This window comes from Panulirus ornatus, chromosome 73, assembly GCF_036320965.1.
Source record: "Panulirus ornatus isolate Po-2019 chromosome 73, ASM3632096v1, whole genome shotgun sequence".
Lineage (NCBI taxonomy): Eukaryota > Metazoa > Arthropoda > Malacostraca > Decapoda > Palinuridae > Panulirus > Panulirus ornatus.
Window position 1 is genome coordinate 5,997,506 of NC_092296.1, and position 71,520 is coordinate 6,069,025.

General features: G+C 46.0%; 4 protein-coding genes across 7 annotated transcripts in view; 1 reads left to right on the top strand and 3 right to left on the bottom strand.

Moving 5' to 3' along the window:
* Positions 1 to 4,735: 4,735 nt before the first annotated feature.
* On the bottom strand, positions 4,736 to 20,419 carry MED11 (mediator complex subunit 11). 2 transcript variants are annotated; one of them, XR_011712558.1, is made up of 4 exons: positions 20,243 to 20,419; positions 13,206 to 13,346; positions 7,666 to 7,929; positions 4,736 to 5,130 (listed from the first exon to the last, which is right to left on the bottom strand). XR_011712558.1 is itself a non-coding variant. In XM_071660970.1 (4 exons), exons 1-3 carry the CDS (start codon positions 20,322 to 20,324, stop codon positions 7,745 to 7,747), a joined length of 408 nt encoding a protein of 135 aa, XP_071517071.1. In that variant the 5' UTR covers positions 20,325 to 20,419; the 3' UTR covers positions 4,736 to 5,130; positions 7,698 to 7,744. The 2 variants fall into 2 exon arrangements, 1 of the variants encoding a protein (XP_071517071.1); XM_071660970.1 differs by having other exon boundaries at positions 7,698 to 7,929.
* A 2,657-nt stretch (positions 20,420 to 23,076) lies between these two features.
* On the top strand, positions 23,077 to 25,986 carry LOC139748172 (venom protein 302-like). Of its 2 annotated transcripts, none has more exons than XM_071660931.1 (4): positions 23,077 to 23,226; positions 23,950 to 24,064; positions 24,498 to 24,624; positions 25,676 to 25,986. In XM_071660931.1, the coding sequence occupies exons 1-4, from the start codon at positions 23,174 to 23,176 to the stop codon at positions 25,810 to 25,812; spliced, it is 432 nt and encodes a 143-aa protein (XP_071517032.1). In that variant the 5' UTR covers positions 23,077 to 23,173; the 3' UTR covers positions 25,813 to 25,986. The 2 variants fall into 2 exon arrangements, with proteins under 2 accessions (XP_071517032.1, XP_071517033.1); XM_071660932.1 differs by having other exon boundaries at positions 23,157 to 23,226; positions 23,897 to 24,064.
* A 1,680-nt stretch (positions 25,987 to 27,666) lies between these two features.
* Positions 27,667 to 39,693, bottom strand: LOC139748171 (beta-alanyl-bioamine nonribosomal peptide synthetase ebony-like). Of its 2 annotated transcripts, none has more exons than XM_071660928.1 (9): positions 39,506 to 39,693; positions 32,979 to 35,010; positions 32,085 to 32,382; positions 31,465 to 31,686; positions 30,856 to 31,125; positions 30,280 to 30,498; positions 29,586 to 29,747; positions 28,924 to 29,028; positions 27,667 to 28,196 (listed from the first exon to the last, which is right to left on the bottom strand). In XM_071660928.1, exons 2-9 carry the CDS (start codon positions 34,997 to 34,999, stop codon positions 28,062 to 28,064), a joined length of 3,432 nt encoding a protein of 1,143 aa, XP_071517029.1. In that variant the 5' UTR covers positions 35,000 to 35,010; positions 39,506 to 39,693; the 3' UTR covers positions 27,667 to 28,061. The 2 variants fall into 2 exon arrangements, with proteins under 2 accessions (XP_071517029.1, XP_071517030.1); XM_071660929.1 differs by having other exon boundaries at positions 39,501 to 39,693.
* Positions 39,694 to 50,629: 10,936 nt separating this feature from the next.
* LOC139748209 (uncharacterized) overlaps positions 50,630 to 71,520 on the bottom strand; it is a 160,199-nt gene continuing 139,308 nt past the window's right edge. The window contains exons 7-17 of the mRNA XM_071661033.1: positions 70,530 to 70,583; positions 67,062 to 67,211; positions 66,172 to 66,422; positions 65,405 to 65,640; positions 65,039 to 65,213; positions 64,154 to 64,461; positions 62,811 to 63,024; positions 62,270 to 62,392; positions 60,579 to 60,707; positions 60,099 to 60,265; positions 50,630 to 59,567 (exon numbers count right to left, since the gene is read on the bottom strand). Coding sequence (XP_071517134.1) covers positions 52,055 to 59,567; positions 60,099 to 60,265; positions 60,579 to 60,707; positions 62,270 to 62,392; positions 62,811 to 63,024; positions 64,154 to 64,461; positions 65,039 to 65,213; positions 65,405 to 65,640; positions 66,172 to 66,422; positions 67,062 to 67,211; positions 70,530 to 70,575 — 9,312 coding nt within the window. The 5' untranslated portion in view covers positions 70,576 to 70,583 and the 3' untranslated portion in view covers positions 50,630 to 52,054. The remainder of the gene's footprint in view (positions 59,568 to 60,098; positions 60,266 to 60,578; positions 60,708 to 62,269; positions 62,393 to 62,810; positions 63,025 to 64,153; positions 64,462 to 65,038; positions 65,214 to 65,404; positions 65,641 to 66,171; positions 66,423 to 67,061; positions 67,212 to 70,529; positions 70,584 to 71,520) is intronic.

A 71,520-nucleotide genomic window follows, 5' to 3' on the forward strand; every position in this document is an offset into this window, starting at 1 on the left:
GCGTTTGCGAGGTAGCGCAAGGAAACAGACGAAATATATATATATATATATATATATATATATATATATATATATATATATATATATATATATATGTGTGTGTGTGTGTGTGTGTGCGTGTGTGTATACTGAACCGCCTGCTCCCGCGTTGGCAAGGTAGCGCAAGGAAACATAAGAATGGCCCAACCCATCCATATAAACATGTACATAAACATCCACACACGGATATATACATTTCAACGTATACATACATATATCTACACAGGCACATATACACATGTACTTATCCATACTTGCCTTCATCCATTCTCGTCGCCACCCAGCTACACACGAAATGGCATTCTCCCTCCTCCAGCGAGGCAGTGCCAGGAAAAAAAAAAAAAAAAATTCGTTCACATTCAGTCTCTAAATGTCATGTGTAATTCAAAGAAACCACAGCTCCCTTTCCACATCCAGGCCCCACAGACCTTTCCATGGTTTACCCCAAACGCTTCACATGCCCTGGTTCAATCCACTGACAGCACGATCCAGGTACACCACATTGTTCCAATTCACTCTATTCCTTGCATGCCTTTCACCCTCTTGTATGTTCAGGCCTCAGTTGCTCAAAATCTTTTCACTCAATCCTTCCGCCTCCAGTTTGGTCTCTCACTTCTCTTTCTTCCCTCTATCCTCTTTGTCAATCTTTCCTCTCTCATTCCCTCCACGTGACCAAACTATTTTAATACACTTATCGTTTGTTCACGTAATGGCATGTCTTATCTTTTATTTATTCATCTTATGATGGCTTTCCTGTTTTGTATCTAGCTTACATTTGTGAAATGAAAGATATATATATATATATATATATATATATATATATATATATATATATATATATATATATATATATATATATATATCGCTACCTCGCAAATGCGGGAGACAGCGACAAAGCAAAATAAATAAATAAATAAATAAATATATATATATATATATATATATAAATATGTATAATATATAATATATATTGTTCTATGAAATAATGTTTGTTGAATGTGTTTGATGATAGTGGCAGATATAGGGTGTTTTGATCGAGGTGGTGTGCAAAGTGAAAGGGTTAGGGAGAATGATTTGGTGAACAGAGAAGAGGTGGTAAAGGCTTTGCGGAGGATGAAAGCTGGCAGGGCAGCAGGTTTGGATGGTGCTGCAGTGGTATTTATTAAAAAGGGGGTGACTGTGTAGTTGACTGGTTGGTGAGGTTATTCAGTGTGTGTGTGACTCGTGGTGGGGTGCCTTAGGATTGGCGGAATGCTTGCATGGTGCCATTGTGCAGGGGCAGGGGGGATAGGGGTGAGTGCTCGAATTACAGAGGTATGAGTTTGTTGAGTATTCCCGGGAAGTTATGTGGGAGGGTATTGATTGAGAGGGTGAAGGCATGTACAGAGCATCAGACTGGGGAGGAGCAGTGAGGTTTCGGAAGTGGTGGAGGGTGCGTGGATCAGGTCTCTGCTTTAAAGAATATATGCAAGAAATACTTAGAAGAGCAGATGGATTTGTGTGTAGCATTTATGGATCTGGAGAGGGCATATGATAGATTCGATGGAGATGCTCTGTGGAAGGTATTAACAATATATGGTGTGGGAGGCAAGTTGTTAGAGGCAGTGAGGAGTTTTTGTCGAGGATGTGTAGGAAGAGAGGAAAGTGATTGGTTCTCAGTGAATGTTGGTTTGCGGCAGGGGTGCGTGATGTCTCCATGTTTGTTTAATTTGTTTATGAATGGGGTTGTTAGGGAGGTGAATGCAAGAGTTTTGGAAAGAGGGGCAGGTATGCAGTCTGTTGGGGATGAGAGAGCTTGGGAAGTGAGTCAGTTGTTGTTTGCTGATGATACAGCGCTGGTGGCTGATGCAGGTGAGAAACTGCAGAAGCCGGTGACTGAGTTTGGTAAAGTGTGTGAAAGAAGAAAGCTGAGAGTAAATGTGAATAAGAGCAAGGTTACTGGGTACAGTAGGGTTGAGGGACAAGTCAGTTGGGAGGCGAGTCTGAATGGAGAAAGGCTGGAGGAAGTGAGGTGTTTTGGGTATCTGGGAGTGGATTTGGCGGCAGGTGAAGCCATGGAAGCGGAAGTTAATCGTGGGGTGGGGGAGGGGGGCGAAAGTTCTGGGAGTGTTGAAGAATGTGTGGAGGTCGAGAACGTTATCTTGGAGGGCAAAAGTGGGTATGTCTGAGGAAATAGTGGTTCCAACCATGATATATGTTTGCAAGGCATGGGCTACAGACAGAGTTGTGTGGAGGAGGGTGGATGTGCTGGAAGTGAGATGTTTAAGGACAATATGTGGTGTGAGGTGGTTTGATCGAGTCAGTAATGAAGGGGTAAGAGAGATGAGTGGTAGTAGGAAGAGCATGGTTGAGAGAGCAGAAGAGGGTGTTTTGAAATGGTTTGGTCATATGGAAAGAATGAGTGAGGAAAGATTGACAAAGAGGGTATGTGTGTCAGAGGTGGAGGGAACAAGAAGTGGGAGACCAAATTGGAGGTGGAAAGATGGAGTGAAAAAGATTTTGAGTGATCGGGGCCTGAACATGCAGGAGGGTGAAAGGCGTGCAAGGAATAGAGTTAATTGGAACAATGTGGTATACTGGGGTCGACGTGCTGTTAATGGATTGAACCAGGGCATGTGAAGTACCTAGGGTAAACCATGGAAAGTTCTGTGGGGCCTGGATGTGGAAAGGGAGCTGTGGTTTCAGTGCATTATACATGACAGCTAAAGACTGAGTGTGAACGAATGTGGCCTTTGTTTTCTTTTCCTAGCTCTACCTCGCGCACATGCAGGGGGAGGGGGTTGTTATTTTATGTGTGGCGGGATGGCAACGGGAATGAATAAGGGCAGAGAGTATGAATTATGTACATGTGTATATATGTATATGTCTGTGTGTGTACATAAATGTATACATTGAGATGTATAGGTGTGTATATGTGCGTGTGTGGATGTGTATGTATATACATGTGTATGTGGGTGGGTTGGGCTATTCTTTTGTCTGTTTCCTTGCGCTACCTCGCTAATGCGGAAGACAGCAACAAAGTATAATAAATAATATAAATAAATATGAAATAAGGGATCCTATGTTTGTTTATGTAATAGATAATGTATATTCCTATGTGTGATAGGTTTTATGTACATTTTCCTGTACAAATAAATTGCATTTCCAGTGTCAGAGAGGTAGTGCCAGGAAACAGATGAAGGAGGACCCAGCCACTCATATATACATATAGACACACATATATAGAGATGAAGTGAGTATTTTGATGGTTTACTGGATGTGTTTGATGATATAGTGGCAGACGTAGGGTGTGTTGGACAGGGTGGTGTGCGAAGTGAGAAGGTCAGGAAATATGGTTTGGTTAAGAGAAAAGAGGTAGTGAAAGCTTTGCGAAAGATGAAATCCAGGATGGCGGCAGGGTTGGGATGGTACTGCAGTAAAATTTATTGAGAAAGGGGGTGCCTGTGTTGTTGATTGGTTGGTAAGGAAATTCAATGTGTGAATGGATTATGGTGAAGTGCCTGAGGATTGGCAAAATGCATGCATAGTGCCTCTGTACAAAGGCAAAAGGGATAAAGATGAGTGTTCAAATTACAGAGGCATAAGTTTGTTGAGTATTCCTGGGAAAATATATGGGAGGGTATTGACTGAAAGGGTGAAGACATGTACAGAGCATCAGATTGGGGAAGAGCAGCATGGTTTCAGAAGTGGTAGAGGATGTGTGGATCAGGTATTTGCTTTGAAGAATGTGTGAAAAATACTTATAAAAACATTGATTTGTATGTAGCATTTATGGATCTGGAGAAGGCATATGATAGGGTTGACAGAGATGCTCTGTGGAAGATCTTAAAGAGTATTTGGTGTCAGAGGTAAGTCACTAGAAGCAGTGAAAAGGTTTTACCAAGGACGTAAGGCATGGGTATGAGTAGGAAGAGAGTAACTGGTTCCCAGTGAATGTTGGTCTGCAGCAGGGGTGTGTGATGTCCCCATGGTTGTTTTATTTGTTTACGAATGGGGTGGCTAAGGAGGTAAATGAATGCTTTGGAGAGATGGGCGAGTATGCAGTCTGCTGGGGATGAGAGGGTCTGGGAAGAGAGTCTGTTGTTGTTCGCCAATGATACAGCTCTAGTGGCTGATTTGCGTGAAAAACTGCAGACGTTGGTGACTCACTGCTCCCCAGGAAATAAATGTTTCCTTCAAAGTTAATACATTCCTTTACCTAGTGTGAAGGTAAGGTAGATGTCACTGTCCTGAGATTAAAACAGAACCATATCATTCTAGTAGAAACAGAGAGAATTGTTAAACAGTGCCAAAAAAGGGGGAGAAGGCTGTAGTAACCATACAACTTACAGAATTGCCTTTCAGGTTCTGAAGACAAAATCATTAATCTGTAACAAAAATGTCCCTTGTCATAGCTTCAAATGTGGAAAATGATGATTACAGTCCTAATCAGAGTTCCTTGGACTCAAGAACCTGAGATGAGACTGTTGAGAGAAGGACACTGTGTCCATATAGCTAAAAAGTAAATAAGGTTTGTATGGGTGAAAGTTTTCTGTAGAATGACTTGAAAGAGACGTAATGTTTGTGTCAAGATGATGATATGATAACATAAACATATCAAAACAAGTTTTTCAAAGTACTGATTCTTCTTACATCATTGTATTTCACTTTACATGACTTACGGCATTTGTAAACAAGGGTAAAGAAAACCTCATGATGCAAATTTCTAAAAACCTTTTGCATCTCTACTCTTGTTACAGGATGACCATGTTATTCTAAGGTACACTTTGATATAAAAGTTCTTAATTTTTGTGTCCTCAGCTCCCATCATCATAGGTTCCGTCATACAATACAAATACAAGAATAATAAGTTGAACATATGGGCTTGAGTTTGCAGTAACTGATGTGACAGACTTCTCGCAGCAGCCAGCAAGATCCAGAGTGAATATAATGACTCTCCAGTGGAAGTATAATGTCTGCATGTGAAGGTTATCATGGATGGGCCATTCACATATGTAGGGGTGAGGTGATCAAGAGCATGTCAGTTATATCTGTGATGCATTTAGAGTGTAAGTTGAAGGAGTCAACATCTTCAAGCCAAACTGCAACTTCCTGAAATGTATGGAAAAATGTTAGCTGAGAGCTTATGAATAAACATAAATAAACAAGTAAATGTATGTTTTGTTTCTCTTAGTATTAGTTAGTAATACTGTGGGAGGACCTATACAAACATTCAGTTCAGTTGTGGTAACTACAGATGTATTTGATTAGGATACTTCAGTCAATATGGCAAAACACCATGTTCATATTTACACCTTACTCCAAAAATACTTTTTAGTATCCTGGTAGATTGCCCTCATACCACTTCCATGGCTGTAGATTGCTGGTCTGTTGTCAGTGCCTGTTCTTGTTTGAAAATTCTGCTGTAAATCCATGCAAGATGCACCATGTATTGCAAAGAAAGTGGGGAGAGAAGTGATGTTTAAATATGAACAAAGTGTTTTGCTCTTTTGACTTAGGTGCCCTAATCAAATACATCTATGCTTGCCACAACGAAACTAAACTTTTAGATGAGTCCTTCCACAGTATTTCCAACTTCTCAGCATGAAATAGGTATTAATGGCAAACCTCTCAGATGTATGAGGATGTGTGATGATTGGAGCTACTGTGAAATGGTTTACTGTACCGGTTACTTAGCAACAATACATGACAAATTTATTTAGGGTATATGCTACAGATCTAGGGTCCACGTATTTCTAATAATAGTCCTAAAATTTCAAAAATTTTGTTTTTTCTCAAAACCTCAAAGTAATGTCTTGATGGCACCCGCCATGTCTCCTAGAGGGTCTTTTACATCTTTTGACTTTTAAGTACGTTCCCATTTTCATAAAATTAACATAAGACAAAGTATGCATTGAAAGCCCTCCTAATCAATCTGCTTTTGGAGACTTGACAGATACAGCTTTCTCGAAGGATTCAATTTGGTCAAGGGGAGAAGATGCAAGTCCCAAAGAATACTGTCACCCTAAATAATGAATAAGGTAATAAACCATGATGCTGAATTACTCCTTCATATATGCTTTTCTCAAAGAGATTACCAACATTATCCTAAGGACTAAGTATAAATTCAAATTGGTAACATTACTAATTAATTAAAAATATCCAATGTTACTAGTACTCCAATGAATACCATGTATCATACTTTGTTGCTGTCTCCCACGTTAGCGAGGTAGTGCAAGGAAACAGACAAAAGAATGGCCCAACCCACCCACATACACATGTATATACATACGCGTCCACACATGCACATATACATACCTATACATCTCAACGTATACATATATATACACACAGACATATCCATATATACACATGTACATAATTCATACTGTCTGCCCTTATTCATTCCCGTCGCCATCCCGCCACACATGAAATAACAGCCCCCTCCCCCGCATGTGCGAGAGGTAGCGCTAGGAAAAGACAGCAAAGGCCACATTCATTCACACTCAGTCTCTAGCTGTCATGTATAATGCACCGAAACCACAGCTCCCTTTCCACATCCAGGCCCCACAAAACTTTCCATGGTTTAACCCAGATGCTTCACATGCCCTAGTTCAATCCATTGACAGCAAGTCGACCCCAGTATACCACATCGTTCCAATTCACTCCATTCCTTGCACGCCTTTCACCCTCCTGCATGTTCAGGCCCCAGTCGCTCAAAATCTTTTTCACTCCATCTTTCCACCTCCAATTTGGTCTCCCACTTCTCGTTCCCTCCACCTCTGACACATATATCCTCTTTGTCAATCTTCCCTTACTCATTCTCTCCATGTGACCAAACCATTTCAATACACCCTCTTCTGCTCTCTCAATCACACTCTTTTTATTACCACACATCTCTCTTGCCCTTTCATTACTTACTCAATCAAACCACCTCACACCACATGGTCACATGGAGAGAATGAGTGAGGAAAGATTGGCAAAGAGGATATATGTATCAGAGGTGGGGGGAATGAGGAGAAGTGGGGGACCAAATTGGAGGTGGAAGGATGGAGTTAAAAACATTTTGAGCGATTGGGGCCTGAACATGCAGGAGGGTGAAAGGCGTGCAAGGAATAGAGCGAACTGGAACAATGTGGTATACCTGGGTCGACGTGCTGTCAATGGATTGAACCAGGGCATGTGAAGCGTCTGGGTTAAACCATGGAAAGTTTTGTGGGGTCTGGATGTGAAAAGGGAGCTGTGGTTTCAGTACATTATACATGACAGCTATAGACTGAGTGTGAAAAAATGTGGCCTCTGTTGTCTCTTCCTAGCGCTACCTAGCGTGCATGCGGGAGGAGGGGGTTGTCAATTTCATGTGTAGCGGGATGGCGATGGGAATGAATAAAAGCAGCAGGTATGAATTATGTACATGTCTATATATGTATATGTCTGTGTATGTATATATATGTATATGTTGAAATGTACAGGTATGTATATGTGCGTGTGTGGATGCGTATGTGGGTGGGTTGGGCCATTCTTTCGTCTGCTTGCTTGCGCTACCTCGATAATGTGGGAGACAGTGACAGAGTATAATAGAATAAATATAAAAATACAGAAATATACATATATGTTACTCCAATATGAAATAAAACTGAAAAGTACCTTTAATTCCTTTAGGAATAATGCAAATATACCTTGCCAGATCATCTTTAATGTTTAATCAGTTCTTGAGCAACTAGCATCAATTAGACTGTGGAGGCTGCTGCATTCCTTGCTGTTTTTGGAGTTGGTGTTGCTGTAGCACCTGTATATGTTTGGTCTTGATAGCTTCCAGTTCATTTACCCTAGTCTTAGCATGGTCCAAGCGGTGCATAGCCATTTGTAAGGTCTTCTGGGAATTGTAGCTTGACCCCTCATGTGCTTGTCCTGTTATCGTAAAGCAGAAAGAAATAAAAACTTAACCATTCTAAATTTATCACTGAGTTCTCAATGAAACCTGCAAAATAAGCTTTCAAAGCAAAATTTCATGAACATCAACAAAAATATAAAGATCTGACATAACTAATCTAGGGATGATAATGATTTAACGATTGGCAAGGAGGATTTGAACCCAGTCCTACCACAAGGTTGGCTGGTTCACTAATGATAGAACTTTGAGGCGACAAAGTTAACATACCAGTCTGCCATGCGGTTGGATCAGGTGTGAATCCTCCTCACCCATAAGTAAGTCGACATCATCTATTCCATGTGTCCAGTACATGTTAAAGATGTAATTACAGATATACATAAAAAGTACAAAATAAACAAACAATACTCCGCTAACTTCAAACTTAAGACCATTCCTTACCATTATGATGGTGGTTTGCAATTTTCAAATATAATCCCAGGACCCTTTTTATATGGTTTTTGTAGCTTCAAGGGTGAGCTACAAACAGAATCAGGGAAGATGGACTTGTTTTGTGTGAGTTCTTTGAAAATTTCTTACTCCTTTCCATTAAATGATTATAAAATAATCTCACAAAGGTTACTTTTCACTGGTGACATAAGTGCATGCAGGAAAAGTCTGGTAATGCCAAGGAGCTTATGTATCAACACTAATATCAGTAACAACAACAATCCATGAACCATAACACCAAAATTATTAGAGCACTCCTGTAGGGACAAAAGGCAAGCGCTGAACATTCTGGCTATCAACCATTTCATTAATTGTTGTAATACAGGAGAGGGTGATTCTCTAATAGGTCGCAATATTCATTCTGATGCAGTGAGGAGCTCCATAAATGATCTCAATACAGTATAAACTTTTGATAGCTTGGGAATTTTCTGCTACTCTTTGTCTGTAGCTATGGTGCTACCTTAAATTGAGTGATGAAAGTAATGTCCTTAGACAAAACAGTGGGCGTACTTGATTGCCTTGTACATGGTGAAAGTGTAGCCTCTGCCAGAAGGCACTCTGGCATTCAAGAGTCAATAGTGCAAACCGTATAGAAAAACGAGGTAGCCTTTTGTACTAAGTACATGGCAAGAGGGTTGATGTACTGCCATCATGCTATACAGTAATATTTTTTTATTACTTAACTGTGCAGTTCTGTACATTATACACATGTCATTCACCTGTTTATGTACCAGATAACAGTGAATGAATCCCTGAGGGTCAACTGAGAGTGTAATAACCTCCCACGGACAGAGGCAACCTTATTAAGTATCATGAACAAATTTCACTTGAAAGCCTATGCCCTCACCTACACTGTTCCCTTCCTTATCTCTTGCATTAGGTTTTCATCAACTTTTTTTTCTACACTTTGTCGCTGTCTCCCGCATCAGCGAGGTAGCGCAAGGAAACAGACGAAAGAATGGCCCAACCCACCCACATACACATGTATATACATATACGACCACACAGGCACATATACATACTTATACATTTCAACGTATACATATATACATACATGAAAAGACAACCCCTCCCCCTGCATGTGCGCGAGGTAGCGCTAGGAAAAGAAACAAAGGCCACATTCGTTTACACTCAGTCTCAAGCTGTCATGTACAATGCACCAAAACCACTGCTCCCTTTCCACATCCAGGCCCCACAAAACTTTCCATGGTTTACCTAGACACTTCACATGCCCTGGTTCAATCCATTGGCAGTACGTCGACCCCGGTAAATCACACTGTTCCAATTAACTCTATTCCTTGCACGCCTTTCACCCTCCTGCACGTTCAGGCCCTAATCGCTCAAAATCTTTTTCACTTCATCTTTCCACCTCCAATTTGGTCTCTCACTTCTCCTTGTTCCCTCTCCCTTTGACACATATATCCTCTTTGTCAATCTTTCCTCACTCATTCTCTCTATGTGACCAAACCATTTCAAAACACCCTCTTCTGCTCTCTCAATCAAACTCTTTTTATTACCACACATCTCTCTTACCCTTTCATTACTTACTCGATCAAATCACCTCACACCACATATTGTCCTCAAATGTCCTCAAACATCTAATTTCCAACACATCCACCCTCCTCCGCACAACTCTATCTATAGCCCGTGCCTTGTAACCATATAAGATTGTTGGAACCACTATTCCTTCAAACATACCCATTTTTGCTTTCAGAGATAATGTTCTCGCCTTTCACACATTTTTCAACACTCCCAGAACTTTCACCCCCTCCCCTACCCTGTGACTCACTTCCACGGTTCCATCTGCTGTCAAATCCACTCCTAGATATCTAAAACACGTTACTTCCACCTGTTTTTCTCCATTCAAACTTACCTCCCAACTGACTTGTCCCTCAACCCTACTGTACATAATAACCTTGCTCTTATTCACATTTACTCTCAGCTTTCTTCTTTCACACAATTTACCAAACTCAGTCACCAGCTCCTGCAGTTTCTCACATGAATCAACCACCAGCGCTGTATCATCAGCAAACAACTGACTCACTTCCCAAGCTCTCTCATCCACAACAGACTGCATACTTGCCCCTCTCTCCAAAATACTTGCATTCACCTCCCTAACAACGCCATCCATAAACAAATTAAACAACCATGGAGACATCACGCACCCCTGCTACAAACCAACATTCACTGAGAACCAATCACTATCCTCTCTTCCAACTCGTACATGTGCCTTACATCCTCGTTAGAACATTTCACTGCTTCTAACAACTTGCCTTACACACCATATATTCTCAATACCTTCCACAGAGCATCTGTATCAACTCTATCACATGCCTTTTCCAGATCCATAAATGCTACATACAATTCCAGTTGCTTTTCTAAGTATTTCTCAAATACATTCTTCAAAGCAAACACCTGATCCACACATCCTCTACCACTTCTGAAACCACACTGCTCTTCCGCTCTTCCTCAATCTGATGCTCTGTACATGCCTTCACCCTCTCAATCAATACCCTCCCATACAATTTTCCAGGAATACTCAACAAACTTATACCTCTGTAATTTGAGCACCCACCTTTATCCCCTTTGCCTTTGTACAATGGCACTATGCATGCATTCCTCCAATCCTCCGGCACCTCACCATGAGTCATACATACATTGAATATCCATACCAACCAGTCAAGAACATAGTCACCCCCTTTTTGAATAAATTCCACCGCAATACCATTGAAACCCGCTACCTTGCTGGCTATCATCTTCAGCAAAGCTTTTACTACCTCTTCTCTGTTTACCAAATCACTTTCCCTAACCCTCTCACTTTGCACACCACCTCAACCAAAACACCCTATATCTGCCACTCTATCATCAAACACATTCAACAAACCTTCAAAATACTCACTCCATCTCCTTCTCACATCACCACTACTTGTTATCACCTCTCAATTTGCCCCCTTCACTGATGTTCCCATTTGCTCTCTTGTCTTATGCACTATATTTACCTCCATCCAATACATCTTTTTATTCTCCCTGAAATTTAATGATACTCTCTCACCCCAACTCTCATTTGCCCTCTTCTTCACCTCTTGCACCTTTCTCTTGACCTCCTGCCTCTTTTTTTTATACATCTCCCAGTCATTTGCACTATTTCCCTGCAAAACTCGTCCAAATGCCTCTCTCTTCTCTTTCACAAATAATCTTACTTCATCCCACCACTCACTACCCTTTCTAATGTGCCCACCTCCCACGCTTCTCATGCCACAAGCATCCTTTGTGCAAGCCATCAATGCTTCCTTAAATACATCCCATTCCTCCCCAACTCCCCTTATGTCCTTTGCTCTCACCTTTTTCCATTCTGCACTCAGTCTCTCCTGGTACTTTCTCACACAATTCTCCTTCCCAAACTCACTTACTCTCACCACCCCAACATTCTCTCTTCTTTTCTGAAAACGTCTACAAATCTTCACCCTCGCCTCTACAAGATAATGATCAGACATCCCTCCAGTTGCACCTCTCAGCACATTAACATCCAAAAGTCTCTCTTTCGTGTGCCTATCAATTAACACGTAATCCAATAACGCTCTCTGGCCATCTCTCCTACTTACATATGTATACTTATGTATATCTCTCTTTTTAAACGAGTTCCCATGTACACCAATTATTATGTATATCTCTCTTTTTAAACGAGTTCCCATGTACACCAATTATTCTCTCAACTGCCACATTACTCACCTTTGCATTCAAATCACCTATCACTATAACCCGGTCTCGTGCATCAAAACTACTAACACACTCATTCAGCTGCTCCCAAAACACTTGCCTCTCATGATCTTTCTTCTCATGCCCAGGTGCATATGCACCAATAATCACCCATCTCTCTCCATCCACTTTCAGTTTTACCCATATCAATCTAGAGTTTACTTTCTTAAACTCTATCACATACTCCGACAACTCCTGTTTCAGGAGTAATGCTACTCCTTGCCTTGCTCTTGTCCTCTCACCAACCACTGACTTTACTCCCAAAACATTCTCAAATCACTCTTCCCCTTTACCCTTGAGCTTCATTTCACTCAAAGCCAAAACATCCAGGTTACTTTCCTCAAACATACTACCTATCTCTCCTTTTTTCTCACCTTGGTTACATCCACACACATTTAGACACCCCAATCTGAGCCTTCGAGGAGGATGAGCACTCCCCGCGTGACTCCTTCTGTTTCCCCTTTCAGAGTGTTGAAATACAAGGAGGGAAGGGTTTCTAGCCCCTTGCTCCTGTCCCCTTAAGCTGCCTTCTAAGACATGCAAGGAATGCGTGGGAAGTATTCTTTCTCCCCTATCCCCAGGTATTGGGGAGAAACTACCACAACAAAAGACATCATATAGACCTTATGGATGGGCCATCTGTAAAATCAAACAGCACCTGAATGCTGATATGTGTGAGCTGATTAAGCAATATAAACACAAGTTAGCAGTTCAAAAACACAAATGATTATACTGGCATCACATTTAACTAAATATCTAATGAGACTATTGAATAGTACAACAATGCCAAGTTTAAACTTCAATCAGTTGATTAAGAAGTGTGAAGTTGATGGACTAAAGAATCATAGCAACAGCTCTCCTAACTGAACTAAAATCATTTAGCTTTGTATAGTTATACTCTTTCTACAACAGTTGCATTCTTAGATGATGTTAAGACTAGTTTAAAGTGATAAGTGACTTTATCCTAGATGATGTTAAGACTAGTTTAAAGTGATAAGTGACTTTATCTTAGATGATGTTAAGACTAAAGTGATAAGTGACTTCAGCATACCTGTTGATACTTGTGTAAGATAGTTGATTTGTTTTGCCAGCTCTGTTTCCACATTAGTAAGGGTCTGTCGAAATTGATTAACATGGGCTTCTACCTGCTTATTGGCTGGCTTATCCTTGCTCAGTTCTGTCAGGGCTTGACCTAAAACGATTGAAATAAAGCATTTGCTATTGTTGGTGTTAACCCTAACCTACTAACGATGGTGCACCTTGTATCTTCCAACTATGTGCCCCTCATTTTTGCTAATCTTATGCAATGTGAAATGGAACCAGATATCAGGAAACACACATCCCAACTAAAAGAACTACACACACTAAATACAGCCCTACAGATATATTTATGACACTATCATGAATAATGACCATGTGCAAATGTACCGTATGTATGTATGACTCATGGTGAGGTGCCTGAGGATTGGCGGAATGCTTGCATAGTGCCATTGTACAAAGGCAAAGGGGATAAAAGTGAGTGCTCTCCAAATTGAACTAAAATCATTTAGCTTTGTATAGTTATACTCTTTCTACAACAGCTGCATTCTTAGATGATGTTAAGACTAGTTTAAAGTGATCAGTGACTTTATCTTAGATGATGTTACGACTAGTTTAAACTGATAAGTGACTTTAGCATACCTGTTGATACTTGTGCAAGATAAAAGTGGATTATTTTCTTTATTCATTTATTTTGCTTTGTCGCTGTCTCTTGTGTTAGCGAGGTAGCGCAAGGAAACAGACAAAAGAATGGCCCAACCCACCCACATACACATGTATATACATACACGTCCACATACGCAAATATACATACCTATACATATGTATACACACATAGACATATACATATATACACATGTACATAATTCATGAAATAATAACCCCCTCCCCCCACATGTGCGCACGGTAGCACTAGGAAAAGACAACAAAGGCCACATTCATTCACACTCAGTCTCTAGCTGTCATGTAATAATGCACTGAAACCACCGCTCCCTTTCCACATCCAGGCCCCACAGAACTTTCCATGGTTTACCCTAGACGCTTCACATGCCCTGGTTCAATCCACTGACAGCACGTCAACCCCGGTATACCACATCGTTCCAATTCACTCTATTCCTTGCACGCCTTTCACCCTCCTGCATGTTCAGGCCCCGATCATTCAAAATCTTTTTCACTCCATCTTTCCACCTCCAATTTGGTCTCTCACTTCTCGTTCCCTCCACCCCTGACACGTATATCCTCTTGGTCAATCTTTCCTCACTCATTCTCTCCATGTGACCAAACCATTTCAAAACACCCTCTTCTGCTCTCTCAACCACACTCTTTTTATTACCACACATCTCTCTTACCATATTATTACTTACTCGATCAAACCACCTCACACCACATATTGTCCTCAAACATCTCATTTCCAGCACATCCACCCTCCTCCGCACAACTCTATCCATAGCCCATGCCTCGCAACCATATAACATTGTTGGAACCACTATTCCTTCAAACATACCCATTTTTGCTTTCCAAGATAATGTTCTTGACTTTCACACATTCTTCAACGCTCCCTGTACTTTCGCCCCCCCCCCCTCCCCTCCCCCCACCACCACCATATGATTCACTTCCGCTTCCATGGTTCCATCCGCTGCCAAATCCACTCCCAGATATCTAAAACACTTCACTTCCTCCAGTTTTTCTCCATTCAAACTTACCTCTCATGTGTGGATGTTTATGTATATACATGTGTATGTGGGTGGGTTGGGCCATTCTTTCGTCTGTTTCCTTGCGTTACCTCACTAATGCAGGAGACAGTGACAAAGTATAATAAATAAGTGAATAACAAATGTACTGTCTTAAAATCATGTCTATATATCTATGGAAAAAAAGGCAACAAAATTTTTTGCTTCTATACTCAAAAGTAAAACAATGATTGTGATAATCTAAAAAATAAATGAACAACAAAACCTAACCTTACCTAACCTTAAAGTAATTGTGGAATTTGAAGGCATATCACATAACAGTATGGGGGTTAGGGAAATAATGCAAATGACTGGAAGATGTATAAAAGAAAGAGGCAGGAGGTCAAGAGAAAGGTGCAAGAGGTGAAAAAGAGGGCAAATGAGAGTTGGGGTGAGAGAGTATCATTAAATTTTAGGGAGAATTAAAAGTCCCTTTGGAAGGAGGTATATAAAGTGCATAAGACAGGGGAACAAATGGGAACTTCAGTGAAGGGGGCTAATGGGAAGGTGATAATAAGTATTGGTGATGTGAGAAAGAGATGGAGTGAGTATTTTGAAGGTTTGTTGAATGTGTTTGATGATAGAGTGGCAGATATAGGGTGTTTTGGTCGAGGTGGTGTGCAAAGTGAGAGGGTTAGGGAGAATGATTTGGTAAACAGAGAAGAGGTAGTAAAAGCTTTGCGGAAGATGGCAAGGTAGCGGGTTTGGATGGTATTGCATGGGAATTTATCAAAAAAGGGGTGACTGTATTGTTGACTGGTTGGTAAGGTTATTTAATGTATGTATGACTCATGGTGAGGTGCCTGAGGATTGGAGGAATGCTTGCATAGTGCCAATGTATAAAGGCAAAGGGGATTAAGGTGAGTGCTCAAATTACAGAGGTATAAGTTTGTTGAGTATTCCTGGGAAATTATATGGGAGAGTATTGATTGAGAGGGTGAAGGCATGTACAGAGCATCAGATTGGGGAAGAGCAATGTGGTTTCAGAAGTGGTAGAGGATGTGTGGATCAGGTGTTTGCTTTGAAAAATATATGTGAGAATTACTTAGAAAAGCAAATGGATTTGTATGTAGCATCTATGGATCTGGAGAAGGCATATGATAGAGTTGATAGAGATGCTCTGTGGAAAGTATAAAGAATATATGGTGTGGGGGGCAAGTTGTTAGAAGCAGTGAAAAGTTTTTATCAAGGATGTAAGGCATGTGTACATGTAGGAAGAGAGGAAAGTGATTGGTTCTTAGTGAATGTAGGTTTGCAGCAAGGGTGTGTGATGTCTACATGGTTGTTTAATTTGTTTATGGATGGGGTTGTTAGGGAGGTGAATGCAAGAGTTTTGGAAAGGGGGTCAAGTATGAAAGTCTGTTAAGGATGAGAGAGCTTGGGAAATGAGTCAGTTGTTGTTCGCTGATGGTACAGTGCTGGTGGCTGATTCAGGTGAGTAACTGCAGAAGCTGGTGACTGAGTTTGATATAGTGTGTGAAAGAAGGAAGCTCAGAGTAAATGTGAATAAGAGCAAGGTTGAATGGGGAAAAACTGGAGGAAGTGAAGTGTTTTAGATATCTGGGAGTGGATTTGGCAGCGGATGGAACCATGGAAGCGGAAGTGAATCATAGGGTGGGGGAGGGGGCGAAAGTTCTGAGAGCGTTGAAGAATGTATGGAAGTCGAAAACATTATCTCAGAAAGCAAAAATGGGTATGTTTGAAGGAATAGTGGTTCCAACAATGTTATATTGTTGCGAGGCATGGGCTATAGATAGAGTTGTGCGGAGGAGGGTGGATGTGCTGGAAATAAGATGTTTGAGGACAATATGTGGTATGAGGTGGTTTGGTCGAGTAAGTAATAATAGGGTAAGAGAGATGTGTAGTAATAAAAAGAGTGTGGTTGAGAGAGCAGAAGAGGGTGTTTTGAAATGGTTTGGTCACATGGAGAGAATGAGTGAGGAAAGATTGACCAAGAGGATATATGTGTCAGAGGTGGAGGGAACGAGGAGAAGTGGGAGACCAAATTGGAGATGGAAAGATGGAGTGAAAAAGATTTTGAGTGATCGGGGCCTGAACATGCAGGAGGGTGAAAGGCGTGCAAGGAATAGAGTGAATTGGAACGATGTGGTATACCGGGGTTGACATGCTGTCAATGGATAGAACCAGGGCGTGTGAGGCATCTGGGGTAAACCACGGAAAGTTCTGTGGGCCTGGATGTGGAAAGGGAGCTGTGGTTTCAGTGCATTATACATTACAGCTAGAGACTGAGTGTTAACGAATGTGGCCTTTGTTGTCTTTTCCTAGCGCTACCTCGCGCACATGTGGGGGGAGGGGGTTATCATTTCATGTGTGGCGGGGTGGCGATGGGAATGAATAAAGGCAGACAGTATGAATTATGTACATGTGTATATATGTATATGTCTGTGTGTGTGTATATATGTGATTCGTTCAGATGTATAGGTATGTATATCTGCGTGTGGACGTGTGTGTATATACATGTGTACGTGGGTGGGTTGGGCCATTCTTTCATCTGTTTCCTTGCGCTACGTTGCTAACGCGGGAGACAGCGACAAAGCAAAATAAATAAGTAAATAAATATTCCTAGAAACATGCTGCACAGAAGTGCCCTAACCTAATCTGATGTATCCTTACTGTCAAGCATACTAAGCAGTAGGTAGTGGTCGGCAGCCAGCCAACAACCAGGGAGGTACATTACCAGTACTACCCGCTTGGGTATCAGGAGGGCCAGTGACAGCTGCACAGTGAACCACCACTTCAGTGGTTGTCAAGTTGCAGTCATCTGACCCAGAAAGCTGTCTTTTCTTTCTGTCTCACCCACATGTGGACTACTGGCATTGTTCACAAACATACTGTACAATCTCTCCTTGTCATGCATAACACTCGACAACAATTAACTTTCACAACTCATTCTTTGTAACTCTAGACTTTCCTGTGGTGAGTGCTATGTGCTAGCCCTCCCTTTTGGCAAAATGGTAGGAGCAATAGAGAAAAGTACTAGGTAGGAACATTTAGGTAGGAGCATTGGGTATAAACATTGGGTAGAGGTAATGGGTAAGATTTTTAGGAAGGAGCATTAAGTGGTTGTGGTCAATTAAACATTAGGTAGGAGCCTTTGCAGACACTGCACTAGACTTGCCCTCTGCCAGTGGCCTGTCAAGAGTGAGGCACTAAAGGCACAGAAATGGCACTGGAGTTCACCAGTTATGGAGACTCTACTGCCATGGCCACCCCCTTGAGGAAGTTTCAGAAGGGAACAGGCATCAGAGATACAGATAAATGGATAGACTAAGTGACATGAACTAACAGGCTCAGATCCTGTGGGATTACGAGACTGGTTCTCTAACAGTGAGTAAATGTTACTCCTGAGGAGTAATATCTTTGCCTAAAGCACAGAGTAACATCAAGTACAGTTTGGATATTAGCTGTGTTAGCTGATAAAACAAACAAGATAATGCAATTACAAGGACCTATTTACTACAATATTTTAAATTATACATAAAGCAATTCATACAAAAAAAAAATGTAATGGAATAATAATATGAAAATTGGTCACGTTAATTATCTACTTTCCTTAGTGCCACTTGACTGGTGGATTTCCAACTTATCCTAAAATAGAATCATTATGTAAGTCATCAATATTCCAGTAATCTTTTTTCTGAAGTTCAAAAAATGGCTTCATATTATACTGTACTTGTAGTAAGTAGGTTAGTTTGGGTTCTTGATTGTTTCTAAAATCAATCTAATCTAACCTGATGACCACATAATATTTTTAGGACTTAAAGGTTAGATTACATGACATTACATTAGGTTTTCTAGCTTGGTATTATTTGTTCTGTAAAACTGAAGTATGAAAAAAAAAGACAAAAGTAACCCACCTAAATTACATAATTCAAGATTTTTCAAAGTGATCCCTGCAGGTGGGACAGCTCTATTAAGTGTGTCAGATTTATCAATACGGTTTTCTTTTGAACAGCTGAATTAAAGTCACAGTGCCCCTAAAGTAAAGAATGAATTTTGTTGGAATGATGATGAATGATATTTTTTTCTCAAAATGGATACAACCTAAAATGCAGTGGCAAAGTGAATGTAAGTAATTAACATGAACATGCCACAAGAAACATGCAACCTATTGAGACTATCTAAGCTCACACTCGTTGCTACAAGAAAAACCCCATCCCAACCACTGTGGTCGTTGACTGTCATCCCAGTACAATATACATTTTGACAGCAATTAAGCCCCCTACCATTTCCGAGTCCCTGTCAATATTGTACATATTTCTCTGGGCCATACATACTTTCACCCGTTTAGTTCCAGTTACTTCAATAAATCATTTAGCATCACTATAGTATTACTAATACTGTTCTTGATGTGTAGTTTAAAGGAATCACCTCATACACTTTCAATTCAAATGATTTTATTTTCTAAAGGTAGTTTGTTGTATATGACACCAGGTAACATGAACAATAAAAATAAAGAATAATCATTATCTGACAATTATGAATGAGTTAGCAGTGGGTAGGGCTGTAAATATCTGAGCATATGTCAACATAAAAGAACAGGAACCAATTCTCAAAATCAAAAGAACCAATGAAAACCTTACTTACAATCCCTAAGCACATGATATTTACTTTAAAAAAGAAACAATCATGACTGTGACCTGCTGTTGGGGACCATGTGGATTGAACGCCTGTGGGGAGGCTGGGTAGAGGCATCAACAGCTCCCCAGTGTATTGTGTTCACTTACATTCCTTAATGGTGCAATGTCCAAATCACATTTATATCTGGAATATTCTGACTGCAACAAGAAAACTTAAGATACTGCCTGCTTAGGAAAATCAGATTAAGCTCTCAAGGGTTCTGCTGATTTCTACAATGTTTCTCCTTTTGAAATAACTAGCGTCATACTTACCTTGACCATCATAACCCTCACCACTATCTCATCTACTACTGCTGTAATACTCTATAATGCTTTCTGCATTCTGGAAACACCATGGTAGAAATGCGAACAAAACTCACTCAATGTCAAAGCTCATTCTGAAGGTTGGTCAAACTGATTAATTACCAAGCCTTACCCCACATTTCTGCAGACCCCTTAATAAATGTCTGTCTCTCAAGATGTAGCAGGTCTTCTACCACAGAACGAATAGTCTATCACACATAATACCAAAATGAAAAACAAATGTACAGCCAAGACTCCATCAGCACCATTTAGGCACTGCTTACAAGGCCTAAACAAACCCTAAAACCCTCACGTGCAAGTCCAGTGCTCCATGGGAACACTTGGGCTCAACATTGTCATATACGTCAATACTTAACCTGCTGACTGTAACACTGTGGCTATGTCCTTCTCTATGGTATCTAGGGCTTGAAGTCTATCCATCGGTGAAGCCATTGCCATCCTGAGGAAAAATGTCACAAGTTTCTGAGGTAAACAACTATGTGCTTGTGTATCTCCCTTCGTCAGGTTTAAAAGTCACATGTAAACAATAGCGTTCGTGGTGATGCCGTCTGCCTCCGGATTCCCTCTATCTTGCACTTCACGATACAGATATATTCATTTTCCACAGGAAATATCAAAAGAAATATATATATATATATATATATATATATATATATATATATATATATATATATATATATATATATATATATATAGGTTAGAGCGCGAATCCTGGCAGGCATCCTGCACAAGAATCCAAGCCGTATACTATAACTAGAAGTTTGGATTCAGATATAATTGTATATAATCCATGAAATTCCAGACATGATGACATCTGGTGAAAATGTTTCTTTTGATATTTCCTGTGGAAAATGTATATATCTGTATCGTCAAGTGCAGGATAGAGGGAATCCGGAGGCAGATGGCATCACCACGAACGATATTGTTTACATGTGACTTTTAAATCTGACGAAGGCGATTAAAAGGGAAAGGAGGTGGGGGCTGGAAATCCCTCCCTCTCGTTTTTTTTTTCTTTTAATTTTCCAAAAGGGGAGCAGAGAAGGGGGCCAAGTGAGAATATTCCCAAAAGGCTCAGTCCTCTCTTCTTAGCGCTACCTAGCTAATGCGGGAAATGGCAAATAGTATAATATATATATATATATATATATATATATATATATATATATATATATATATATATATATATATATATATATATATATATATATACATATATCATGTAATTGTATAAAGGCCCTAAGGGGGGTAAAGGTGAGGGTTCAAGCTATAAGTTCGATAAGTGTAGTGATACTTTGTATGGGAGGTATTGATTGAAAGGGGAAAGGCAAGTACAGAGCATCAGACTGGGGAGAAGCAGTGTGGTTTGAGAAGTGTTAGAAGATGTGTGGATCAGGTGTTTGCTTTATAGAATGTGTAAGAAACAATTAGAGAAACAGATGGATCCGTATGTGGCACTTACGGATCTGGAGAAAGCGTGTGATGGGGTTAATACAGATGCCTTGTGGAAAGTCTTAAGAATATCCGTTATGGGAGGAAAGCTGCTAGAAACAGTGATAAATTATCATCAAAGTGGCAAGGAATGTGTACGCTTAGGATGAGAGGAGAGTGAATGGTTCCAAGTGAAAGTTGGTTTGCGGTAGGGGTGTGTGATGTCACCATGGTTGTTGAATTTGTTTATGGTGGAGCGGTGAGGGAGGCGAATACGAGTGCTGGAGAGAGGGAAAAGTATGTAGTTTATAGTGGGTGAGAGGGTCTGAGAAGTGAGTCAGTTGCTGTTTGATGATACAGCACTGGTGACGGATTCGATGAGAAACTGCAAAATTCGTGAATGAGTTTGGAAGAGTGTGAAAGGAGGAAATTGAGAGTAAATATGAATAAAATCAAGGTTACTATGTTCAGCAGGGTTGAGGGACAGGTGTATTAAGGGGTGAGTTTGAATGGAGGAAAAAAATGGAGGAAGTGGAATGTCTTAGACATGCGGGAGCGGACTTGGCAGAGAATGGAACCATGGAAACGGTAGTGAGTCATAGGGTGGGGGTGGGAGAGAAGATTTTGAGATTGCTAAGGAATGTGTGATAAAAGAGATCGTTATCTGGCGGAGCAAAAATTGGTATGTTTGAAGGTATAGTAGTCCCAACAAAATTATATGGATCTGAAGCATGGGCTATAGGTAAAGCTATGTGGGGGGAAGGTGGGCGTGCTGGAAATGAAATGTTTGAGGACTATATATGGTGTGAAGTGGTTTGATTGCGCAAATAAAGGGTAGGCCCTGGAGAGGGTTGGTAATAACAAGAGTGTGGTTGAGAGAGTTTAAGATGGTGCTCTGAAATGGTTTGGACATATAGAGACAATGAGAGAGGAAAAGTTGACAAAGAGGATATAAGTTTCAGAATCGGATGGATTAAGGAGAACGGGAAGACCAAACTGAAGATGGAAGGATGGAGTGATTTTTTTTTGACCAATCGGGGCCCTGAACATGCAGGAGGGTGAAAGGCATGCACGGGACAGAGTAAACTGGAACAAAGTTGTACACGAGGGTCGACGTGGTCAGTGGACTTAACCAGGGCATGTTAAGCGTCCGGGGTAAACCATGGAAAGGTATGTGGGTTGTGGATAGGGAGCTGTGGCTTCGGTGTATGACACATGACAGCGAGAATGGATGTGAGCGGATGCAGCCATTCTTCGTCTGCTCCTGGCGCTACTTTCCTCATGCAGGAAACGGCGACACTGTATAAAATATATCTATACTAAAACTGTTAGGAGTCTATGACTCGGATGTATGGTGGTGTCCAGGATTAAACCTTAATACTGTTGGCTGCGGTAGTGATGGTGTTGGCAGTGTGGGCTTAAAGCTACTGCTGGTAGGCCGAGGGTAGTGACCGTGAGGTCACGTCAGCGGTGCTAGGGTACTCACGGAGATAGCCGGGACCGGAAGCCTATAGCTCCCCCGGTGGGCGGCGTCGACCTAGCTATCATCAAGGGTCATGACGTTGCCTGACTCAACACCTCGATCCTCTAGTCGTTCGTCGGTTCCTTTACGATAACAGAAGACGATCGGCTGTGTCGCCATCACGAAGAGGATTGGAAACAAGATTCGTTGCCTAATTACGTTGAGAAAATGATAATAGTAATGCTAAAAATAAACGTATTTACTGATGACCGACGGAGCGATGACGAAATGCCTCAAATGACGTCGTCGCCTGGTGTGTGTGTGTGTGTGTGTGTGTGTGGCTGGGGTCCGAGGCCAATCTGTGCCTCAGTGTGAGGGTTGAGGTGAGCAAGACAACATGGTGCAACACCCGCTGTTGACGGCGGTCGTCTTCTTCTTGGCAGCTTCTGGGTAAACTACTCTGCTTCTGTTGTGTGTCACGCAGTTCCGTTCACGAAAAACGACGGTAACAACACGTAATTCGACTGATCTTTTGGTGTAGAGAGAAGTATAGGCCGATGTAATCAAATACTTGTGAATACGAGGATTATTCCAGTAAGCCACTTATCCCTTCACTTTCCATGATACATAAACACATGCTCTCCTCCTCGCCTGCCCAGTTTGCTCTACGTGTTTGATGTTGTGCTCTCAAAAGCTCAACTAAAATCTTGGTAGTTTCAAATTTGTGTTGTTGGTCAAATTAGATCTAAACACTATTAATCCAATGATATAGTCTTCCCCATATCTTTTACAAGTGGATGTTTATCCTTGTCATGTACCTCGGACAAGTATTTTGATGTATGCAGCTGTGTTGGTTGAGTCGACCCAGAGTATATATACAATATTGTATGACAAATGTTCAAGCCAAAGTCTCCTCCCTTCCCTCGGGCCAAGAGAACCCCACAAGGGTTTGTGTAGGGTCAGTAAACTAAACTCCTAACCTTGGCAGTGGTCAGCATCAGGCTTACAACTCTCCTACCGAACCAAACGAAACAATCATAATAACCGATTAGATAAAACCTTTGTATATGTCACCCTCTTTAATCTTGAGTCTCTCCTTCAACGCTGACCCCTTCGTCAGCATGGTCACGTCTCTCGTTACCCATCACTAGCTCCCTATCACCACCCTGGCAGGAGTCAGGGCATCTCCTGTGACTGTGGGAACGCCAAGTGTACCGAGATGGACCCAGATGCTTGCCCTGCCGGAACCACCAAGGACCTGTGTGACTGTTGTACCGTCTGTGCTGGGGTGAGTCTACCTGACGGTACGTCTGTGCTGGGGTGGGTCTACCTGACGGTACGTCTGTGCTGGGGTGAGTCTACCTGACGGTACCGTCTGTGCTGGGGTGAGTCTACCTGACGGCACGTCTGTGCTGGGGTGAGTCTACCTGACGGTACCGTATGTGCTCGGGTAAGTCTACCTGACGGTACGTCTTTGCTGGGGTGAGTTTACCTGACGGTACGTCTGTGCTGGGGTGAGTCTACGTGACGGCACGTCTGTGCTGGGGTGAGTCTACGTGCCGGTACGTCTGTGCTGGGGTGAGTCTACGTGACGGTACGTCTGTGCAAGAACATTTTAAACTCTTACAATATTATTTTCTTGAGAAATCTTAACACATGTAGGCCATTCCACGACACCAAGTCCCTCTGAGCCACATTTCGCTACCCCTCACCTTCCCCAGACGCTGGGGGAGACTTGCGGGGGTCCCTGGGGTATCTACGGCGACTGTGGAGTGGGATTCGAGTGCCATCAAGACCCCTGTTCCCAGGACGCTGACGACTCCGAGTGTTATCTCTACTATCTTACAGGTGAGTGAGACATCCTCGCCTGTACGTTAACTTTGTATGACTGTACGAAGATTTCTCTGTAGACCATACTAAGTCTCTCTCTCAGTTCACACTCTTAACATACTGGTTAACGCCTGACCTTTACTATACAGCAGATGTGAGTGGTTACCAAGCGTAATTATCATGTCTCCCCACATCACACTATTACGAGGGAATGTATATGTTACTCATATGCTCGTTCATCTTTATCACAAATTCATTTACAGTCTAAGAGTCCTTCCCTGAGACCATCTCTTGCATCCCCAGCTATCAAACGCGCTCACTTACCCCATTCGTTACAAGGTCGGTCTCTAGACATCTAACCTTTCCTCAGGTGGTTTATATTGCTAACCATGTAACACGACACTGCAGTTAATACCCCATCATCAATGTGGCTTTCTAACGTCCATTTGGTTCCCTATGTTCAATGTACCAACCAAGGACTTGTGCCAACTGTGAACAGAAATGGCACCAGTACTTCATCAGGTCAACATTTGTATGCACATCCCCACACACACACACACCCGTTTCTTAGATTATTCTAAGAATTTCTTTTCCTGTGTCATCCCTGGGGAATATCATTCATACAAACACTATATCGTTTCCTCATGACCAAGTCTTCCCCATGCAGTCTCACCTCAGTGTCCACCCAAACATGAAAACCTCATTACTCATCACATCCAATTAGAATATGTCAAAAAAATGAACATGAAAATAAAGACATAAATTTTATGACCTTATAGCCGTAAGTTTCGTACGAGGAACTCGGTGTATATTATTTCCTTTCCCAGAATAACTGTAAATTCATATTCCCACTACAGTCTACAGCTCATGCATAATATCAATACTGTTTCATCACATATTTACCTTTACCATCTGACTACTATCTACCTTCAACCTCCCCACTGCGGCTCATCTACCTCTACGATCTCCCCACTATGGCTACCTACCTACAAACTCCCCACTAAAGCTACAATCTTCATACACTCTACATGTTCTGTTGTCTGAACTTTCCCCCCCTATCTACGGTCAGAGCCCGGCCAGTGTGTGGAGAAGAGGCGACGCTCCATCCTGGACCTCTTCTCTCACGCGGGAAAGACTGGCATAGACGAGGTCCGCCAGCGACGTCGGCTTCGTCTTCTGCATGAGCTGGAGACCCTCAAGAAGTAAAGGGAACATATCATGGAAGACTACGGGTAGCGCTTGAGACACGGCGCCACATGACAGAAGCAGCAACATTATTTTGATGCCCATATCTTTCCAAAAAAAGGAAAAAAAAATATCCCTTCTAACATTTAGTAATAAGAGTCGAAGAAATAAAGAGATATTTTAAGAGAGAAAAGCCATGTGGTAAATCATTTTCCACCAGAATAAACCAAAGGACATCACGATCATTCCTAAAGTACACACGACCTATTGATGCCTTCCTATATGTTCACAGAAAACAGTAAACAGGTCTTCAGGGTTGAAATACATTACTAAAGACGTGGGTCATTTTCTCATCCTTACCCATACTATACACCACACTACTACTTCATATAGATTTCAAATGGGAAGTGAACTTCTATTCTTAAGCAAATTTATTGTCCCGAACATTACTATCACAATATATCTTCTGTAACAAATTCATATAACTTTGGTATCACATTTTCTAAACAATAGGGGGGGGGGTCCATAAATACATTTTTTTTATATATATTCATAACATTCACATCTGAGACCATAAATTCTAATGTCAACCATAAACTCTGATACAAATTTGTTTCTATGTAATTTCGGTTTGACATATTACAAATCAATCCAGTAATTTCAGGACCTGAAGCTCAAATCGTACAGCACAGATCAGCAGGTACGCACGATAAAAAACATGACATTTTCCACATTCCAAAACTGCTGAGGTATAAAAATAGTTCTGGAATCAGGCGACGATACAGCACAGCTTACCTGACACACTGTCTCATGGCTTCCATGAACCAGGTCTGCAGAACTCAACAGCATCGCACCAACTTTAGACCACCTGGGAATAAACACATCTTCACAAACCATAGAAAAAGAAAGCTGTTCTCGATCTCCATCAAAGGTACATGATTTCCAGAACTCGGGAGCCATACTGCAGTCCCGAGACTTTAATAAATCAGTAACATCTCAAACAATATGGTTAAAACTGTGGAATTAGTTCAGTACATTGGTCAGAGGAGTGTTATGGTGGCAGACAACTGGATACAAACCAGAGCTCTTACATCATGACGCAAACACATCATAATTCTAAGGCTATTGAAACAAGGCCAATCTACTCACACCATAATTCCAGCTCTGCCGCCAGAAACCAAACCAATAAAACTAAATTCCACATTTCCAGGAGTTGTTCCTCAAGCATATGTGGTGGCTACTGGAACCAAAATGTATATCTCTGGTATGACTTGTAAAAGTCCAGGATTTAATGACTCCTCCTAAAATCATAATACGGTTCTGACTGACCAGGGAAGCAGGTACCTCTAGTAAGGCTCTTCAGAATACATCACACTTCCAGTGTTGCTTCCAGAACCAAAATATAGTCCCATACTTTCACACTGCTACCAGGGAGGAGAGAGGGGGAGAGATTCTTCGACGAACAAGCTAAATTATGCTTTCCAATCTGTTGCTGATGCTAAGTTCTTAAGTCTTGATTTGCTGTTGGGCCCACACATCATCAATTCCAGTACGACTAAATGAACAACAGTATTACTACGAATGTGAACACTGCAGAAGCCATTTAAATGACTATTTCATAAGGTTCAAAAAGGCCATCATCACAGTGACGTTAGCTACACACATGAAATGGAAGCCACTCCAACTTCGCTAAACAACGTTATGTTATCATTACGTCAGGGAAAAGTAAAGTCAAGTATGGTGTGTTTACTAACACGTTTGGAAGTGAGAATCATGAACAAGTGAACACCACAGCCAGAAACACGAACAAGTACACTTTCTAAAGCAGAATTATGACCAAGCGAACCACGGAACATCAGACGTGTTACAACAGCAGGGGGAAATATATCGGGTTTGGTTCAGCTGAGATACGCTGCACACACACACACACACACACACACACACCACAACTCGAGGGAGGATGTATGACCCTGAGCTCTTGAGAGAGCTGTAGCATGACACAGTACACACACGAGTGAACCAGGGTGAGGCAGCGCAAGAGGATATGTATGACGAGGGAGGTCCTGAAGTGACACCGCTTCTTCAGCGTGGGATGAATGCAGTCGAGCCAGTCACAAAGGAAGTGGACGAAGACAGGAGGGCGTGCGCTGAGGGCGTCTTCAGCCATGGCTACGAGGAGGAGCAATGGAGAGGGCTACGTCCTGCAGCATCAGACGGAGGTGTTGGCTCGGCCACGATCATGAGGTGGTGGAGCAGGAGGGTCATGGCGTTCAGATGGTCTTTGTTATGGCCACGAGCAAGAGGTCGTGCGGCAGGCTGACGAAGGGCTGGCGACCCTCGTGTATGAAGGACGAGACCCGCACGGCGCCTCGCCTCTGGTAGCCCAGGTAGTTTTCACACAGCAGCTGCAGGTGACACGGGACGTTAGACAAACACGCGCCAGGAAAGGCGCTCTCCTGGACAACAGTGAGAGGTAATGATGGTTGCCATACGATCATCGGATGAGGAGGGAGGAAAATCTAAGAGGAAAATAACCTGACGAACGAAAAATATAACGACAAAGAAAATACAAAGATGAATAAAGAAATCTAAGATGATATCAGGAGGGCATGGGAAACCAAGCTAGGTCATAGGAGTGGCCAGAGGTATGTCCATATCTCTCCATCTTCACGCACTCCACTCCTCATACAACTACATTCCAGTCCGCCACACCCACACCTCTGTACACGTCACACGATCTCGCCTGTTTCCACACATACATCCTACATTCCGATACCCAACACTAAACTACATCCATGTTTTCCATGAACATTTATCCTCCTTGCTGCTTAACAAACCTACACTCTCATATACCTACATCCCTGTTCCCACTGTACACCAGCCTTCCCACACGTACCTGCAGCCCTATTCCCATACTCACCAAGAACCCAGCCATCAGCAAACCCTACAGTGCAACACATTCATCCATACACCTAAAGGCTGCCTCTTCAGCGGGTCAATAACCTCATCATCACACAAGCACCTCAGAATCGTATATCAACCCTGAAAATAATCAGGGACCACTTCACCAGCACTGCTCACAACACAATCACAGTTCACCACACACGTTCTCTACCGCAACCCACAGCTCACCTGGTTAAGTGGGTTGGAGTTGACGGTGAAGACCCCATGATAGAACCTCGTCTGAGCCATTCTCAGAAGCTCTTTCTCCAGATGCAGCGCCAGACGCACGTTGTCCTGCAGGAGGCGAGGCAGAGTAGGATCAAGGATGTTCTAAGGGTCATCACAGGCCTCTGCCTCAACCAATACGACGTCATCACCACTCAAAATAAAGACATAAACGTCTGGTTATGTTTGTCGTCGGGTCAAGGTAAAGTTAGAACAACTGTAGGGCCTGCTGCAAGGATGGTCACATAACTCCCTCCTTCTGCAATGATCAACATTTCCTTCAACCAAGGGACGACAAGACACAAGTTTCTCTCTTGCCACGACTTCCTTTCCTGCCTCGGACGCTGGAGGAGACAAGGTCCCCCACCTAGTCTCTGGGTTATCACTAGCCTCGTCATCTCGAACGCTACATGATGTCTCCCTCACAACACTAGACTAAACAACTCACTACTGTTACCCCCTACGTACTGCTAACTACATATTCACTACTAGTGTTCCCCACTATACGTTAGTACCTTTCGCTCTATACTAGTGTGTCCCGCTAGATATTAGCATGTTCTATAACCTACTGACGTGCGTGTAGCCAAGCCTGCTGGAGCGAGGCACCAGCTGTTGTCCGTCATTACCTGTGGCGTGAGGCAGGTGTTAGTGGCGAGGAACAGGTTGTGAACCCAACGGGCGCCCCGATCCCTGCTGCTGGTGCTCTCCTGACGGAGCTGGTGTCGAACCTCCTCCTCCAGGGGGTGGTGGAGGGCTGCAATCTCTTCCATGGTGGCTGGAACTCTAACCTGCACCCACCAGCGGGGAAGAAAATTAATGAACATTAATATGTAAGAGGAGAGATGGACGGAGGGGTGTATGTAACTGGAGGAGGCAATATGAAGGGGTCAATTCTGCAATTACATTCTCTTTCAACAGTGAACCACTTTGACGTCCGTGATGTCAGTCTTAAGCACGATGGTGCGACCTTAGGGTACGAAGACCTGACATTTAACCTTAACCTTAAGGGTTAAATCAAAGAGCATTTCATCATACCCAAGGGTCATGTAATGTCGTGTTCAGTGGGTCATGCCTGTAGTATATGTACAACTTATCATGTGCAGGATCATAGCAGCGTCTTCTTCAGCAGCCAAAGTTCACGAGGATGCGACGGTCGTGGTCCCACACACACACACACACACACACACACACACACACAGTCTGTATACGTCTTACGTCATAGGCAAGTAATCATCGTCTCAGAGGATCTACTCGACGTGCAGCTAAACGTCCAGGGGTAATGAGGTGGTTGACATGGTTAGTAATCCTTCAGTGCCTCACCTGCGGCTCGTTGAAGAAGTCTGTGTTGATGACAGCGCCTAGGATGCCCCGCTGGGGGTCCTTCACCACGAAGCTTAAGTCGTCCTGCACCAGACGAGGCCACAGGGCGTTCAGGAGGCTCCGATGGGCCGACCTGGGCACCTTCATGGTCACGTCCAGCGGGTTCTTGGTGGTGAAGCTCTCGGCCACCATCTCGATCACCGTGTGTTTGTCCACACCCTGAAACACCGATGCACGTCAACACGCACGGCGTAGCAGGGGTGGGTCACCATCACTTAGGGTGGGTCAACACTAGCAGGGGTGGGTCAACACCAGCAGGGGTGGGTCACCACCACCTGGGGTGGGGTCAACACCAGCAGGGGTGGGTCAACACCACCTGGGGTGGGTCAACACCAGCAGGGGTGGGTCACCATCACCTGGGGTGGGTCAACACCAACAGAAGGGGGGGTCACCATCTGTTGGGAGGGCCAACATCACGGGGGGGAGCAATGCCACCAGAGGCGACACTTGGGGACAAGGGGGAAGGAATCCTGACGTGGCAGAGGGTAAGAGGACCTGGATGGGTGGGTGTCTCACCTGGGAGACGGGGAGGGTGTGTAGGTTGGCCAGCCTGATGCCCTTAGTCTTGCCCCTCGTGCCTTCCTGCTGCAGGAGGCCTGGGCACATGGGGATGTCCGGGTGGAGGGCCGGGATCCCCAGCTCCGACACGGGTACCTCCTCCTCCTCCTCGGAGCCTCCTCCCTCCTCTTCGCCCTTGCTGGCCGTGGGACTGCGGGCTGGGGCGCTGCTGGGGGCGGTGGGTGACGGCGAACAGAAAAGGTTCATCACCTCCGCCATGGTCTTGGCCTGAGGAACAAGGACAAGTCAATCATAAACACACCCAACCTCTTCCTACAATGAAGGTTGAAGGCCTTTTGAGGTCGACCTTGAGAAAAGCATCGACGAACTTCAAGTTGGTAACAGGTAACATCTGGTTAATTACCTTGAGCACGACTTGGACGATCTCAGTTTACCTTGAGGATATCGTTAATCAGGGCTTAACGTGGAGTGCGTTACCTTGAGAATATCGTTAATCAGGGCTTAACGTGGAGTGCGTTACCTTGAGAATATCGTTAATCAGGGCTTAACGTGGAGTGCGTTACCTTGAGAATATCGTTAATCAAGGCTTAACGTGGAGTGCGTTACCTTGAGAATATCGTTGACGACGTCGCCGATGGTGGCGGCCTTGAGGAAGGTGTCGAGGGTAACGTCTAAGCCCAGCTCCCGCAGGCGGACCACCACGCTGACGGAGGAGATGCTGGTGCCGCCCAGGGCGAAGAAGTTGCGCTGGAGGACATCGTGGGAGCGGCTCACCCCCAGGGCGCCGCAGATGATCCGCAACACCCGCGACTCTATGGGCTCCTCCTTCTGCAGGAGAACGGTACGTGGTTACTCACAATGCACGACAGAAAATGGGGAGTTTTGCTGAATGGACAACCAGGATAATCTAGATAAGCATCATCTTTGAATAGACAAGTGTATTAAAATCTTCTAATGTGTTGTGTGTATTGCATTTTAGGCTCTAAAGTCAGGACATGATTATTTTGGCGTGAGAACTAATGAACACGATGCATTTTCTTAAACTGGTGTCTCTTGTCTTTGTTTACGTCCTTAACCGAAGGTAAAGGACAGCGAGCAACCATTCACTGGACGTCCAGACCCCAGACGGCCTGGATCTGGATCTGGATCGTGAAGACCCAAGTCACTTTCCGAGGTTCCGGACACTTTCCAGAACGTGAGAGGAAGGAAGGCAGGAACTTTACTACCCTAAGTATAAGTATGTTGTCCCTGGAGCAGCGGTGAGACATCCTTCGGCGGTAGAGCTTCAGAAGGCTCTGTCGGTCCACCTTGCCGCTGGGCAGGAGCGGGAGGGCGTCTACCACCACCAGGCGGGGCACCACCGCCTGCGGCAGGTAGGTCCTCAGGCAGCGCCCCAGGTCTTCCGTGATGGGCGTGTCGCGGTCCTCGAACTCCTTCTTCAGCACGACGAAGGCCACCAAGACCTGGTCGTCATCCTCCGAGTCCTGCTCTTTGGCCGCAACCACACAGTGGGTGTCTACATACCTGTGGGGAGAGGGGAAAGTGTTGGGGAGAAGTACAAAAGGCGGGGAGAAGAGGAGGGAAGCGAGTGTGTGAGGGGAGTGACTAGCGACTGGGTGTGGACGTCGGGCATGGGGCTACACGAGTGTAAAACTCCCTCCCAGTCTGTACTAACATGCTATCACACACACACACACACGCACACAGTCTTCAGCAACATCCAATTATTTGTCTCCAGCGTAGGGAGGGGCGCGGGAAGCTGGTACAGCATACTGGGTGTTGAGGTAAGCAACACACACACACATTACAGGATCGACACACGCAACACAAGATCGTCACAATGGATGTATAATAAGACAGAAAGGATACATATAAGACGGGGAGTGATAAGGAATGTATGTACGGGTGTTGGGAACATAAAGCATGGGAGAGGGATGAGGTCTTGTACAGGGATACATGAAGACATGAGTCAGGTGGTTAGATGTGGGGTGAGGGAGACGCCAGACGTGAGGGCGGGGACAAGATGCGAGGGAGGGCAGTGTGGAGAAGCGACCCATGGTGGACGAGACCAGCAACGCGTCAGCTGCTACAGAACACAAGACGCTGGCCGCTTGTCTTACCCACTGCGGTGTACAGCGTCCTCCACTTCGGCGAGGTGAACACGGACGCCCTGCACCTTCACCTGGGCGTCTCGACGTCCCTCGAACACCAGCTGGCCACCAACCACCCTGCCCAGGTCCCCCGTCCGGTACAGCAGCACCTTGTCCCGCCACCCCGCCACCTGCGGCGGTGCGGAGGCTGCAACTGGGGTCCTCCCAGAGCAGCTCCCTGATGCGTCCGTCGCCTTAGTTTGGCCTGCCGCGGGATCCACACTTCTAGGAGGAACCTTCGGAGGTGTGGCTCTTGGAGGGACTGCTGGAGGCGTCGACGTTCTGGGGGGGACTGCTGGGGGCGTGGAGATCCTGACGACTGCCGTTGGCGTGGGCGCGGGTCGTCGGTTGATGTCGTCCGTTGTGGTGGATTTGGAAGCGCTTCCCGGGGAGGCCCGACACACTGAGGGCGGCACGCTGCACGCCCCGCCCTCCACGCTAGGTTCCCGGACGGACATCGCTGGCGCCTTCTGCGTCAGCCTCTCGTGCTGTGCCGCGCTGTAGTTACCGTTCTGCAGGTCATCTGTCTGGCTACCTTTGGACAGAGTCTCTCTCTCGTCGTCATCTTCCCCCTGAAGTGTGTGGTGGTCATCTTGGTAGATCTTATCAATATAGTCGTACAGGAGGTGCCTGGTCCCGTCATCCCTCACGACCACGGAGGAGAGGGGGATGAAGGAGGTGTGGTCGCCCCTCGAGAGCCTGCCGGCCAAGTACCCGACACAAACGTTCTTACTCAAGACGAGGATCTCCCCAGGTTGGTCCTCCCCCGCCAGGCAGAGGGCATCACCCTCGGTCCGGGCCACTAGCAGGGCCGTGTTGGCCACGGGTGTGCCGATGGGCACCTTGACCCCCGCCCGCCAGTTGACCTCTTCGATGGGGAAGTAAGAGACGTCGCCGGTGACCTCCGTCGACCCGTAGAGGTTGATGAACTTGCTGCCGGGGAACATGGCGAAGAAGTCGTTGATGAGCCAGCCCGGGAGGATCTCGCCGCTGGTGATCCACACGTGGATGTAGTGGTGGAGGACGCGGATGGACTCCTTGGTGGTGTTGAGGTAGAGGAGCAAGAGCTTGAGGAGGGAGGGCACCAGGACCAGGCGGGTCACGCGGTGTTGCCTCACGTACTGGATCACCAGCTCGGGGTTGATGGCAGCTTCCCGCACCACCACCACGGGCACCCCCGCCAGCAGAGGACCCATCACCTCCGTCAAAGAGTCCACGAACGTCAGCGACTTCGACATGAGGCACACCTCTTGCCGTTTGTACGGCAGCTCCTCCCACTGCCAGTGTAGACGATTCATGAGATTCTTCATGGTAAGCTGAACTCCCTTAGGGTTGCCTGTACTGCCTGAGGTGTACAGGACACACGCTACCTCGCCTCCTCTACCTCCACCTACAGACGAACACTTCTCTTCTTCGTCGCCTTCTGCTGTTGTGGACGAATTATCGACCCAGTCACCAATATCGAGGACGCGATTAGCAAGGCAGTAGCGGGGGCTGGGCGGATGTGTTGGGTGTGGGACCTGCTCCGTGACCGGACTCAGAGCAGTGTCACACTCCAGCTGCCGGATCTTGATGTTAGTGTGAGCGTCCGTGACCACGCACGCCGGCTCCGCGTCCCTGAGTACGTACAAGGTCCTTAGGGCTGGCACAGTGGGGTCCAGGGGCACGTAGGCCCACCCTAGCTTCCATATGGCCAGGATCAGGGCCACCAGTTTGGGACTCCTGTGCAAACACAGGCCAACCGTCGTCAGGTCCCCTGCACCAACCTCCTGCCTGCCACACCTCACCACAATATCCTGCACGTGCCTCCACAACCAGTGGTGGAGGGAGTCCACCATCTCCTGGAGCTGGCCGTACGTGATAGTCGTGTTATCAGAGTGGAGGGCCACCTTGTGGCGGGTGTCAGGGCTGGTGGCCAGGCTGTGGAAGACGTGGTAGGTGGAGACGTGGCCCGGAGGGCATGGCCGCACGCCACCGACCAGCAGGGCCATCACCCTCCCTCCTGTTGACAAATAAACATATATTGTAACTCTGTGCCATCACCATCTTCACACCAACTAACCAATAATAACAATACATCAGTTCATCACTACCTCTATCCTGAATTCCCTTTGGTGAATTAAGACCATGTACACTCTAAACAACAATAATAATTATCATAACAATCATTAAGTCAGCCACGTTTTACTAGGTTAAAATATGGCAAGATTAAATTCATAATGATTACCACGAATAAATAAACTGCATTAATATGTTGAGTGAAATACGGTTGAAAAAAAAAAGCTTTTTACAACAGACGAAAAAATTCCTTTCAAGGTTTCTTTGGCTTTTTAAGAGGAAATGTTGATACCTTACATAAATATTATGAGGCAAGTCTTCAGTCTACAAGTGTCCATCCTGATGACATCAAAGAAAACTTGGTGATTGATTTCTTACCACAAAAAACTAAGTACTCTCTACTTTTTCCACCGGTAACTAAAGAAATTTTCAAAATACTCGCAGAAAACTACAGTATGGATAAACACATGATCAAATATTCTACGCATGCCATATATATTGCTAAAAAAACTTTAAATACATATATATATATATATATATATATATATATATATATATATATATATATATATATATATATATATATATACATATAATCTTTCCTAAGCGGCCTTGTACCTAAAGGAGCGGAGACACACGTTACATCGTATCTTGGGGATTATTTTCCTGGTTTTTTTGTCTTTTATTTTCCAATCCCAAGACCTCGGACAATCTAACCAACACCAAGCGACATCACAGCTTTCTATGCCACATTCGTGCAACGTAAAAGGACATACCTTCCTCCTGTCCATTTATGGCTGCTTCTAACTCATATGTAAACATCTGATGAAGCTGTTTCATCATGATTAATCATATCTATCATCTTAGTTCATACTAGGAGGTGTTACTGAACAATATTCAAGATGAGTGCATCAGAAGTAGTCACATTATGGACATTTCCACTCAGTATTCGAGAGCGGATGATGACATGGTCGCACCCCGGCTCAAGGCCCCGTTGTAGAGGTGGTTCAATCCTTCCCCTCTTCGGAGGCAACAGCCGCTGAACCTTAATTATCAATCTCCTTCCTTGAAGACCATAACAGCGAACTGGATCAATACGGGAGGCAATTCAGCCAACAAAGGAATCAAAACAGGAATGGGCTACTGGATCCTTTTCAGGCTGTTTGTGACAGTTCCATAATTAAACCAATTAATGAAGTTAGAACCCGAGTGGCAGGTGCAACTTCAGCAGCCCCACTTACGATATAATTCGATATTTTCTCCAGACAATGTCAAGGCGACGCGGACGGTGCTACCTACGCAAAACAGAGCGTCAGTGGGTCAAACATTACGGTTGACGCACTCAACACTAAACACTGTTGAAACAGGCAACGCAAACCGTCACTGAGAGCGCTGTGTTGTTCACCTTATATGTACATACTAAGAGTTGATCCTTGGGCACGACGGTACGACCTTTGAGCACGACGGTGAGTTATAAACACGACGAGACGACCCTCTTGAGAACGGCTGTACGACATGTAAAGATCGTACCGTCGTGCTCAATGCACGAAGGGTAGCATCACTGGACGATTCTCTGGGCCTTGGGGCTTCCCTCGCACCCTGTTGCCCATACATATGCGCTGGCCAGACCCTACCTCTCTACAGGGACACTGTAGACGGACGCGAGGTAGGACGTCCCCGAGCCACTCACTGTCACCTGTTCAGCGTGGCTGGAGGTACTTTGGCCAACACTGGTACCCGTAGAAGGAGGCAGGAGGTCCCCTCCCGTCATCCCCTGTACCTGTAACCTGTCAGCGTCCGCCTCTTTCTAACCTGTTGATCGGAGTGTGACGTCAGGTGGTGAGGCCGGGTCGATAATTCCCTGCCTGTACCCGGATGCCATCCTTCCCCCCCTCCCCCAAGCTAGCATCTCACTTACAGATATCCACACTCACAATCAGATACTAGAAACCTATGAGCGGATTTATTCTAATCTCCCGCGTCAATAGCGCTAATAACATATGCACTACTAACTCAATCGGTTTCACAATAACTGTATAATCATTATTGATCTGATTATCATTATCATCAATAGTAGTAATAGCAGTAGGATTAATAACAGTGCTAGTGCTAGCGTCAATAATAGTGCTACTACTAATAATCGCGGGCTGTAATCATGTCAATAAAATCACTACCTTATTCACTCCTGCCACTGTCATCGAATTTTAGCATGAACTACACGGAAACCAATGGATTTAGGTCTTACAACAGGAGGTTCCCATTCTCCCTCAGAGGCCTTAACTATTATGCAGTTTCAAACATCTCGAATATCGTTACTGGAGGAAACAAAAAAAAAAAAAAAAACAGAGCGACAGACTCATTTTCTAAGATTTATTTTCTATTTCATTTTGTTGTCACACTGGCAAGCCAACTGGAAAACGAGTCTTAAAAAGTTTCCACATTTTCACACAAAAGGATTTGTTAAAACTTCTTCCTGACCAATAGGAAATTTACCTAACAGAAGCGTGCCTTAAATTCACTGAAATCAGACGAAGATTACAATCTACTGGAGGGAGAACACATTCAAAAGAGTCCATTTTTTGCCCCTCCAACTGGACGCAGCCTGGAGCCCAGAAAAAAGGTCGATTTATCATAATTGAAAATTATATATATATATATATATATATATATATATATATATATATATATATATATATATATATATATATATATATATATATATATATATATATATATAATTTCCATCTAAACTCTCAAAATGCCAGTCTGACATTATCACAGTAGAAATAAGAAAACAAAAAAAAAAAAGAGAATGTAACATAATGTTTCATTTAAGTTTTCTGTCGATTCTTCGACAATGAAAAGTGCAAATTAAATGTTACATTTTTCCTCATGAAAGTCCCGTTCCAACCATTATCAATGTTTATCAATACTATCACCATTATCATTATTATCGATAGTATTACAAAATCAAAATCATACATACAAACGGACACAAGATGCAGCTTTAAGTATATATATATATATATATATATATATATATATATATATATATATATATATATATATATATATATATATATATATAAAACCATTAAGAAACCCACAGCCAATGGACTTTAGCGTCAAAGTGAGCCGAACAAGTGAGTAATAACAAAACGGTGGTCTATCTATCTATCTATCTACAAAGTGCCTCTTTAGCAAACGCCCCCCATATCTAGCCATTTTATAGCCTAGCTTCGATCCTGATATGGCCTCTTCATACCATAATGAAGCACTTACCTTATATCCTACATCTATCACTGCTCAAAATCTTACAGTCCACACGGTTCATGACCTAGATGGCTCACACACCCTGAGCTTGCCACAGCCAAGCACTCTCACACTACCCTATTGCTATCAGAAGTGCGTAGCCATTTCACAACCTTAATTTTCTACTAAAGACATTTTGTGCCTCGGTACACTGCCATTCCTTGGCGGTGATGTTTCGTTAAAAAGATACGACTAATGAAAGTGCCATGAGCTGTATACCTTAAACTTAAGTGGAAATCGCACAGACAGCAGCCATTCCTCGAACTATACAGTTCCATGCTACAAAGATGATTAAACTTAATTTTTTTTCTTTGTCCGCCACTGCGTGGCGTTGTCCATATCACACAAACAAAAGAGTTTTGAAACTGTTCCCCCGTTTGAATTGGCACAGGCTTTGATTAGAGGCAGTGCGAATTTCAGGCGCAGTTTCGCGTGGCAGTCACGATGAAAGGAAATATTCACAAACATTAATACACACAGCGTTATTTTAATATCCCGAAACTTTCACCACCGCTAGAATATCATGATCCATACGACGAGTCAGCTAAAATAAATAAACAGAGGTTTTATGTTGCTCATTTCTTTACAGTAAGATGTATGGCATCATAAACTTGCAATGCTTGTATGTCTATCGAAACAGTCTAACCTCTTTTTCCCGGTGAGAATGTATGAGAACACCTCACAGTACGGTAAACACTGAGCACAAACAAATCAATTAGGGATTGCGATAAGGATATGTCTTTGATCCTCCTGTGGTAGGATGAATCTAAGTTGATGTGATATGGTGTTATAAGGGAAATGTGCAGGATGGCAGCCAAGTCTAACATGCCTCATACCATTTGCTGGGAAACTAAAGAATAACCAAGTTATCCAAAGAATAGTAGACTTTGACTACAGTTCTACGGAAGTCTGGATGCAGATTAATTGTGCATTAATAACTAGGGTTAATACGCCCTTTCAACTGAATGAGGAACGAGTGAAATGAAGAAAATCATTTCACAGGTTGTAAAGTTTACCATCAGTCTCACGTCCGGTGAAAGTTACAGAGTTCACCGCCACTACAATATTCGTAAGATCTCGTTAATAGCTGTTGATTAAACCATAATTATTCGTGATATTCACCTTACCTTGACCGTGGGAGCACGGGAGCGGGAACTATATGGTGGCGATGACTTAGATCACATCCTTCTCGCAAGGTCGGACTCACGGATCCTTCAGTCCTATTCTTAGTTCAGTCATGACTTATCAAAGCGTCACACTAGACCTACTCAACGTAACGATTATCGAGACCCGCTTCCTTAACGCTCTGGCGATTGAAACTAACAGCCAACAGTAGCGAGACGGTGTTATATACTGCGGCTGGGGGGGCGGGTTGGGTGGCTACGGAAGTTGCCAGCGATTGCCGCTGGCTCCAACCTTCGCGTAGCAGTTCCCTTAAAAAGATATTTCGCTGATTACCTTCAGCGCACGGGAAGTGCGGGGATAAAACTCCTTTTGATCAATCACAAGAAGCAGGAAGTTATCTACTCCTGAGATATAACAAGGAAATATAAGAAAGCCCAAAATGAAATCCAAAAATTAACCAGTGAACTGAAATGCGACATTTCATTGATGTTAACATTCTATTCATTCATACGACCTGGAAGCTGTGGTAACCTCGCTTCATTACCTCACACCATAAATATGAGAGCAAAATCCAAAAGAAAATATATATGAGGCCCATCCCCTACGGTAATCTTTATGACTCTTGTACAAACACACTTTGCCCTATGGACGCCCCTCCTCCAACCTCCATCCCATACCAACCAAAGGAACCAATACACACGCACAAATCAATAAAGAAAATCGACATTTTCTGCCCCCCCGTTTTTTTCTTCTGGTCGGGTACAAAGTATTCAGCTCCTGAAACGTCCGTCCAACATTAATTACAGCGTGGGAACATTAAGCAAGACGCTGCTCTATATATATTTTCAAAGACCACTAAACATTTTCAACACTTGAGGTACAATGAGAACTATTCTGCTCCTGGCCCTCCTCCTCCCCTCTCCGTCCCAGCCATCGCTCGCCCTTAACAGTGAGCGACAGAGCATGAAATGGCTGTCCATCGCCTACACCTCTATATCCGGATATACGGATTTTTTTTTCTTTTTTCCGTGGAACTTCACTTCGATCGTAAGCGGCCTTTTCCTCAAACAAGGAGGGAATATTTCATTTTCACTTATACATTAAGTCTCGCGGTATGTTTTATGTTTTATGATGTATATATATATATATATATATATATATATATATATATATATATATATATATATATATATATATATATATATATATATTATAGTATATATAACATAAACAGTATTCGAATAGTCATTTCCCGATTAGGTGCGATCAAAGCCTAGCGGTAGCGCTCCCGCCTGTTGCCCAGCGGTCCCGGGTAATGAACCCGAAACATAACAAATCTCCATGAATCTCAAATACATTATTGAGTTCCTTTAGAGTGGGTTTCAAATGTATGTAACTATCATTTCTATTATTTATTAACATCCAAGTCGTAGTAGCATCATCAGTATGCTAACATACACGACTTAATACCTTAAGATACGACTTAATACCTTAACCGCACCTGCTTTAATCCCACGGAAGACAATAATGATGACTCCGTTATCTTTCCTCCAACTTCCGACTTTCCCGTTTTTCCCGCTGTGTCCCTGTATTCTGAATCCTAATATGCAGAAGTTTCGTTTTAAGTTGAATCGATCCTTAGTCATTATTATTATCTTTTTTGCTAAATTCTCTGAGTGTGCAGTCTTTAGCGACAGTTTTATTATGATTTATTAAGCTACTTTGATGTGTAAGTATTGTGGATCCTACAAGATACCGAGAGAGAGAGAGAGAGAGAGAGAGAGAGAGAGAGAGAGAGAGAGAGAGAGAGAGAGAGAGAGAGAGAGAGAGAGAGAGAGAGAGAGAGAGGCGTCGAACCCTCAGGCCCCAGCCTGCCACGTTTTGTTTACTTCACCCGGGAGATGTGGAAAGGGGGAATGGGAGGGAGGGGGAGGGGGGTAGCACTGGCGATGGAGGGTTGTTTACTCTCCCCATCTCCCCCCCCCCCTCCTCTTTCCCCCCTAAACCTCCCCATGACAAGGCGGTTAAAAATGACTTAACCGTGCGCTTGAAACCCTGCGCAACACATACCCTGATTCTGCTTCTCATAGCGAAAGTCCGCTTGGACGGTTTATATCGTATGGTCTTTTGTCCTCATTACCATACGCGTACTACCGTCACTGACAAGACTAATATGTGTGAGCGGTACTCTACACAACCCTTGCGCTTCCAGAGCACACTGGAACCAGTTGAAATCAAGGGTGAAGAGAGCAACCACAACTCTTCATGAAGTACACAGTTCATGTCGAGTTTGAACATCTTTCCTCATCATCTTTCCTTCACAACCAGACGAAATGTCTGTCAGTCCTCAGCCTCCTAGATCAATCTTCTGGGCTCATTCCTGTTGTCGCAAATCTTATATATATATATATATATATATATATATATATATATATATATATATATATATATATATATATATATATATATATATATATATATATATCCTCGTGGGCACGCAATACAACGAGGCTACTGAGGGAAAGATATGAGATCCAGTAATGCTATTTTGACTTGAATATTTGGTTTACGAGAGCGAGCAGCCAAGTGTACACAGCTCGGGCGTCCGTGCCTCCACCCGGGCAACACACACACACACACACACACACACACACACACACACACACACACACACACACACACATATATTGGAAGTGTCCAGCCCTTGCAACGGGGCTAGAAACCCCCTCTAGTAACTTGCATATTGCACAGAGGGGTCCACCGTCCAGCCCACGGTGCAGCGGGTGCCAGTGATAACGTCGACACATATACTGTCTGAGGGAGATAGATAGATAGATAGATAGATAGAGAGAGAGAGAGAGAGAGAGAGAGAGAGAGAGAGAGAGAGAGAGAGAGAGAGAGAGAGAGAGAGAGAGAGAGAGAGCACCAGCAGGGCGGTGTTGGCCAGTAATAACCTCCCAGGCTGCCGTGATGAAGAAGGAAGGGGAAGGGAGGGACGGAGGGAGGACGGAGGGAGGGACGGAACACACTGGGGGTCTTTCACTATTACCGTGCAGCAGCCCTCCCTCCGCCGCACCACACTACGCGTTACTCATCTGTCCATCACACGCTTCACTACGATGAGTCGTCACTCATTCACGAGGACGCTTCGCTTGGGTACGCCTCATTTGACGGAAGGCGGGCGGAGCGCGGCGCCATACGGCCCTCCCTGCCCGTACACGCACGTAAGACGTAGCATAACACCTCTGGACGGAGGGGCTGTGACGTCATAGCAATAACATATTCCCGCCCACAAGGCTCGCTCGGCAGGGAGGTGGATGTTGTGGCTTGGGCTGAGGGAGGGAGGTTTGTAGGTGGTGGACGTGCTGGTTGTAGAGACTAATGGAGGGAGTGAGTAGGTGGCATTATACTCCAATATAGTACGTCCACTGTGCTACATACTTATGACCTCCACACCACATGGTGTTGCCTGTGTGCAACAGGCACACTGAAGATCTGGGCGGCTATGTGGGTAAAACTGTACCGTGACGTATACAGACCATGTGGTCAACTTACTGCCACAGGACGGAGAGGAAGGTCTCACTAACGGGCACAGTTACCAATGTTTTCGTGTCGTGATTCGAAAAACATTGCCGTTCTTCTCAAGGGATCCAGAAATAAACAGGAAATCTTCCCGGGTAATGACACTTGACCCGGGTATTGGGGGGATGGGGAGGGGAATGAGACCCCTTGTCCTGAGCGATCCTCGAGTATGACCGACTCAAACACTTGAGTACGACTTGAGCAGTCGCGTCCAAGGGGTTGAGTCGTTTTTCTCATGGTGTCGTAAAGCCGTCGTCCGCAGGGGATTAACTCGTTGTCCTCCAGGGGTCAAGTTGTCGTCCTCCAGGGGTCAAGCTGTCGTCTTCCAGGGGTCAAGCTGTCGTCATCCAGGGGTCAAGTTGTCGTCTTCCAGGGGTCAAGCTGTCGTCATCCAGGGGTCAAGCTGTCGTCTTCCAGGGGTCAAGCTGTCGTCCTCCAGGGGTCAAGTTGTCGTCTTTCAGGGGTCAAGTTGTCGTCCTCAAGGGGTCAAGCTATCGTCCTCCAGGGGTCAAACCTTACCGGTGCCCCAGAGATGCGGTGGCAGGAAGGCGGGGTCAACTGGGACGACAATGTACACGTCAGAGAGCGAGGCAAAACAACTGGGACTATGCATATCCCATGGCTAAGGTCGACTGGCCCGCTGCCTGACCCAGCCTGACCTTTTGAGAATTTTGAGGGTGACCTCCGTGGGCGCACGGTCTGTTATGGCCACTATGTCGGCACGGGTGTGGCCAGCAGCTGGGATAAGTATGCTCAGCACTTGGGATGGGGTAATCGAGGTAATCCCAGGCAAATGAGTATCTCCATTATCTCTCTCTCTCTCTCTCTCTCTCTCTCTCTCTCTCTCTCTCTCTCTCTCTCTCTCTCTCTCTCTCTCTCTCTTGCCCCTATTTCTATAATAACTTCATTCATTCGTCAATTTCCCCCATTCTCCATCTTTCTCCTATTTTTCATCTTCCTTTCTCTGTCTGCCTCTCCACACTTCTCTTTTCCCCCTCCTCCCCTCCCCCCTGAGGGGAGGTAGGGTAGCATCACCTGGAGCCAGGCCACGGGTGTGAGAACGTAGGGAGAGAGAGAGAGAGAGAGAGAGAGAGAGAGAGAGAGAGAGAGAGAGAGAGAGAGAGAGAGAGAGAGAGAGAGAGGAATATTCCAACCGATCAATATCTTCTACGTCAAGCGCCTCAGTATTGACCCTTCGGCTTCATACCGGCATACTCCTCATCCTCCCTACTTCATTATACAGGTAATGAATACCAACCATATACGAAGGTCACTGAGTTAACAAAGGCCCATCGCATCCTCTCCTCGTTTTCTTTACATTATGCTAGAGTGGTTATGGCTTCTGAAGCTGTCTAGGGTATGGCACTAAGAGGGTAATTACCACAGCAGGGGGTCCGGTCACTGTCCATCTACAGGCACTGCGGGCACTGGCCACACAGCCTGGCTGTTGACATAGCCAGGTTCCACGCTGTGGTGGTAGCGGTTCGAATACTCGCTCTGGGAGAATATTTTACGTTTATGAAAGCAGGCGTTTGTTTACTGAATGCTATATACACACAGATGGGCGTGTGTGTGTGTGTGTGTGTGTGTGTGTTTAATTCCTCTCCTAAGACGGTCTGAGAAGACGAGCAGATTAATCATATCGAATTTCCAACTAAGAAGAATGTTAGACTTGATATGCTATTTGCCAGGCAGGTTAGGTGCATGTGTAGTACAGTTAATGGTGTGGGTAGCCTCTTGGTCCGTACCCTCTATTGGTCCGCTGACCTCTCTTGGTCCGCCACCCTCTCTTGGTCTGCACTCTCTGTTCCCTAAGTCTCCAAATTACATCTAAGATCGTAGTAACATATCATCTTGCCACTGTACACACCAACATCATCTTCCCACTCAACTCCCATAGAGTATGAGACTCAATTCCTGCATGGTGTACCTGTGTCGCAATTCGGAACCCAATTTCATTCATCTCAACCTGACCCAAACCAGTTTCAGTTTAATTGGAAAAAAGAAGATTTGTCGGTGTTGGGGGCGACCGAATTTACCGCGGGGGAGGTCGTGTGGCAGGCAGCGGGTCATGAATATATATTGAGATATGTAGATGTGGTGGGTGGGGAAATTGGGGGTAATAGGCGAGGGTAAGAGGATTCGCTGACCCCAGGAGGTCGTCCACTCCCCTCCACACACTAGCCCCAAGAGGTCGTCCACCACTTACACAGACAAACACAATTACTAAACATTGTTATGCCTTACGTAAGGTAAAGTTTGTGAATTTCCTGGGAAATCAATTATAGGAAATTGCCTTTTTCCCGAGCCCCTGATCATCTTTCTCCTACTCCTCCTCCTCCTCCTCCTCCTCCCCTTCTCCTCCTCCTCCTCCTTCTTCTTCTTCTTCTTCTTCTTCTTCTTCTTCTTCTTCTTCTTCAAGGTGCAACGTAATACATTCGTCCAAGAACTCGTATATAAGTGGCTGTTTATAGCATGTAACGTGCAATTAAGAACACACACTGTAAGTCCTCACTATGTAAGAACACACACTGTAATTCCTCCCTATGGATCCAGACTTCTGTGAAAGCCTTTACAAAGTTAATTCTCGCATCGACTCGTCTGGCCCTCATCTGACCTTCCGTAACCATCACATACCCTCTGGCAACCACCGTGTACGAGTCTTGTAACGTGTGACTCGCGTTACGGACTTCGTCGTCCTAAGACACAGTTATCCACAATGCACCGCCGTTATCAGCTGATGACTCCCTCCGGTCGGGGTCCTCGAAATGGAACGTCCGCCAGTCTCGGAAGCTTCCAGGACAATCTGGGCTGCGTAGGAAGACCTTCTCGAAGGCGTGAGGTGGTCTGCGGCCGGCGACGCCAGATGATACAAGGACATGACAGTATGGGGAAGGTTTGTGTGTGTGTTTATGTTTCACTAGTTCGAGTCTTCGCTCCAGAACCTGTTTCGAATTCCGGAGCGTTCGCGTCTCAAAAGCTCATTTGCACTTTCGAATTCCGGAGCGTTCGCGTCTCAGAAGCTCATTGGCACAATGTTTCACGTTTCAGAAGTTGAATGTCGCGTCTCGGCAGCTCACTTTTACAATCATAGTCTCGCTTTGCGGCTCATTTTCACAATGTTTCACGTTCAGAAGCTGAGTCTCAGATCTTGGCAGTTAAGTTTCACGTTTCAGGAGGCAAGGTTTCAACAGTTTCATCCCCCGTAACTCCCTCCTTGCGACCCTGCCAGGCACGTACAGAAGCCTCCCTGTGACCAGCTGGTCCAATATTTACACCCCTGCTTACAGACCCACTAATTCTCCTCCTTTTTAAAGACGGCGTTTGAGTCGATACATCGCTGTCCCCCCCACCCACAATCACAGTACAGCCATAACCCCTTGAAACCTTGCCTGATCATTTCTTGCATGACGGATGTGGCCTAACCCGAGGGTCATGGTGGGGTCATGGTCATACCGTCGTGATCGAGCGTCGTACCGTCGTGATCGAGCGTCGTACCGTCGTGATCGAGGGTCGTAACGTTGTGATCAAGGGGTCGTGCCGTCGTGCTCAATGGCGTACCACGATACTGCCATTTTGTGCGTCTTGTCATGACATCAGCTGAATGGCTATGACACCGGCGGCAGGCGGTCAACTCTGTTTTCTGACACCTGCCTAAAGGACGCCTCCTCAAGGAGACTCAGGCTATCGCAGCTTATATAAGATCACGTTGCAACTCACAATCACGCTTTTCTGGGAATTCTAAATCAGGAACGTACAATTCAGTGATGCTACTCTGGAAAAAAGACCTTTTACCGCCCCGTCGTATGTATATCAAAGAAATTCTGAGAGAGAGAGAGAGAGAGAGAGAGAGAGAGAGAGAGAGAGAGAGAGAGAGAGAGAGAGAGAGAGAGCATTTTCAAAGTGACCTAATTCCATATTCCGGATAAGGTGCCTTACCGCATCGGGGGCGACAATGGAACCTATTGTTGTCGACTCGATTTCCAGCGAATACTGGCACCTTTTGCCTCCGTCAGATTACAACACATAATAGCTGGGGCGCAGCGTAGCATAGCGGAGTGATGCGTAGCACGGGGCGCTATGCGACGCAGGTATTTTGGCGCGGAGTCACAGGGGAGAGAGAGAGAGAGAGAGAGAGAGAGAGAGAGAGAGAGAGAGAGAGAGAGAGAGAGAGAGAGAGAGAGAGAGATTACTCAGCCTGAAAGCCTCACGTCAAAAGAGCTTTTAAGAAGGCTGGAATTGATTTCCTGGAGACGGGAAATATACGTCGCCAGGCGAAACAGGGATTGGGGACCGAGTGGGATAATAATAGTGCCCTTTTCCAGGTGGCAAAATGCTACTTACCGTGGTCATGAGACGTGTGGGATAGCGCTGTAATGGCCCTGGCAGCCCTCATAAGGACTGCTTCATAAAGTGCATAATTTAGCTTCACTTATGGCTGGGTGTGTGGGATACATTTCTTGCAGTTTACACCAACACACTATCACCTCCAACATCCCATAATACCCTCCCCAACCACCCCTTACAAGTCATCCTCCTCCCTCCCAGTGACCTCTCACAAGCTCTCCCTCAACTCAAAACCCTTTCCTCCATAATTTCTAACAAGGATCTCCTTACCACCTTACAAGCCATCCCGACCGCCATACAAAACCCTCCTCCACCATCTTACAAAGCCCCTTCACCACCGCTTTACAAGCTCTCCTCCCCACCACCTTACAAGCCCTTTCCCTCCCCTTTACAAGCTCTCCTCCGCACCACTTTACAAGCCCTTCCCCCTCCTTCCCTGGCAACAGCCGCCCGCCATAATGAGTTTCCTGCTGCCCCTGGGAGAGGCTGGTTAATGACACCACTGCCTCAGCTCTCGTGCCTGGCTGCCTCCCTCACATCACACACTTGACACGAAATTAAGGTCAGCCACGTAGCAGAATATACACCCAGTATTTTCAGACATGAAACACGAAAAAACAGTGGAGAATAAGACGTACTGAGACTTAGTAAAGCACAATTAAGGGGAGAAACTGAAAATAGGTTAAACATGCCAAAAAATTCCTAACAATGCGTTGGCAAAACTGTCTGGTGGATTGTCGAAATATTATAGAGTTTAATGAAGCAATGAATGTTGTACACCATGGAATGATTAGTAATATTCTCACAACTGTCCGGTGAGTCAAAAGTCTCACAGTCGAATTCTGGGCAGTTTATACAGATACAGACTAACTAAAGGGTTGATTTTAAGAACAATCGTAGCACTGAAAGCTACGCAGGTTGTAGATAGCAGCACATGCGAGGCAACTACATCTGTATCTTAGTCTGACGATGGCATGATATAGCGAACTACAACAACCGACTGGTGAAAGGAATTAAGAAAAAAAAAAAAAGAATATAGGCAACCAGTGTAATAATACCAAAGATACTTCCATCTGTGTTTACGAACTGAAACGCAGCTCAACCTAAAAGTGTCTCCACTAACAATAAACAACCCCTTATATCAATTTTCTTAGGAAACCCAAGAATATATCAGTAAAAAAAGTCACCTGCTTCTATCTTGTTTACGACCACAAAACTCATCTTCAAGGGTAAATACAAATTTCAGGGACGGCAAATACTCACACGTTATAAAAACGGAATATCCAAAACTTTATTTATCTATTTATTTTTTTAAGAAAATGGGTGTAGGCTTTGATAATATACCTTACCTTTCTCTCTATCATTGGAAAAGCTACCATCTTTGTCACTAGTCAAATAAGGATAAAGTAAAGTTAGGATACAACGAGAGGATAATGTTATTGAGAACGTAGGGAGGTATATTAACAGAGGGTCTAATCCGTGTTATGTGAATACCTGTTAACTTTTCTGTTAACGGGAATCCAGGCAACCATTCGGGTTCAAGTATTTCTTTTTTTCTTTTAAGGCAGTGGGTATTGTTTCGTACGCTTTAAGCGGCACCAATCAATTAAATGGACCATTAGTGCTAACTAAATCACATCTAATCAACGGAGTTTGAACTTTTACAGAAGAAAATCCCGATTGCGTTTTATGAGACAATAATCAATTTATTCTGAGTACGACGATTCCGTAAAAGTGCGACTAGGATTTTCTTCCGTTTATGACTGTTACACCAGGTTAGACTTTGTTAGGTTACTGAAGAAAAGCCGATCCCGCTGTTCATACCTCCTACCGACTAGTGTCGGCTAAAACTCACAGATTAAAAAAAAAAAATGGTCTAACGCTACACAGCTCTTTTCCGATCAAGCTACATTGCTGCTCCTCTGATATCAGAATATTTTGAGATAAGTGAGCGACAAGAACGTACTTGGCGTCCATTTGTTTATCCTACAGTAAGAAAAAAGTGGAAACGAAGTACCTCCAGCAGTAGTCAAAATCTGGGGGAAATGCATAATTTTAAAGTGTCCAAGGCTGAAGCGCTGCAGTTTATCATGCTAAAAAAAAAAAAAAAGTTATACCTTGAGTTATCGTGACAATTTATATGACAAATCTGAAACATATCCGAATTATGTACGATAATTAACACTGCGCTACTCTCAACTACGCGCAGCTGCACACACGTGTCTCGCTATACAACTGTATTTAAATCATTCTATTTTTTCATAGTCGCTCGCAAGGAACAGGCAAAAGTATGCCCCAACCATGGACTAATTTGAGTTCGTTCATAAGGTATTTACAGACCCGACTCAAAGGTGAACCAATTACTGTCATAACGAGGCGAAAAAGTCTTGGTTATGAAGAATGAATCACACACTTCACAGATGGACCCCCTCCAGTGAGTGTGTCTTTACGTATAACTGCTAACTTTGTGGACAAAACATAATGTTTTCCAGTTCTCAAACATTCATGGGATTTTAATGTGTGTTCATCTAACAATAACAGATGTTTTGTAAGGAGGAATACACGGTAATTATGTCAAATTAATAGTATGACACTTACCTGTGACTTGATTGTTCTGGACATCTGTAACAGTTCATCGTTGCGTGTTCCATAAACATTCACTATTTAGGCCTCTAAACACCACAATTTCTTCGCTGTCTCATTCATTAGCTATATATCCAGCTTAACACATTCTCTGTACACGGCTTGGGAAGTAGTGTAGATAATCCCCATTCACAAAATCAACATCCGACACTAATGTAAACAATGAACTCTCATTAGCGCGTTCAAGTATACTGAAATATTTCTATATTCTTTGTAGAGTTCGCAATCAAGTTTATCTTTAGAACTATTTTCTACATGTATTTTTTTCAATTTTTCTTATTTTGGAAAACTGATAAGGATTTACTATTTTTTTTAAGAATGAATTCAAGGTAGTTATAACCTTATTTAAGTTTATTCATGTATGAATTTGCTTCAGGTTATGAAAGGAATTCAATGTTTCTTCATTTATCAATGGCAGTACATCATATGTGCTACACTTTCAGATAAAAATCTCTTTAAATCATCGTAGCATTTTCAAGACATCATTTATCATATAAGTGCTGTTCAGTTAGCACATTTCCAGGAATCAACAATTAGGAAAATAAAAATATAAGTAAATATTGGCGTATTTATTATTACATACATTATTTTACAATATTTTCTCTGGAAAAAATATTCGATTCAGAAATGTACAAAAAAGTATCACATTGGTCATAATGACTACAGCAAATTATTGTTTATAGAAAAATAATAATTATTACATGCATCTTACTGCACGCGAGGAACGTGGATGGAATAGCAAGTCTTGAACATAGACCAGAAGAAGTGGGTAGTGTAGGAGCCATTACCTGTACCAAGCTGGGCAAGAGTCCCACTTGGGAAGTGTATGAAGCATTTTCGGTTGACCAAACCCAAAAGTTTCATTGTGGCTGATTCTTTATTAATCAAAAAAAGAAGTTAAGACAAACAATTGACAAATTCACAAGGTGAGACGGACACGACAACATGCAGACCCCTGCCCAAGTTGATCTGAAGACAGAGTTTCTGTAAGGAACTCTACTTGCATCAGTTTACCCTTGAGAAGCAAAGAGAAAAAAAAAATTTAAGGCAAACGAAAAATATACGAGAAAGAAATTAGCATAGTTCGAAGATCATGAGGATATTAGGCCGAGTAAACACACAAGTATGGCAGGAGAGGTCGCCTTTAAAAGACTCGAGTTCCGAATCAAGATCGAAACGTCTCGAGAAGAATAGAAGACTCGAGTTCCGAATCAAGATCGAAACGTCTCGAGAAAAATAGAAGACTCGAGTTCCGAATCAAGATCGAAACGTCTCGAGAAGAATAGAAGGAAGATCCTCCTTAGATGATGAAGGCTGATGGGTATTGTCTCCAACTGAAGAATAATCATACCATTTACACAAAATATATGATCACAATCAATATCAAATTTTGTAGCTAATCATACAAATTCTTTGTTTTATAGTTTTAAACAAACATGAAATGAAATACTTCAAACTAGAATTTTCTGAGTTCCTTTAAAACTTGTCAATGTGTTGTGTTGGAGGGCTTGGTCAGCGTTCCTCTGACATTTTTTTTTGTTTGCACATTTATTGATCACAGAAATACTACTGAATGAACTGTTGTTGTTTTGGCACAGAATATTCGAGTTCAGACTAATATTCTCAGTAGGAAGTACACGGCGGCAGTTGAACTGTAGTGGTAACCAAACTCTCTGGGTTTTATTAGTTAATAAATAAATATGAAATAAATAACAATAAATATCTTATCAATGTGGATACGCAGTTGACTCAATACAATGGTATTCGATCGCATCCACTTAGGTACAACATTGCACCTGCTGATATATATTCCCTGGTACCTGGTGGTACCAGAGGGCGTCAAACCGTGCCATGAGAGTATCAAGTACAATGGGGTCGATCTCCTCCCCCCCCTTTCATGTTTGAATAGTAATTCTGCCGATAATGTTGCAGGTCCCGTGTTTACGTCTGGTTCGTAACTACAGGCGGGAGAGAACGGTTCAGGCGTAGTTGTTTTCGGTGCAGGGCGGGCCGTTGAAGGGCCAATTACAGGCTGTGATTCCCGAGTCGTACACGATGGTGATGGGACAGTTGAAGACGTGGAGGGTGAAGCGTTCGATCCACCTGTCCCAGTAGCACTCGTAGAACTTGTCGCACGTGTCGGGGTGACGGAAGAGCCCAGCGCGCTCGCACACCTCGGGGCCAAGGGTGTCGTCGAAGTCTCGACGTCCACCGGGCCCGAACCGTTCGAACTTCCTCCTGCCGGTCAGCTTGGCCACCAAGGAGGGGCCTCCTACGACTGACTTCCTAGCGCCCACCCCGGAGCCTCGCCTGCCGGACTTACCGCTGGAGGAACCAGAAGGATAAGGACCATCTGGACCGCTGGAACCCGAGCGTCCGCTGGAAGAACCAGAGGGATAAGGTCCATCTGGACCGCTGGAACCCGAGCGTCCGCTGGAAGAGCCAGAGGGATAAGATCCGTCCGGACCGTCCGGTCCAACGCCTCCAACTCCACCAATGCCTCCAATGCCGCCAACCTTGCCTCGCCCACCAGCGTTACCTCCATCTCCACGGCCTCCAAATCCACCGTGGCCTCCAGAACCACCACTGCCTCCAAATCCACCGTGGCCTCCAGAACCACCACTGCCTCCAAATCCACCGTGGCCTCCAGGACTACCACTGCCTCCAAATCCACCGTGACCTCCAGGACTACCACTGCCTCCAAATCCGCCATGGCCTCCAGAACCACCACTGCCTCCAAATCCACCGTGGCCTCCAATAGTATTGTCTCCAGCACCACGACCATCTCCAAATCCACCATAACCTCCGTCATCTCCTCTGCCTCCAAATCCACCATGGCCGCCAACACCACCACTGCCTCCAAATCCACCATGACCGCCAACACCACCACTGCCTCCATCATCACCTCCAAATCCACCATGGCCTCCAGCACCAGTGCCTCCAAATCCACCATGGCCGCCAACACCACCACTACCTCCATCACCACCTCCAAATCCACCATGGCCTCCAGTACCACTGCCTCCAAATCCACCATAACCTCCTGTGGCACCAGTTCTACCAGATCCACCATGACCTGATCCATCAACAATACCAAAGTGACTTAATCCGCTAATATCTCCTGATCCACCTCTACCTCCTGATCCACCTCTACCTCCTGATCCACCGCTACCTACTGATCCACCTCTGCCTCCTGATCCATCGCTACCTCCCGATCCACCGCTACCTCCTGATCCACCTTTGCCTCCTGATCCGTCGCTACCTCCTGATCCACCTCTACCCCTTGATCCACCTCTACCTCCTGATCCGTCGCTACCTCCAGATCCACCTCTACCTCCTAATCCACCGCTACCTCCTAATCCACCTCTACCTCCTGATCCACCGCTACCTCCTGATCCACCACCGATAGTGAAATGGCTAATTCCACTAGAGGAATCACTGCCACCATACCTACTAGATGACTCCCCTCCACTTCCTGACTCGACAACACTACCTCCAAAGTGGCTTGATCCTGATCCATCAGTACCTGTTGATCCACCACTGCCTCCAAAGTGGCCTGAAGCTCCACTTCCTCTTGCTCCCGATCCATCAATACCTTGTGATCCACCACTGACTCCAAAGTGGCCTGAAGCTCCACTTCCTCTTGCTCCCGATCCATCAATACCTCGTGATCCACCACTGCCTCCAAAGTGGCCTGAAGCTCCACTTCCTCTTGCTCCCGATCCATCAATACCTCGTGATCCACCACTGCCTCCAAAGTGGCCTGAAGCTCCACTTCCTCTTGCTCCCGATCCATCAATACCTCGTGATCCACCACTGCCTCCAAAGTGGCCTGAGGCTCCACTTTCTCCAAATCCACTACTCGAGCCAAAGTGGCTGAATGAAGTGGAAGCACCAGATCCACCACTGCTCTCACGTTCTCTCTCCTCAGAATGATCTCCACTTCCACCAGCGAAACCACTGTGACCCGACTCACTCTCCACACGGTTGCTTCCAAAGTGGATCACTCCAGATGCTCCACTCCCTTGAGCAGCCGAATAAACACTGGATCCACCTCTACCTCCTGATCCACCCCTACCTCCTGATCCACCACTGACTCTTGATCCACCACTACCTCCTGATCCACTGCCGGTACCAGAGTGGCTCACTCCACTAGAGAAGGCACTGCCATGTGATCCATCCCTACCTCCTGATCCACTTCCAGCACCAAAGTGGCTCACTCCACCGGCACTGCTGCCATGTGATCCAATACTACCTTCATATTCATCACTGCTGCCATGTGATCCACCCCTACCTCCTGATCCACTTCCGGTACTAAAGTGGCTCACTCCACTAGAGAAGGCACTGCCATGTGATCCACCCCTACCTCCTGATCCATCAGTGCCTCCTGATCCACCCCTACCTCCTGATCCACCCCTACCTCCTGATCCACCACTGCCCCCTGATCCACCCCTACCTACTGATCCACTTCCGATACTAAAGTGGCTCACTCCACTAGAGAAGGCACTGCCATATGATCCACCACTGCTCCCTGATCCAAACCTACCTCCTGACCCACCACTGCCCCCTGATCCTACCCTACCCCCTGATCCACCACTGCCTCCTAATCCATCCCTACCTCCTGATCCACCCCTACCTCCTGATCCACTATCGGTACCAAAGTGGCTCACTCCACTAGCACTGCTGCCATGTGATCCAATACTACCTTCGTATTCATCACTGCTGCCATGTGATCCACCCCTACCTCCTGATCCACCAGTGCCTCCTGATCCACCCCTACCTCCTGATCCACCCCTACCTCCTGATCCACCACTGCCCCCTGATCCACCCCTACCTACTGATCCACTTCCGATACTAAAGTGGCTCACTCCACTAGAGTAGGCACTGCCCCGTGATCCACTATCAGTACCAAAGTGGCTCACTCCACTAGAGAAGGCACTGCCATGTGATCCACCACTGCTCTCTGATCCAACCCTACCTCCTGATCCACCACTGCCCCCTGATCCACCCCTACCCTCTGATCCACCACTGCCTCCTGATCCACCCCTACCTCCTGATCCACCACTGCCCCCTGATCCACCCCTACCTCCTGATACACTTCCGATACTAAAGTGGCTCACTCCACTAGAGTAGGCACTGCCCCGTGATCCACTATCAGTACCAAAGTGGCTCACTCCACTAGAGAATGCACTGTCATGTGATCCACCCCTACCTCCTGATCCACCACTGCCTCCTGATCCACCCCTACCTCCTGATCCACTTCCAGCACCAAAGTGGCTCACTCCACTAGCACTGCTGCCATGTGATCCAATACTACCTTCATATTCATCACTGCTGCCATGTGATCCACCCCTACCTTCTGATCCACCCCTACCTCCTGATCCACCCCTACCTCCTGATCCACTTCCAGCACCAAAGTGGCTCACTCCACTAGCACTGCTGCCATGTGATCCAATACTACCTTCATATTCATCACTGCTGCCATGTGATCCACCCCTACCTCCTGATCCACCCCTACCTCCTGATCCACCGATGCCTCCTGATCCACTTCCAGCACCAAAGTGGCTCACTCCACTAGCACTGCTGCCATGTGATCCAATACTACCTTCATATTCATCACTGCTGCCATGTGATCCACCCCTACCTCCTGATCCACCACTGCCCCCTGATCCACCACTGCCTCCTGATCCACCCCTACCTCCTGATCTACTTCCAGCACCAAAGTGGCTCACTCCACTAGCACTGCTGCCATGTGATCCAATACTACCTTCATATTCATCACTGCTGCCATGTGATCCACCCCTACCTCCTGATCCACCACTGCCCCCTGATCCACCCCTACCTCCTGATCCACCACTGCTCCCTGATCCACCACTGCCCCCTGATCCACCCCTACCTCCTGATCCACTTCCGGTGCTAAAGTCGTTTACTCCACTAGAGAAGGCACTGCCTCGTGTTCCACTACCAGTACCAAAGTGGCTCACTCCACTAGAGAAGGCACTGTCATGTGATCCACCCCTACCTCCTGATCCACCACGGCCCCCTGATCCACTTCTAACTCCTGATCCACCACTGCCTCCTGATCCACCCCTACCTCCTGATCCACCACTGCCTCCTGATCCACCCCTACCTCCTGGTCCACTTCCAGCACCAAAGTGGCTCACTCCACTAGCACTGCTGCCATGTGATCCAATACTACCTTCATATTCATCACTGCTGCCATGTGATCCACCCCTACCTCCTGATCCACCACTGCCCCCTGATCCACCCCTACCTCCGGATCCACTTCCGCTGCCAAAGTGGCTCACTTCACTAGAGTAGGCACTGCCCCGTGATCCACTATCAGTACCAAAGTGGCTTACTCCACCAGAGAAGGCACTGCCATGTGATCCACCCCTACCTCCTGATCCACCACTGCCCCCTGATCCACCCCTACCTCCTGATCCACTTCCAGCACCAAAGTGGCTCACTCCACTAGAAGTACCGCTCCCGTGTGATCCCCTTCCACTTCCATATTCATCACTGTCGTCCCCTGATCCACCTCTGCTTCCAGATCCACTACCAACGCCGAAGTGGGTAACGCCACCAGAAGCACTGCTGACGCGTGATCCACCTCTGCCTCCAAAGTGTCCTGAAGTTGCACTTCCTCCAAAAGCGTCACCTGCTCCGGCCCCATGACTGTGACCAGATCCACCTGTGCCTCCTGATCCACTACCTGTACCAAAGTGGGTCGATCCAATGAAACTACCACTTCCCCTTGATCCACCACTACCTCCGAAGTGGCTTGAACTGCCTCTCCCTGATCCACCACTACCTCCTGCTCCACTACCCTCATAGCGGCCTGAACCACCCCTTCCTGATCCACCAGCAGATCCACCCCTGCCTCCCGATCCGTCGCCACCACCGAGACGCCCTGATGTTGCCCCTCTGCTTCCTGAAGCGCCGCCAACCCCGAAGTGGCTGGAAGCACCGATGGCAGCCGCGCTTCCAGACCCACGGTGCCCGCTGAGTCCCCGAGACCCGTGGGACACGGCGGAGGAATCCGACTCACTGGAAACGCCACCATGACGTCCGATCTCGGAGCTCGCTGAAGCCAGAGAACCCAAGGGGTTGAAGGATTTCTCAGCGGACGGAGCCTCATAGACGTATCCTCCAGACTCGGACGACTGACTCGAGGAATCATGAGGACGAGAACCTGAAGGAGCGGAGGTTGGTCCGAATGGAATGGAAGGTCGCTGGTAAGAATAGCCTTCGGTTGGCTTGACCTGGGTAGGTGTTGGTGTCGGTCGAGGCCTTGGTCTGTATGATGGAGCTGTGGTGGGGCGAGGCGTTGGCTTATAACTAGGAGTTGGACGAGATGTTGGTCTGTAGCTAGGTGTTGGCGTTGGGCGAGCTGCTGTTGCGTATGAGGGAGTAGGCGTCGGGCGAGGAGATGGTCGGTAGGTGGAAGGAGAGGTCGGGCGGGGTGTGGCGGCTGACGAGAACGGCTTGGTCACCAGAGTGAAGGGGTTGGCTGGTGTCTGGTATGAGTATCCACCAGAAGAGTCTTCTTCACTTGAAGAGTCACTCGAGGGTCTGAAAGGTTTTGATGGTCGGGAAGTTGAAGATCCGAAGGAAGAAGAGGAAGAGGGTGATGGCTTCGATGACTGGCTGCTGGAAGAACTGTCGTGATCAAAAGGTGTGGATGGCGGTGAGTAGGAATAACCAGTAGATGGCCGCGCGGTGGAGGGATGGGAACCGAAGCCATGATCCAGAGATTCCTCAGAGCTATCGTCAGTCGCGGGTCTGTAAGGCCGTGATGGAACGAAGGAACTTCCAGATGGGACCTTGGATGATGATGGCCTAGACTGAGATGTGCTTGGAAGGAAAGGATTGAATGGCTGGCTTGGTTCAGGGTAAGTGTACCCACTAGAAGATCCCGATTGGGATGAAGAAGAACCACTGGGGATCTGAGAAAGTGGTCTGGATGTCTGGGAACCTAAGGAAGTCTGGGACGGGAATCTTCCTGGAGCTGATGTAACTGACGATGGCTTAGAGACGGAAATAGAACCTACTGGCTTGGGTCTTCTGGAGCTCGAAGGTCTGTATGAACCATCAGAATGGTCTGATTCTTCAGAGGAATCCTGCGAAGAGGCAGCAAAAGAGGGAGCACTGGTAACACGCGAGAAGGAAGACGTTGGTCTGGAACTTGAGTCAGGTCTTGGTGTGGCTCTGGAAGACGTGGGGCTGAAAGAAGTTGAAGGCGTTGAGTAGGTGTATCCAGATGGCTTCGTTGAAGGGGCGGAGGTTGCAGGTGTGAAGAAATGCGATGGTCTAGGAGCCAAAGCAACGGAGGGAGTGTGGGAAGCTGATGGCTTTCGAACGAAAGGCGAAGTGGTTGAAGGAGCAGAGAAGGAATGGCCGGAGGAAGATGTAGCTGCCTGAGAAGCTGAGGGTCTTCGGGAAGGTTGGAAATGTGCGGGACGGAGGGACTGATGAGGCTCCGAGTAGTCATAACCAGAGGTGGTAGACACAGACGGGGTTGGTATGGAGTCGGTGGCAGGTGCATTATATTCGTAAGCTGGGAAGGTGGCAGACGAGTGTCTGCTGCCGGAGATGGAAGCACCTGATCCCTGTGATGGTCGTCCAAACTGATGTCCTTGACCTCCATGACCACTTGAGGAGGTTCCACGCCCACCGAAATGGGCTGTAGCTGATCCAAAGGCTAGAGAGAAATCTCTGTCATCTTGCCTCCCACGTCCATGAGCAGTTCCTCTTGACTTGCCGGAGCCAAGTTTGTCTTGTTCAGAGGCCAAGTACTTCTTGTATGAGAGTCGCTCATTACTCAGGTCAGAGGACACTATGATACCTCTCTCGGCGCTATATACTCCTTGACCTGAGATGGAGATCTCCACAGATCCACAGTCTACACAGCTCTCTCTGTTCCCTCCAGACCCTCCATAAAGGGTCTGAGACGGCGGGGGACCACCGCCTATGGTCTTCCCTCGGCCAAATCCACTTCCTGCAATAGCGTCCACTCGCACGGGCACAGCGCCCACGGATAGGTCATCATAGCCCTCTGGAATCTGTCCACTGAACCCACAGCCACCCACTAACCATGGCCAGTTACAGATGCCATTATCCTCATCATAGGCAAGACCGAAGGGACATCTGAACTCATACTGGAAGTAGGTGCCGTTGCCGTAGTAGTCCCTGCAGGCGAAGAACCAGCGACAGTTCTCTGGGTCGGTGAAGTATCCTTCTCCAGGACAGACGAACTTCCTGCGAGGGACAGGGAAGATCTCAGAGGATCCGTCGCAGGGCGGGGCGGCGGAGGGCCAGGCGCACACTTCCCACCGGTCGTCAAACACTAAGCCGGGCGGGCAGGAGTACTCGAAAACAGTGAAGTCATCCACGTACTGGTTGAACTTGACGCACCGGTAGAACTGGGAGCAGTCTGCTGGGTCCCGGTAGTACCCCTGACGGGAACACTCAAACCTGGACTCCTTGGTGTCTCTGTGGAGGAAGGAACAACGTTACCATCACATATGCTCAGGACATCTTGACATGTCAGACGTTGAACACTTTAAGTCACACAGTTCCTCAGAACCTAGATGAATAAAAAAGCCTGACAATCGTATTTGTTCTTAAATAAACACATCAAAATCAAGCATCAGGTCCTGGACTCTGCTAGCAGATCCCTTAATGATATAGATATCCAAGTATTATCATGAACAGAAAACAAAACATTCCTCAAATTATAAAGGAAAAATAAGCGTAAGCAGACGAGCATATGTTTTCATACTGGCTGCTCAGCTGAGATGTGTTTGCTACAAATGGCCTCACTTGGTAACATTATCAACCTCTGAAGTATAATGCACAGACCACTGAGCACAACAGTACGACCACTGGACACGACAGTACGACCACTGGGCACGATATAGCCTAGTGTTCGACCTGACCTTGGCTCGAGGGTCGTACTGTTGTGCTCCTTGAGTTGAGGATATGGTTTACACCCAATCGTTACGAGGGCATCCTTCGACGCACCTGAGGGCCTTGATAGCTCCAGTCCGGTCCACGATCCTGACTATCCTGAAGGGGGAGCTGCGGAAGTCCCTAGAAGAGGCGACGTAGGAGGAACTGAAGGAGGACTCGGCAGCCTGCAAGTCATCTACCAGACTCTGCAGCACGGCGCGTCGTGGCGTCCTGGCCAGCTGTTGAGGGAAGGTGGTGCAACGCGGGGTTACATGCTGTCCACACTTACTACTTATACTTCTGTGTGTGTGTGTGTGTGTGTGTGTGTGTGTGTGTGTGTGTGTGTGTGTGTGTGTGTGTGTGTGTGTCCTCACGTGCATCTGGCATGTTTATGTGTATACATAAAAGTATACTTCATTTCATAAGTGGTCAGTTATGTGGTTATCAAATCCTTCAGCACATATCAACACAAAAGGGCAAATCCCCAGTGAGTTAAGACTGTGTGCTGCTGCTGTGTGTGTGTGTGGGAGGCAGCAGCAGCAGCAGCATTACCTGCGTGAAGGTGTCGTACACGGCGGAGAGGATCGGGTACGGTCCTTGGCCACACGCGTCCTCCCAGTCCTCCTGGTCTACGTCACGTACGGCCGCCCCCGCCAGGCCTCGCAGCAACACGTACTTGCTCTGCCGCCACGTACAGAAGACAAGTTGAGTACGTTCGTTAAGTAACAGTTAAGCAACAGTGGGAGAGACAGGTGTGCAGGATGTTATATACGAGAAGGAGTTGGGGAAAGATATCATTTACATGGAGATGGTCAGACGCCATGAACTGTATACATAAATACAGAATCACATGTCGGACGACATTATCTAAATAAGCTATTGGAAGAGACAGGGAAAGCTCAGACTATGAAGAAATGAAGGTAAAACAAATTAAGTAAAGACAGTACAAGAAGAAGACATAGTCTAAAGTACATACGTTGTTTTACGAGATGAGTTGGACAGAAAATCTCAAGACAAGGAAAAAAAAAATTCAATGTCTTTTGTCTATACTTAGCAGTTTCGATGCCCTTCTCTTCGTGTGCTGTGCAGGAGATGCCGGAGCCTCCCACATCATCCCTCAGTCTCCTGGTGTCATGACCTGACGTGAAGCAAAACTTTGAGTCGTTGGGTCACATCTGATGTGCGTCTGAGTGTAACAGTCTCGGACAAGAGTCCTGGGACGTGCCCGGAGCTGCACCACACGCCTGGTCACAGCTGCGTCGAACTCACTATCTCTGACCGTCAGTAGAGGAGGTTCGAACCAGCTTCGATCAGGCGTGCCCCAGGGTTTTCGTCCATGACCGTTTGTCACGTGTTTAATGGGGAGGTTGTGCCATGTTCCCACCTGCGTGTGAAGTGCTATAGGTCTCTTGTTCTAGTGCAACATCTGGGTGATAGTCCTCCCGCTTCTCATGTACTTACAGTTCTCTCATTTCTAGTGTAAATACAGTTCACTCGCTACCCACAGTCCTCACAGTCTTCTTGTAAACAATGCAGAGTTATCCAGTGCTACACAAGAGTCAGATATATAAACACCACAATGCACTTTTCCTGAAGGTATTTCATTACTTTATGATGAAATTCCTTAACATTTGCCCTTGGTTATGGGTCACTTTAGGTTCTTTTCACTTTGTTGTGAAGGGACCGACCCTTCGTCCATTGTCTCTAGTCACAACCACCACAATGTATTGACGTCTGGCATTAATCATATGCTCACCCGTACACACGTCACTACTTGTGGTTATTACTTTACTTTCATGGAAATACTCACAGCTTACGTGACAAAGTCATCTATGGCTTGAATCTTCTCGGAACTGAAACATGTCTTTTGATTCTACACTATCTCACAAAAGTCATTGTCTGCTGTCTTATCTCAAAACCTCGCTTTTGTTGTTTTTTTTCCTAAAGTCGTCTACGTTCATTGTGTTCTCACCACTAACCAGGGGCAACATAAGTTCGTACCGACGTAACAAAGCATGTCTCAGCCACAGTTCACAGTCACAAAACTGAATTTTCGCATTCATCAGATGCGGCCAACATCTGCAAACATACATCAGATGCGGCCAGCTTCTGCAAACATTCTCTGGTCAGGCCAGAGCGTCACTCTGTTCTTTTCCTCATGTCTTTAGAGTCGTCTTCCTCACAAGCCTCAGGCATGTCTGGTTCTGTCTGTGGTCGTCAGCGAGCAGGTCACCTTCCCCCACCTTGATCTTCGTGCTGGTCGGGTCGTCGAAAGCCATCCACGTGTCGTTCAGGAAGGCGTAAGGGCCTGTCAGGTCCTCGTCCCGTTCCACCGTCCAGTTTCCAGTCTCCATCATGGTACACGCCTGGAAATGAAGAGGAGCATCAGTCTGTGATATACTTGAATCATTAAGGACGTAGACAATACATACTGCTTCATCCATCTGTCCATGTTTGTACTTACATATTCATTGACTTTTTTTTTTTATACACAATTGTTTCTCCCGTCAGTGAAGGCCGCAGGGTAGGCGTGTGTGTGTGTGTGTGTGTGTGTGTGTGTGTGTGTGTGTGTGTGTGTGTGTGTGTGTGTGTGTGTGTGTGTGTGTGTGTGTGTGTGTGTGTGTGTGTGTGTGTGTGTGTGTGTGTGTGTGTGTGTTTAGATAGACATTTAAGGGGAGGGATGCATCAGGGTGTGTTACTTAGGGGGAGATGCATGTGTGTGTTGGTGAGGGAGGTACTGAGGAGGTCGTATGTGGTATGGGGAAGGGGACGCCACACACTGACCTGCTTGTAGGGCGTGAAGACTGGCAGGTCAAGGGCGGGAGATCTCGGCGTGTTGAATTCAGGATCCCGCAGGGTGAAGACGGCAGCCGTGACGGGGATCCCGATGACGAGGCGGTCCAGGGGCACGCCCAGGCTGACCACGAGGTCCACCAGTGAGTCCTGCAAGATGTGAAACACCCAGACCGGGTCATCAGTAGCCATCCAGGTAGAGCGGCTTCATCATTAAACCAATACGAGGTTTTCCCTTCTGAGAAAATCATACAGACACTCTATACCCAACTGCATCATTACATCAGACATTCACGTCTAAGGACGAATTCTGGTGCCTTGGCCTCTATGCCAGACGAGGCCCTCCTTCACCACTCACTCACATCCCACTCCACGATCGTCCACTCCACGCCTCTCACTCCATCATAAGAATATTTTTGAGCTTCCCGAATGCACTGAGGGAAAACACATACACTGAATTCCATTTCTGGCCCAGATTCCAACCTTCCTCACTCGTTTAGTTCTATAGACTTAGATGTTTACATTACAATGTACACCATGAAAAGGAAACTTTCAGTGTTTCCTCAGTACATGATCAAAATATATGTATTCATAACATCCGAGATTCAACACAGAGTTGTAGACTCAGCCGAGGTAAATGTTACTCATGAGTGATGGAGGTGAGTCCAGCGACCTTGTCCATACTGACCATGGTACTGTTGATATGAGTCTGCTAAGATGGAGGTCTGTCTGTGTGGACTACGTACAAAGTGATTACGTCCTGACTTAAACATACACAAGTGCGTCGTCTCTTCTATCATCATCATAACTGTAAATCCATTACATTTACACACACACACACACACACACACACACACAAACACCTTAGGTGCACATGTGGCCCTTTGACCTCAGTGCAGCAGACCTACCGCATTTTGTAGGTCAGGACACGCCCATGAGCCTGGAGTGGTGGAAGGTTTCGATCTTATCCTCTGGTCTATGCTCCTCCGTCAGGTTGTGGGTCGGCAGGCTGAACAGGTCCACGATCCTGCCAGAGTACAATGACGACATGAGCTCCTGCAGTCCGTGAACCCTACCATCCTACATCACATGAAGCGTTTGGAGGACCCAGGTTAACTCATGATGGTCATATCTTGTGACGGAGGTAATGATTGAACGATATTCAGTGCTAGTGAGAGAGTTGTGTGAGTGTGAGAGAGTTGTGTGAGTGTGAGAGAGTTGTGTGAGTGTGAGTGAGAGACGTGTGCGTCATGAGCTGGCTGTGGCTTAGTCTGAGCTACACATGAGAGGCGGAAGCTGCCACAGGTGAAAAGCCTGAGGGTGCAAGTACTTACTTGGCCAACTCCTTCAGGTTGTAGCCCTTGACGATGTACTCGGGGCAGGGGGCGACGGTCATCATCAGAATGGTGTCTGGGATCTTCCTCCTCGTCAGCTGGGGCTCCGCGACACTCAGGGGACTCCTCTGTGTGGCCACGTCCTCGTCGTCAGCCTTCGTTTGCGACGACTTGGCGATCTTCCAGCCAGTGGCATTGGAGGGGACGGTGGTCGACAGGGGCGAGGCGGTGGTAGAAGACGTGGTAGTTGTGCTTGTGGTGGTGGTGGTGGTGGTGGTGGTGATCAAGCCATCCACGTTAAAGTAGTCCTAGAAATGAATGTCTTTTTTGTGACTGGTGAAGCAGGAGGTGTCTGTAGGGACGAGTTATACAGAGCATATTTCGTATCATGATCATGAGGATATTGTACACACGAGGGACAACTCGTTATCGGGAAATCAGGCCAGAAAACACAGCGTGAGGACCTCACGCTGTGTCGTAATGAGGGAAAACTCAGTGAGAGAGGAAGGAGGCGAGAGGTATCAACAACAAGGGCACCATCGTGCTGCTACGAGACAAAAGAGTCTACGGGACAGTCTACAAGCGGTGAGGGGCGTGTCCACGGGCCTCCATCGTCACCATCAGACGAGTGTGTGGCACTGAACACAGACACCAGAGACCCCACCACCCGGTGATGCCTTCGTGCCTGCCCCAGAGCCTCGTCGTCTGATGGACGAGTTATCTTCCAGCCACACTCAGGTACAAGTTACAAGAGCTTCACGGGGGTGAAAAAAATACAACCAGTCTACTACAGTAGAATGTTCATCCAGGTGAACGACGGGGAAGATGCATTGGGCAAGTTGAAGACGGAGCAACTTTTAAAGCAAGTTATACGTTTCGACTCACTCTGAACTTAACACGGCCTCGGAAAGGTCGCTTGGTTGACTTTGTATTGCCTTTTCTCTCCTCTCTCTCCTTCATTGTGTTGCCCTTGACCCTGAACCTTACCTCAGATTGGGTGGGTCGCAGGGTCACCTCGTACTCGGAGCCTGACTCAAGGACCAGGTAGTCTGACCCCAAACTGTAACACCAGCTGTCATGTTAGTATCTGCACACGTATGGTCATCAAACCGTGAAAGAACAAATAACATATAACACCAATATTGACAAATATCTTGACAGTTAACGTGGGTATAAGAATACACGTCTTTCAGAAGGCATGACAGATGAACGACTCGGTTTCTAAGAACCACAGGCGAGCTAGAGACGCACCTTGCCTCCTCCTCCAGGCCTGGCAGGGTGGTAGTCACTTCGACGTCCACGATGTCTTCCGAAGTTACCTCCGTCGTCGCCTCCGTCGTCTCCGTCTGGGTCTCTTGGTCGTCCGCTGGGATCTCGGTCGTGGTCGTGGAGTCTGCGACGACTTCGTCTTTCTCCTCCTCCTCTTTACCTGCGGCACTGCGACGACTTACGCTGTGGACTCGCTGATCCAGAACCAGTCGCAGAACCTGTGGGGGAACATGACGGATACTAAACCTCTGACCTTCAGTCACACCATCAGAAAACTGCAGACGAGGACAGCGAAGCTTATCAACAATAATAATAAAAAAAACCAGCCAATCAAGGGTGTATAATAAGGCTTTGAACGCGTTCAGTGATGGAACGAAGGAATAAAATCCAAAAATCTTCTTTTCTATCAATGAACTGATTTAACCCCTTTGACTGTTAAGTGCTAAACAATCTTTTGTTTCGGATTTGGCGGTAAAGAAGTCATCTAGAGGGTAAGACGTGTGTGTGTGTGTGTGTGTGTGTGTGTGTGTGTGTGTGTGTGTGTGTGTGAGTAGGAGGAGAGGAGGGTTGAAGTGGGACTGAGGCTAGGGTGAGAGATGTCTATGGTTCGAAATGTGAACCCAGACCATCCAATGTGGGGCGTTTCTAGTCTATATAACCTGGTGTCAACATCTTTAACTTCCTGACTGCGTGACGCGCATGTTCCCAGGTGAACGTGGCGACGTTACGCAGTTACGGCCTCAAGTTACCTTCATGAGCGTGGTGAAATCTTCCCTCTCCTTGGCACCGCCGTTGTGTCCCGGCCACCGCCAGTCCACCTCGATGCCGTCCAGCTTGTTCTGGGCCACGAAGGCGGCGGCGCCCTCCGTGAAATTGGCCATGCCCTCCACGGAGGCGGTGAGGAGAGAGAAGGTCTCGGTCTTGACGTTCCTCCCGCCCACAGACGCCACCACTTTCAGGCCGGGGTTCGTCTTCTTCAGGGCGTGCAGCTCTGAGAAGTCTGGAACACAACGTTAAAAGAAAAAAAAAAAAATATATATATATTACCAGACGGACAGAGAATAAATGTCTTTTCTAAATCTTGCGACGTTATGGTGACTTAAGATTAGCCAGTCGTCCTCTACCAAACGATTATGAGGGGTCGAAGCCTCATCATTCCTCATTAAAGCCATTACTCATATTCTAAGCAGACGATGAAGTGTCCACTGCACATAGTAAATGAGGAGGAGCATTGCAGAGGAGCCACTGCTGAAGGAGGAGGACCTAAGAGGAGCCACTACTGAAGGAGGAGGACCTAAGAGGAGCCACTACTGAAGGAGGAGGACCTAAGAGGAGCCACTACTGAAGGGGGAGGACCTAAGAGGAGCCACTACTGAAGGAGGAGGACCTAAGAGGAGCCACTACTGAAGGAGGAGGACCTAAGAGGAGCCACTACTGAAGGAGGAGGACCTAAGAGGAGCCACTACTGAAGGAGGAGGACCTAAGAGGAGCCACTACTGAAGGAGGAGGACCTAAGAGGAGCCACTACTGAAGGAGGAGGAACTAAGAGGAGCCACTGCTGAAGGAGGAGGAACTAAGAGGAGCCACTGCTGAAGGAGGAGGAACTAAGAGGAGCCACTGCTGAAGGAGGAGGACCTACCTGTAGGGGATGTGAGCCTCAAGCTGGAGTCGAGGCCGGTGTTGGAGTCCACGAGGATGGTGCATTTGCAGGGGTCCAGGTGGGAAGAGGGCTCCTGGCTGCTGTAGTAACAGACAACCTCGGCTCTGGGGCTCACCTCACCGCAGCCATCTGTAACGCGTCACAAACACCGTCACACGGTAGTCTCGACCGTAACATAGATCGCCAAGCACCACCGAAGCCACACAGGCTCACGCTGTGGCACGTCATGTCTTCGTTGATGACAAGTTCTACATTGACGATTGGGCAGAGGTTCATGTGGTTGCTCAGTGATAAAGAGTGTGTCAACCATGATGAAGAAATGAACCAAGTTTGATTAAAAAAAATAAAATTACTATATACTATCGTCATATGTTGGGTCTGACGCTGAGGAAAGGGGAATAAATGGATGTGACTGAGAGAGAGAGAGAGAGAGAGAGAGAGAGAGAGAGAGAGAGAGAGAGAGAGAGAGAGAGAGAGAGAGAGAGAGAGAGAGAGAATATATGAAGGACCGCTGAGTTAGCTCAGCTGAGCCACACAGCTGCTTCCTACCCCGAGACGATGGAGGCGAAAGCCACCTGTTGAATTAACCAGCTGGGACAGCGGTGGTTCTTCCCTCCTCCCCTCCCCCACCCCCCTCAACCTTCACCAGCTGCCTCGAACTCGTCTGATGGCCCAGTGTCAACCATGCAAGGTCAAAGGTCAACACCATCCCGGCATCTGTTGGGTTCGTCACTCTACTGACGTTTGTTGACAATGAATGAATTTGTTTACAGTACGAAACAAGACACCATGACTTCTTTATATATATATATATATATATATATATATATATATATATATATATATATATATATATATATATATATATATTGAAAATCAAACAAGACCTTCCAAAATATCTATTCAGAAAAGCTGTGCAAGCTTCCGTCTGACATTCGGTGATATCCTACTATGTGACCTCGCCTGACCTTGACCTCACTGACTCAAGAGGTTGAATGTCCATGGCAGACCTCGCAGCCGTCAATGGTAGCGTATACATCTCTCTCCCTGGTTATTTACGTTGCAATCGCAGGGAAGTAGACGACCGCCGCCCAGGGCAACGTCTAATAACCCCCCCTAACTATATTTTTCAGGGGAGAAATATTACATTAACCCCGCCCTCGGGGGCGGCCCTCCGGAGGGGGGAGCGGGAGCGCCCTGGGCCGCCCACTGACGCCGCCGTCACCATCAAAACACCAGTGACGTCAGAGCCGCCAAGCTCCGCCCCATTGCCAGACGAGACGCAGTGGGGATGCTAAAGTTACCCTTACGCCCCATTAACTCCCAGTTAATAACTCCAAATCCTCAGTCAATGAGATTAAATCGTTTATATATATGTATATATATATATTTTTTTTTTTTTTTTTTTGCTTTGTCGCTGTCTCCCGCGTTTGCGAGGTAGCGCAAGGAAACAGACGAAAGAAATGGCCCAACCCACCCCCATACACATGTATATACATACGTCCACACACGCCAATATACATACCTACACAGTTTTCCATGGTTTACCCCAGACGCTTCACATGCCCTGATTCAATCCACTGACAGCACGTCAACCCCGGTATACCACATCGATCCAATTCACTCTATTCCTTGCCCTCCTTTCACCCTCCTGCATGCTCAGGCCCCGATCACACAAAATCTTTTTCACTCCATCTTTCCACCTCCAATTTGGTCTCCCACTTCTCCTCGTTCCCTCCACCTCCGACACATATATCCTCTTGGTCAATCTTTCCTCACTCATTCTCTCCATGTGCCCAAACCATTTCAAAACACCCTCTTCTGCTCTCTCAACCACGCTCTTTTTATTTCCACACATCTCTCTTACCCTTACGTTACTTACTCGATCAAACCACCTCACACCACACATTGTCCTCAAACATCTCATTTCCAGCACATCCATCCTCCTGCGCACAACTCTATCCATAGCCCACGCCTCGCAACCATACAACATTGTTGGAACCACTATTCCTTCAAACATACCCATTTTTGCTTTCCGAGATAATGTTCTCGACTTCCACACATTCTTCAAGGCTCCCAGGATTTTCGCCCCCTCCCCCACCCTATGATCCACTTCCGCTTCCATGGCTCCATCCGCTGCCAGATCCACTCCCAGATATCTAAAACACTTTACTTCCTCCAGTTTTTCTCCATTCAAACTTACCTCCCAATTGACTTGACCCTCAACCCTACTGTACCTAATTACCTTGCTCTTATTCACATTTACTCTTAACTTTCTTCTTTCACACACTTTACCAAACTCAGTCACCAGCATATATATATATATATATATATATATATATATATATATATATATATATATATATATATATATATATATATATATCCCTGGCAAAATCATCATATGTAGCGAAAAGAGGAAAGCCATGGTGGAAAAAATAGACTTGTAAAATGAATCGACCTTCCCCTCCGACCAACTGTGAAATCCAATTACCGATTCATCTCTGAGCTGAGCTGGAGACGCGTGGCAGATACAGCACGAGGCAAGACTCGACCATTTTTCCCCCAGAAAGGAAAATCAGACCCATATTCAGCGAGCCAGTCGCGTCTGCCACCCTATGTGAGTGTGTGTGGTGTATGTCTCCTGCGTGATCTGGGCCCCCTTGTACGTCATGTGTGAGTGTGTGTGTGTGTGTGTGTGTGTGTGTGTGTGTGTGTGTGTGTGTGTGTGTGTGTGTGTGCGCCTCCCTCCTCCCCATTGGTCATCGAGAACAAGAAATGAAAGATGCACATCAACTCGATGGGTTGATGTGCACCTGCGCGGGAGGGAAGGCAAAGTTGGTCTTGTGTGAGACGGTGTCAACAACACGAAGAAGAGCCCTGGTGGTGTAGTGGTGGTGGGAGGTGAGGTGTGGTGGTGTGGTGGTGGTGGGAGGTGAGGTGTGGTGGTGTGGTGGTGGTGGGAGGTGTGGTGGTGTGGTGGTGAGGTGGTGGGAGGTGAGGTGTGGTGGTGTGGTGGTGGTGTGGTGGTGGGAGGTGAGGTGTGGTGGTGTGGTGGTGTGGTGGTGGGAAGGAGTCCTTTTTCCCCTGTCGTATAACCACTTCCCTGAGTTTCCCAGGAGAGGATCCACCAGCCTGTGTGTGTCCGCCGGCTGCATGACCCACCAGTTAGTATGTTAATGAATTTTCTAGGAGGATAAAGGAGGGGGCGAGGGAGGAATATTTTTATGACCTTAAAAAGTATGATTACATACGTATGTAACCTCCAGCTTAGGGGAAACACGGAAAAGATAGGTTTTTTCTTTTAGGAAGAATCTATAATATATATATGAGAGAGAGAGAGAGAGAGAGAGAGAGAGAGAGAGAGAGAGAGAGAGAGAGAGAGAGAGAGAGAGAGAGAGAGAGAGAGAGAGAGAGAGAGAGAGAGTGTAGAGGTAGGTTACTCACGTGCTGCAGCGAGGATGAGCGGTACAAACAGCAACGTCACCCACATTATGGACACTGAAAAGTAAACGATGGAATAAGAAATACGAACCATTATGTTACGGTAAGGTCTCGTGGCCAGACATGGACGTCCAACCACGACCAAGATCGTCTGCTTCTACATCAAAGTTTACATTGATATCTTTAGATAATTGATGAAGACATCCATAGCATTTTGACTTAGAGAAAACTGAATTAGTGATCATATATATGCAAACAGTCTGATAATATAATCAGTTGTGAAATACAAGTATTGTATACATCAATGATATTAAAGTAACATGTTATGAAGTGAGTGTTGTAAATGTTTATGAATTTGAATTGTGAATGAACCAGCCAGCACGCCAGGTGACGTCACTAGTTGCCAAGTACACCCACTGACGTCACTAGGTGGTAAAGTACACCTCATGACGTCACTAGGTCGCAATGACACCTAATGACGTCACTGAGGTGCACACGCCCAAGACATGATTGGTGGACAAAGCTAGTGACGTGACATGCACTCTGTGACGTCATGGTATGAGGTCAGGAGCGGCAGGGGACTTCAGATGACATCACTTATAAGTTCGTCTTGTGGTGTTACGTTACTTGAGGTGTGTGGTGCTGGGTGTGACGGGGAGGGGTGTTACGGCCTTGTTACGTGACTGGTGGTGACGGTGTGTGGTGTTACGGCCTCGTGTGACCTGACTGGTGGTGACGGTGTGTGGTGTTACGGCCTCGTGTGACCTGACTGGTGGTGACGGTGTGTGGTGTTACGGCCTCGTGTGACCTGACTGGTGGTGACGGTGTGTGGTGTTACGGCCTCGTGTGACCTGAACTGGTGGTGACGGTGTGTGGTGTTATGGCCTCTCGTAACCTGACTGGTGGTGACGGTGTGTGGTGTTACGGCCTCGTGTGACCTGAACTGGTGGTGACGGTGTGTGGTGTTACGTCCCTGTGATGCGACCGGTGGTGA

Excerpts from the sequence above, each read along its gene's own strand:
- MED11 (XM_071660970.1), bottom strand. The coding sequence starts at position 20,324 with ATGGCAATGGCTTCACCGATGGATAGACTTCAAGCCCTAGATACCATA. Across the intron at positions 13,347-20,242 it reads CACAGTGTTACAGTCAGCAG|GTCAAGCCCTGACAGAACTG; the intron begins GTTAAGTATTGA and ends CAATCGTTTTAG. Across the intron at positions 7,930-13,205 it reads TCTTACACAAGTATCAACAG|GACAAGCACATGAGGGGTCA; the intron begins GTATGCTGAAGT and ends TTACGATAACAG.
- LOC139748172 (XM_071660931.1), top strand. The coding sequence starts at position 23,174 with ATGGTGCAACACCCGCTGTTGACGGCGGTCGTCTTCTTCTTGGCAGCT. Across the intron at positions 23,227-23,949 it reads TTCTTCTTGGCAGCTTCTGG|GAGTCAGGGCATCTCCTGTG; the intron begins GTAAACTACTCT and ends CCACCCTGGCAG. Across the intron at positions 24,625-25,675 it reads TTATCTCTACTATCTTACAG|AGCCCGGCCAGTGTGTGGAG; the intron begins GTGAGTGAGACA and ends ATCTACGGTCAG.
- LOC139748171 (XM_071660928.1), bottom strand. The coding sequence starts at position 34,999 with ATGGCCCTGCTGGTCGGTGGCGTGCGGCCATGCCCTCCGGGCCACGTC. Across the intron at positions 31,126-31,464 it reads TCGTCAACGATATTCTCAAG|GCCAAGACCATGGCGGAGGT; the intron begins GTAACGCACTCC and ends CTTGTTCCTCAG. Across the intron at positions 28,197-28,923 it reads ACTCCAACCCACTTAACCAG|CTGCTGTGTGAAAACTACCT; the intron begins GTGAGCTGTGGG and ends TGTCACCTGCAG.